General features: G+C 38.4%; 3 protein-coding genes across 9 annotated transcripts in view; 2 read left to right on the top strand and 1 right to left on the bottom strand.

Moving 5' to 3' along the window:
- LOC142172521 (uncharacterized) overlaps positions 1-693 on the bottom strand; it is a 738-nt gene extending 45 nt beyond the window's left edge. Inside the window, exon 1 of the mRNA XM_075236155.1 lies at positions 1-693. This exon is cut by the window's left edge and continues 45 nt beyond it. Coding sequence (XP_075092256.1) covers positions 1-693 — 693 coding nt within the window.
- Positions 694-20,812: 20,119 nt separating this feature from the next.
- Positions 20,813-44,231, top strand: LOC107764699 (uncharacterized). 2 transcript variants are annotated; one of them, XM_016583301.2, is made up of 7 exons: positions 20,813-21,337; positions 21,449-21,537; positions 21,634-21,772; positions 42,730-42,825; positions 42,996-43,118; positions 43,413-43,675; positions 43,791-44,231. In XM_016583301.2, the coding sequence occupies exons 1-7, from the start codon at positions 21,196-21,198 to the stop codon at positions 43,899-43,901; spliced, it is 963 nt and encodes a 320-aa protein (XP_016438787.1). In that variant the 5' UTR covers positions 20,813-21,195; the 3' UTR covers positions 43,902-44,231. The 2 variants fall into 2 exon arrangements, with proteins under 2 accessions (XP_016438787.1, XP_075093036.1); XM_075236935.1 differs by having other exon boundaries at positions 42,981-43,118.
- A 1,605-nt stretch (positions 44,232-45,836) lies between these two features.
- On the top strand, positions 45,837-53,405 carry LOC107764700 (uncharacterized). 6 transcript variants are annotated; one of them, XR_012702073.1, is made up of 4 exons: positions 45,838-45,995; positions 52,170-52,628; positions 52,767-52,945; positions 53,060-53,405. XR_012702073.1 is itself a non-coding variant. In XM_075236934.1 (4 exons), the coding sequence occupies exon 3, from the start codon at positions 52,206-52,208 to the stop codon at positions 52,596-52,598; it is 393 nt and encodes a 130-aa protein (XP_075093035.1). In that variant the 5' UTR covers positions 45,845-45,995; positions 50,642-51,860; positions 52,012-52,205; the 3' UTR covers positions 52,599-52,628; positions 52,767-53,365. The 6 variants fall into 6 exon arrangements, 3 of the variants coding, with proteins under 3 accessions (XP_016438788.1, XP_075093034.1, XP_075093035.1); XR_012702074.1 differs by having other exon boundaries at positions 53,045-53,405; XM_075236934.1 differs by adding an exon at positions 50,642-51,860 and having other exon boundaries at positions 45,845-45,995; positions 52,012-52,628; positions 52,767-53,365.
- The last annotated feature ends 18,684 nt before the right edge of the window (positions 53,406-72,089 follow it).

Below are 72,089 nucleotides of genomic sequence, written 5' to 3'. Positions count from 1 at the left end.
TTGTCTTTCATGAACCAAGACCACCTCCTCAAGGCTTGCAATCTTTTGGAATATATCCCCATAAGTAGCTCTACTCCAGGTAGATAGTGCTTGCTTAAGCTTCTTTAACTTGTAGTTAAAAATGCAGAAAGGGTTAGCACTAAAATCAGCATTCCAATTCTCCTTCACTACCTCTTTGAAAGTTTCATGCTTTGTCCAAAAGTTTAGAAATCTGAATGACTTCTTAATTGGAGGAGTTTCTATATCACATTTCAGCAGCATCAGGCAATGATCAGACCCAATTTTGGACAAGTGAGTTACCTCCAATCCAGGAAAGGTCTGTTGCAATTCATTATTGCCAAAACATCTGTCCAATCTTTTAAAAATATAATCCTCCTCCGATCTTCCATTCCACCATGTAAATATGCTTCCTTTAAATCCCAAATCTGTTAAGTTGCAGGTATTGATGCAGTGTCTAAAGTCATCTACTTCAAGGAGAGAAACTGGCAAGCCTCCATACTTCTCTTCCTCGTCCCATATCACATTAAAGTCGCCTCCAACTAGCCATGGTACTATCATATCTAATGCCATTTCATACAAAGTATCCCATAGTTCAATTCTTTCAATGCGATCACATTTGGCATAAATTAGTGTAAGGATGAGCTCAACATGTGTTTCAGTGTGCATCAATCTCAAAGTCAGCTGTTGAGTCATGTTATATAGAATAGTAACCTCAAAAATTTCATCAATGAAAGCCCAAATCTTGTTTGCACATTCGCCATAGCCTGTGTCAAACCAATTCTTGCTTTATACCTCTCCATTTTGTGAGACTGTTGCATAGGCTCAATGATTCCTATGAACTCAAAGTGATGTTTCCTGTGCATTGTAATCAGCCTTTCAAATGCTTGCATTGTATTTACTGACCTCGCATTCCATATAATGGCATCCATTAAAGGTTTTTGGGTTTGGACAGTATTCTCCTTGTTTGTACCCCTCCTGTTGGGATAGATGGTTCTTTGACTTGTTTGTTTTATCTCTTTGTTGCAGATTTAAACTGCTCAATGTGCCTAGGTGATAAATCTCCTTGCTTGGCAACATTGAGAAAGTTTTGGGTTGTTGACTCCTCATCCAGGTCCCTGTTTGCCTGATTACTTTGGCCTTCAATTTCCTTAGTGTTAGCTGTAACCATTAGACCAGATTTTTCATGTAGGATATTTATCTGTTTGTTACCAGAACTGCTGACATTCTGTTGATGTGCATATTTTAATATAACAGTACCCTGCTCTGCAGCTTGTGGATATGGTTGTTGGTTTGTAGCATTTGCACTAACAATTGGCATTGCATTACTACAGTTTGGACCTTGTTGTCCTGCTTTGGTCTGCTCAATATCTCCAAGTGTTCCTCCTGGATCATCAACATTGCACAGCTCTGCATTTTTTAGGTTTAGGTCTTCAGCAGCTGCATTCTGTTTTTTAGAAGTTTGCTCTCATTTGCTTTTCTCATTTACACTTGGATCATCTTCATTATTTGCAGCCCCTCCTATCTTATCATCACTTGCCATTCCATCTGGAATTTGACCCTCTCCTGGATCTTCTTCAGTCTGATTTAACCACAACTTGCTTCCTTTCCAATTAATTGTTTCACTGCTTTTAAACATTTCAAAATCTGTGTCTTCCACCTGCTCATTGTCATTGCTTGTATGCTCTTCTTGCCTTGTCACTGCATGCACAATATTTACCTTAACTGAATTTTTGGCCATTGTCTCATTTATCCTAGTGTCTTGAGATGGTATGTCTTTACATGAGGTGTTGGTACCTACAGCATTGTTAGCAAAAGCTGTTTGCACCCAAGCTGCTGTTGATTTCTCATTGTCTGCATTGAACTTTGTTGTTGGATTCCCATTTGTAGTAGGAATAAGTGTTGGAGCTTTGTGGTTCAGTTTATTAGCTTCAGTATTTGATAATTGTCTCCTAGCTGAAATAGGAGAAGTTATCTTTTGTACTAGCTGCTTGGTCGATACATGAACTTCCTGCTCCTCTGAATCAATGACCACAATTGTTGTGGAATTATTGTGATGTATATCACTGTGGTTTGTTGTTTTTTGAACTTCCTCCACAACTGCCAGTTGGTTATCTTCATTTAACTCACCATTTTCAATTTCTAACACTGCAAATTTGTTGGTTGATTGTATTTGTTTTCCTACAGCAACATTGTTAACACGAACCATTTCTTTCCCTTATTCAGTATTATCTTCAATTTGTTTGCCTTTGTTTAGTCCCCTATTGTCGCGGACTTCCTTCCATTGAGGGCCTATATTACCAACTACCTTTCCACTAGTAAGGACCATCAAAGGAGCATCATGTTTTGCATGTTTTTTGTTTTCTTGTTGCACATTTTCAACATTTTCTTGCTGCTGGGCAGTTTTGGTTTCCCTTAGCTCAGGATTAATTCTCCAACATTCCATCCTATCATGTCCTTGTAATTTGCATTCTTTGCAATACTTAGGTAGGTAGTCATAGTTAATGGTTACCCATTCAGTTCTTACCTCTCCATTTGTCTCATTGAGAATGTCCATTCGAACTTTCTTTGGGAGATTAGCTAGTAGGTCCACCAGCACTTTCACACGAGCACAGCTATGTCTTGTTTTCTTTATAGTGGCCAAATCCAATTGAAGGGGTTTACCTACAGCTGAAGCTAAAGAGAATAGGCATTCCCTGACAAAGTATGTTGGCAGCAGATTAGGGAATGATATCCAGGCCATAACCTTAGGTGTCTCTTCTCCAACTTTGAATTTTGCATCATAAATCAGTGTTCTCAATTGATATTCATCCCCATGCTTATCCTTAACATAGTACACACCTTTTGACGAGAAATCTACATAATCTTGCCATAGTGTAAATCGTATCAAAATGTGTCTATCACGTAGATATCCTATGTTGCATTCAGCTTTGATACCACATTGTAATGGGACTATTCGACGTATTTCATTGATATCTGGCCATCCGTATGAAAATTTGCACACCACTGCCTGTTGCAATCCCTCAATATATTTCATACGTTCTAAAACAGACTGTTGGTTGTCCTTGAAAGTATTGAGCTTGTCTAGTAGCTATTGGATCCACCTGTACTCTTTCTTGCATAGTTGAAGTACTGGCCATGGGTTTGAGTGCCTTTGCGTAGTCCATTTGTTTTGGAACGTTAGCAGTCATCGTACATGGCTGTGTGATGTTGGGGGCTGGTTGGGGTTGTGGCCCATCGATTGAAGGTAGCTTGCCACTGGCCATTGTGGCCATGGAAGCACTGCGTCAAAAAATAGTGGACTTCCCAGGAAAATCTTGTTTCTTTAAAGAAATTGAAGTATCATTGATCCACCAGTTTAGTACAAAGTATTTCTCTTGCGCCAATTACAATGTATATCTGTCTTTGACGATAAAAGCTGCAGATTATACTAATTAGATGCTACAGTAGCTCCAAAAATTTTTGTAATACCTGTTGTTGATTTTGGCTTCAAATCAGATAATTCCAGTTAAAAAAAACAAAGCTTCCAAGTTGATCTTCAAAACTTCAGCTTCACGTCAAAAGCAGTAACATGTAGGCTTGCAATCGCGATGCTACAGTAACTCGCAAGATGAAATTAAAGATCTGATGCATTTGGTTAAAGTGTTTAGGAAGAAATCAAATGGGGATTGATCACAACGAGAAAGGTGTTCTTTTGGTACTAAGATTGTGATCTTAACTTGCCGAAGTCCGAAATTATGGCCGATGAATAGTGACGGAATCACTATTCATGGTCTTCTTCCAAGAGGTTGTAAAATGGGGATTCTTTACCAAACACTATATTAATTATGCAAGATAGGTTTATTGTTTCAACATCTCATTTGACATTATTTTTATCACTTAGAGATCCTACTTTACGCTAAATAACATCGTTAACATAAAACTGCTACTCCTGCATATCCCGAAATCATGTTATAGCTTTTCTGGGCATTGAGATGTCATGATTTAGGAGTTTTGCGTATCCTGAAATCATTCTGCATTTTATATGTGCATATTAGATACCCTATTTTAGGATCTCATTCAGTCACACTTAGTTTAAACTACTGGTTATAAAAGATGTAAAAGCAATGTCACATTTGTCCTGTTCAAGTAAAATTGGTCATAATTCTTGTATCTTTGCAACACTTAGAATTGCATGCTCCTAAACTATTTTAATAATTCTGACGACTGTGCACTATCCCACACCCAGGCAATCCTTAGGTAATCAACTCTTACAAAAAACTAGAAACTGCCTCTTTATGTTTACTGCGTAATAATTAACAGGCTTTAAAATTAGTAGGCAAACTGATAAGGGCCTTGCTTCTGAGTTTATAAAATAAAACTGCATATCTCATGTGTTCTGATATTTACCTAGACATCATGTCTTAGGATACTGTTTAACAATATTGCCTTATTTGTGTTTGAGTCATGCTGCTTACATGCATTATCTGTGGAGGTGAACCTGAGCCTCTTATCTGCTATTTCATGCTTTTATTTGTTGAAGTCCTATGTGTTCTTGCTTGTCGCCTTAGTATTTTCTCCTTTAAACCTTAGGGGTCTGTCTAGAATTGCCTATAAATAGAGGTCTTAAAATCCTCCAGGACTATTAAGAAGGCACGGGTAATAGCAAGCAATAGAGATCGTTAACCAACACTCGCTTTAATAATCACTAAGGGGTGAGAAGGGTAGATATTGGATATGATGACTACGTGCTAATGTCACGTGTAGCCCCTCTTTGAGGAGTGTTTACCAGGCATTGCGTGGGGTGATCCTGTAGGCTAACCAACCTAAGACCCCTCCTTTCCAAACTCCTTGTTGCTTAAAACTTTCTTTTATACAACTTATTCAGATCCTTTGTCTTATTATCTGAGTTATACAATGTCCAACATGTTTTATTTGCAATTATTTATTTCAACTACTTATTTATTAAAGGACTAATTCACAAGTATAAGTTCGCCTGGGACCCACCGTTGTGGACCGCGAGGAGTGCCTAACACCTTCCCCTCAAGGTTATTTCGAGCCCTTACCCTAAATCTCTGGTAATGCAAACCTATCCAAGAGTTAATCGCTCCAGGTGCCCTAACGCACCTTAATCTGTTAGGTGACAACTCTTTCAAATACCCAATTCCCGAAAGAAAATGAATTATTTCCCTCATGAACGTCGGAACCCGGACTTCTTCTCCGCGGAGGGAAAAAAAGGGGCGCGACACACACTAGGAGCAAGGCGGAGAATTCTTCTACGATTTTTTCACTTCCTTCTTCCTATTTTCATTATTGGTTATGAATTCTAGAATTCATACTATTATGAATAGTTAATTTGTTATCTAGGGTTTTGATGGAACCTATTGGAGGATGATTTTCCTGTTGCGTTAATATAGATTTGCTGTAGTTTTTTCTTTATTTGTTCAACTACGTTTATATTGTGGTTGGTTGAAGAGCTCTCAATCGACTGTGACTATTTAGTGTGTATTACTCGGGAGAGAGAGTGAATATTTAGGTAGTTGTTGAACAACATCACTCCTAGTGTATATGAGGGATCAATATGGAGGGTTTAATTGTGGGATTACGGATAGCGAAACCATGGTACGATCTGATTGAGCCATACTTAATGCCAGTTGGCGTAATTCGGGAGAATATATCTGGTAAATTATGGTAATTATTCAGGAGCGAGTTATGACAACCAGAGCGATCAATCCAGATATTACAAGAATTGTAAGATCTTTACCTCTTTATCGTCCTGGAATTTCATCTTTACCTAAAAAAATGGCGTAATGGCTTCCTGGCCACTTAAACTTGTTGGGCTTTTGAAAGCCGATACACAAACTTTGGACCTTCCTATTTGAACACTCGAACTCATTATTCCCTTAACTAATAAACACTTCTGACCCTTGAGCCTATGCGCGTGTATTACACATACACATACGTGTCCATCCAGTCAGCAAATGATCCATCCAGTTAGCGAATGACCAATGAGATTATTACACATCAAGGGTGCAAAAACAAACCCCAGCTGATTGGGGTCCCCCCTCTTTTAATCAATAGACTGACCAAAATCAACCATGAACTTCCATAAAATCCACCATTTTTCACTTCTAACAAAATTGGTTTTTTGTTGCTCAACGAAAATCTATAGATCTAGCCGAGTTTACAAACTCTTCGGCGACCATACATTGTCATTGTTCATAGGCTGAGGCTATGTCACTCGCCACTGATACTTTTGCTATTCATTATTGTTGGTTTTCTGTTTGAGGGATTGGAATGTTTATTGTAGTTTCCTTGCAATTGACTTTGTGCTTTGACTGATATTTTCAGCGATTTGTGGATTTTTCGGTCATTATTGGTTTTACCGATGCTTGATTGTTGCAACTATTTTGTCAAAACTCCAAAATCGACATCCAATCCCTCAAGCAGGATTCATCATCTTCTTCGGCTTCCAAAGCACTAATCGACAAGCAAAAAATCGATGATTTAAACCTTCCGTGACAGGAGGTGATTCGCCGCCTTAGGTTTCTGAAACAACGGGTGACTTTGTTCAGAGAAGATGATGTGGCGAGGGGAATAGGGGTTTAATGATTTTGGAGCAGGGCTTATTTTCTTTCTTTTTCTTTGTATTTTTTTATAGATTTTTTTAATCAAAATTATTGTAGTGACGCGTTTAGTTTAGATGATTTGCACATACTTTGTCCAAATCACCTCTGTCACTGCCACATGTGCATGGTCAATGGTCAAATATGTTTATTAATTATCAAATATACAAGTTCAAGTGTTCAAATGGGAAAGTCTAAAGTTTGTGTATCGGCTTTCAAAAGCCCTACAAGTTTAAGTAGCTAGGAAGCCATTACGCCTAAAAAATTCATAGAAATTTGATTTCTTCAAATTCAAGCAATTTGTAAAATCCATCTTTTTTCACATGACCATTCTAGTTGCACACGCGCCCCATTTAAGAGATAAAAATAACACGGGCTAGTCAATTTTCGGACTGGTCATTCCAAAATAGCCAGCGTTTGCAAAGTCATTAAAAAATAGCCGTTATTTTTCTGCAACACAAAAAGTTCCAGCATAATATATTGGAGATCGGTGCACCTGTGTATGAACTTCCAGCATATTATGTTGTAACTCTAACATCTGGAGAGTTGTAGTATAATATACTGGAGATTGGAGCACCAGTGCTGGCAAGGGATTTTTAAAGATGATGGGGCTGAAGAAGAATGTCGACCTAGTGTGCTTGAAGGAGTCTTACATACCTTTCGAATACCTGTATGAGAGGTATGGCCATAGAAAGTCTTTTTGTACCTACCATGATGAGATCTCTCTCACTTCTCTAGGTCACATCCACGTCAGAGTGTTCGTATTCATTGTATGCTTCTTAGGCCCGATAGTGTTCCCAGTGAAAAAGGGAAGAATCCACACTAGGTTGTCCATGGTTACCAAGATTGTGATGGAAGGGATTAATGGACAGACATATACCATAGTTCCCATGATCTTAGCTGACATCTACAGGGCTCTGGAGCACTGTCAAAGAGAGGTCAAGCATTTCGTGGGTTGTAACTTGTTGCTACGATTGTGGTTGTTAGAGCATTTCCAAAAGGGCCACTATCGCCAAGAATTTCCGCGAAGAGATTGGAACGACCATATTGCCTTCCATCACCCCAAGCAGATGACTTACATTCCAGACAAGTTTGCTCAGCCGGAAACTGCTAAAGAATGGGTAGGGTTCTTCGACAATCTGACCGAGGAACAAGTGCAATGGATGTTTGAATAGTTCCCAACAGACGAATTCATCGTCAGATCCAGGGATGCTACGCACTTGGTGCTGATCGGGTTGAGAGGGATATACCCCTATGTCCCTATCCGAGTTATGAGGTAAGCAGGTAGGAAACAGGTTGTACCAAGAGTTGTCAAGATGAGTCATTTCAGGTCATACTTTCAAGACGACGACATCACATGTGGCACTGCAAAATCATTGTGGAGAAGAACACCATTGAGCCAAACAGGTATCATGTAAGGTGAGAGCCTCTCTACCCGGTATGGGTAGAGGACAATCTAAAAGGAATGGTGACACCAGGGGCCGATCGAGGGAATAGAATTATAGATGAAGAAGCTGAAGCTCAAGTCAAATACAACATGTTGCGCAAGAGGGTCCACGACTTTGAGAATGAGCACTGGGAAATACATGAGAGGAATATGAGGTTGATCGAGGAATGGAAAGAAATGGCAGTCACTTCTAATAGGAAACTGGAATATCTGGAGCGAGGAATAGTGGAGCTGGAAGGTAAAGTCATAAAGAGGATTGAAAATTGCCAGAACGCTGAAGGAGGACATCTGGCCAGAGCCTACTTGCTGTTGGGGCTGCACAAGCTGGGGGATCTATATGATAGAGTCCAGAAGATTGAATCTGGGGAAGGTCCTTCTTGGACCAAATATGCTAGATTTATTTTCTTTTCCTAAAATGTAATAAGACCAAGTGCCAGCAGTGACTTATTTTTTATTATCTTAGTGTCGTTTTGGGATTCGTCAATTTTTATATTATGAAATGAAGCATTTATTGGCATTTAAAGTTCTCCAAATTTATTTGTCGCTAGCCTACCTTGGGCACAACTAGGTTCCCAAAGTAGGACACGAATTTACATTTCCGTAATTACTGCAAACATTTCAGGATCCTCACTGACTTGTTACCTTTTTATTTTTCCTTATTTTTATTATTCCTATCCCCTTAGGTTGGTTCACTCATACTAGCCTCATCAGTGTACCACACCAGATCTAGAGGCCCTCCACCTCCTCCTCCTCCAAGTAACACAAAAGGTAGAAGAAAAGCAAAAATGGACGACTTAAGAGGTATCCAAAAGGAGAATGTTGAGAACGCAGAAATCTCAAATGGTCGTAGTACTCCGGCCCCAAATGATCTAGTTCTGAGACTAGAACAAAAGATACTGGAACTACAAGGAGAGCTTGAGCAGGTTCGCAACTTGGAAAACTTGTCACTCACCTTAAATGTCCCCGACATCCACCAACAAAACACAAAGAACCCAATACCTCCTCAGAATACACAAAATCAAAATCCTCCCCCACCAAATCAATATGCAACTCCACCCAAAATCTCAATCCACTACCAACTCCGCCACACCATCCTGAGCCCGCCGAGTCCCTGGGTAGCTTGGCAGAATTTACTTCTATAGCCATTCTAGGCATTTAAGATTTCCCGTAATTTTGTTTTAAGATTTACTTGATTCAAAATAAATGCTCGATTTATCGAGTCGTACTTTGTCTGGACGATTTTTTCAATTTTAGTCAAATGCATTTGCTCTTTATTATTCATTATTATTTTTACACTTTTCCTTTCTACAGTGTTATTATTACTTTTCCTAATGAACCAGTGACTGTGACATGTAATGAGGAAATGCAACATGAGAATAGTGATTCATATGAAGAAGATGAGATACCCGAGAAAATTATCAGTGAGGTTGAAAACTTTGACAATAAGCCTAATTCCAATCTGGACGATATCGAAGCAGTAAATTTGGGAGACACTGAGACCGTCAAGGAGACCCGCATTAGCATTCACTTGTCACCAACAGAGAAGGAAGAGTACATTTGCTTCCTAAAAGAGTATGAGGATATTTTCGCATGGTCATATGATGACATGACCGGTTTGAGCATATCCATAGTGACTCACAAGCTGCCTACCAATCCCATGTGTCTACCAGTAAAACAGAAACTCAGAAAGTTCAAACCTGACATGAGCCTGAAAATCAAGGAGGAAGTTACCAAGTAGATCAAAGCCAAAGTTCTTAGGGTGGTTGAGTACCCAACCTGGATAGCTAACATTGTACCAGTTCCGAAGAAGGATGGGAAGGTCAGAGTATGTGAGCAAGTCCCAAGAATGACTTCCCATTGCCAAATATACACATTTTGATCGACAGTTGCGCCAAGCATGAACTCCAATCCTTTGTGGATTGCTTCGCGGGTTATCACCAGATTTGGATGGATGAAGAAGATGTAGAGAAGACATCTTTCATCACACCGTAGGGTGTATACTGTTACAAGATGGTGCCATTCGGTCTGAAGAATACTGGGGCTACTTACATGAGAGCCATGACAACCATCTTCCATGATATGATACACAAAGAAATAGAGGTATATATGGACGACTCCATTATCAAATCCAAGAAGGCCGCAGATCACATAGCTGACCTGAGAAAGTTCTTTGATAGGCTAAGGAGGTACAATTTGAAATTGAACCCCGTAAAGTGTGCACTCGGGGTTCCCACAGGAAAATTAGTGGGATTCATTGTCAGTCGTCGAGGGATCGAGCTGGATCCGTTTAAAGTCAAGGCTATTCTGGAGTTACCACCACCTAAGAACAAAAAGGACGTGATGAGCTTCCTAGGACGTCTCAACTATATCAGTCGCTTCATAGCGCGGTCCACAATCATATGTGAACCCATCTTCAAGATGCTGAAACAATGGACAGAGGATTGTCAGAAAGCTTTTGACAAGATCAAGGAGTACCTATCCATACCACCAGTTCTAGTCCCGCCAGAACCAGGACGACCTTTGCTACTCTATCTATTTGTATTAGATGGAGCCTTCGGATGTGTTTTGGGACAACATGATGAGACACAAAGAAAGGAGAAAGCCATATATTACTTTAGCAAGAATTTCACACCTTACGAAGCATGGTACTCTCTGCTGGAACACACTTGCTGTGCTTTGACCTGGACAGCTCAGAAATTGAGGCATTACTTCTGTACCTATACTACATACCTCATATCGAGGATGGACCCTCTAAAGTACATATTCCAGAAACCCATGCTGACTGGAAAGTTGGCCAAGTGGAAGATATTGTTGAGTGAGTTCGACATCGTCTATATAACTCAAAAGGCGGTCAAGGGACAAACATTGGCAGATCACCTTGCTGAAAATCCGGTGGGAGGGGAATACAAACCTTTGAAAACGTATTTTCCTGATGAAGAAGTATCATTCGTAGGAGAAGACATTACCGAAGCATACGATGGTTGGAGGATGTTCTTTGACGGGGCTGCAAATTTCAAAGGAGTAGGCATTGGAGCAATTTTGGTATCAGAAATAGGTCAGCATTATCTGGTATCTGCTAAACTCAGATTTCCCTACACCAACAACATGGCAGAGTATAAAGCCTGCATACTAGGACTCAATATGGCAGTCGACATGAACGTTCAGGAGCTACTGGTGATCGGTGATTCAGATTTGCTTGTGCACCAGGTACAAGGAGAGTGGGCCACCAAGAATTCCAAGATATTGCCATATCTGCACCATGTGCAGGAATTGAGAAAGAGGTTTACAAAGATAGAATACCGACATGTGCCCAGAATTCAAAATGAGTTTGCCGACACATTGGCCACCTTGTCATCTATGATACAACATCCAGATAAGAATTACATTGATCCCATTCTGATGAGGATCCATAATCAGTCGGCATATTGTGCTCATGTTGAAGAAGAAACGGATGGAAAGCCTTAGTTCCATGACATCAAGGAGTATTTAACAAAGGGATAATATCCGGAACATGCAAACCACACTTAGAAACACACACTCAAGAGATTGTCAAATCACTTCTTCCACAGTAGAGGGAACTTGTACATAAGAACTCCTGATTTGGGTTTACTAAGGTGTGTCGACGCAAAGGAAGCTTCTAAGCTACTTGAGGATGTGCATGCCTAGACATGTGGCCCACATATGAATGGTTTTGTCTTGGCTAAGAAGATACTCAGGGCAGGTTACTTTTGGATGACAATGGAGATGGATTGCATTCAGTATGTCCGCAAATGCTTTCAATGTCAAGTGCATGCCGATATGATAAAAGTGCCGCCAAATGAGCTCAATGCAACAAGCTCACCTTGGCCATTCATCGCTTGGGGAATGGATGTTATTGGTCTGATTGAGCCCACTGCTTCAAACGAACACAGGTTTATTCTAGTAGCCATTGATTACTTCACAAAATAGGTAGAGGCTGCATCTTACAAAGTTGTAACCAAGAAAGTCATCACACATTTTGTCAAAGATCGAATTATTTGCCGATTCGGTATTCCCAAATCCATTATTACTAATAATGCTGCCAATCTCAATAGTGATCTGATTAAATCTATGTGTGAAACTTTCAAAATCAAGCACAAGAATTCTACAGCCTACAGACCTCAGATGAATGGATCCGTAGAAGCCGCCAACAAAAACATCAAGAAGATACTAAGGAAGATGGTAGAGAACCACAAGCAGTGGCATGGGAAACTACCTTTTGCTTTATTGGGATACCGCACTACGTTCGCACATCAACCGGGGTGACTCTTTATATGTTGGTTTATGGTACCGAGGCTGTCATCCCAGCCGAAGTAGAGATTCCTTCTATGAGAGTCATACAGAAAGCTGAACTCAGCGATGCAGAGTGGATAAGGAACTACTATGAACAATTGGCCCTTATAGATGGAAAGAGGATGAACGCAGTGTGTCACGACCAACTTTATCAAAATAGAATGTCTAGAGCTTTCAACAAAAGGGTTAAACCAAGGCAGTTCGCACCAGGGCAGCTGGTATTGAAGAAAATCTTTCCACATCAAGATGAAGCCAAAGGGAAATTCTCTCCCAACTGGCAAGGTCCGTAAATGGTTCACAGGGTTCTAACAGGAGGAGTACTCATACTTGCAGAAATGGATGGAGAAGAGGCAAAACCAATCAATTCATATGCAGTCAAGAGATATTATGCCTAGATTATTTTGCATTTTCTATTCTGATGTAATTGAACTACGCTTGACCTGATTCTCGTTTAAGAGGGGATACGTAGGCAGCCTTATGGGTTTGGTCATATCATAATAAAATTTCCATTTTCCCCCAAGCTCAGAAACTGGGGCAGAATTTTGGGGAGGACTCTCAAAATTCCGGAGCAAGTCCAGCCAACGCCATCGCATGTCAGATGGTCAAGAATCGGTTAAGAAACTAGGGCAGAATTTTGAGAAGGATTCTTAAAATTCTAAAGAAGGTTCAGCCTGGCCTATCATCCGCCAACAGTCAAAAGATTATTTACCAAACTGGGGCAGAATTTTGAGGAGGTCCCTCAAAATTCCCATATAAGAGAGCTCCAATGCCTTTGAGATGCGTTATAGTCACTAGTTCATCTAAATGTATCATTATATTTCTAAAATAGCTCTATTTTTATCAATAATTGCATATTTTAGGAAATGCTATTTCCATAATAGTCAGGTGTCACCCATGGGAACTCGAAAAGGCTTTCAGAATGGAGCAAAGCAAAGCCATCGAACAGAAGCACGAACCAACCTCCCCCCACAAAACTTACAAATTTTCTTTGAAAGCAGGCACATTTGACGTAACGATAGCGCTCGCAAACATATATACACAAAGCAAATTCACTATCCATCCGGCCATCAGACACTGAATATATCTCCAGCTAAGACATACACTACTCTTATTTGCTACTCGCTCTTTGCATGGGACTAATTCTTGTCCCCCATATTTGCATGAGGCTAATCCTTGCCTCCCTACTTGCATGAGGCTAATCCTTGCCTCCCTACTTGCATGAGGCTAATACTTGCCTCCCTATTTGCATGAGGCTAATCCTTGCCTCCCTACTTGCATGAGGCTAATCCCTGCCTCCATACTTGCATGAGGCTAATCCTTGCCTCCCTACTTGAATGAGGTTAATCCTTGCCTCCACATTTGCATGAGGCTAATCCGTACCTCCATATTTGCATGAGGCTAATCCCTGCCTCCATATCTGCATGAGGCTAATCCTTGCCTCCCTACTTGCATGAGGCTAATCCTTGCCTCCCTACTTGCATGAGGCTAATCCTTGCCTCCCTACTTGCATGAGGCTAATCCTTGCCTCCATACTTGCATGAGGCTAGTCCTTGCCTCCATAACTGCATTAGGCTAATCCTTGCCTCCACATTTGCATGAGGCTAATCCATGCCTCCCTACTTGCATGAGGCTAATCCTTGCCTCCCTACTTGCATGAGGATAATACTTGCCTCCATACCTGCATGAGGCTAATCCTTGCCTCCATATTTGCATGAGGCTAATCCCTGCCTCCATACCTCCATGAGGCTAATCCTTGCCTCCATACCTGCATGGGGCTAATCCTTGCCTCCATATTTGCATGAGGCCAATCCCTTGCCTCCCTATTTGCATGAGGATAATCCCTGCCTCCATATCTGCATGAGGCTAATCCCTGCCTCCGCATTCGTATGGGACTAAGCATTGTCCCCTTTCGCACAAATTTTTCTCTATTTCTAGCACTATCTATTTGCTTTTCGATCGGGCTAAGCTCTGCCCTCCATTTCACAAGACTAAGCCTAGTCTTGTTAACATCATTACTGCATATCATGGGATGAAATATCTCCAATCTATCCTAAGGCATCATAGTCTAAAGACATCATCCTCATAGCCGGAAGACACCATGCTATGGCCTGAGGATCTCTCAAATTTGCATATCATTATTCAAAGGCGCCATGGTTCGGAGGCACCATTTTCATGGCCCGAGAACATTATTTCATGGCCTGTGAATTCCCCACTAATCAATTCATGGCCCAGGACGTCATGGTCCAAGGACGTCATCTTTAACCGTCCAAAGACAACCTTCATGGTCCAAAGGGAATCTGCATCATGTTTAAATTTTCGCAAATACATGCTTGTAGTATCTTTTATCTGCAGGTAACTAGTAAGCAACCGCTATCCTAGCAGGAGTGACCTCGCTCCAGTTCCTTCAACTGTCTCGAACCTTAAACACTCACCATAGCCGCTTCCGTATCGCGTATCCGTTCTTGCAATAATTCCATCAGCATATTCCGCTGATGGGTCCAAAACTACACATGACCTGATTCCTGTAAAACCAGGGATATGTAGGCAACTCGAAGACCAAAGTCCAGCTTCTGTCTTTCAAAACATCCCGCCCGGTCAAAATTGGCCATCTTTTCTTTACCCGAAAACTCTTTCATCCTTCCTGGGTAAAGTGGGGCATCTGTCGATACCCAACTTTTCCCATATATTTTTAATACATAAATATACTTTCAAAAAAGCATATATGCATATATAATCATGCATAAGCATTTTTTAAATTTTTCTATAATTTTGAAGGCTTCAAATTGATTTATTTCCTCCCTTTTTACTCATAAAATCTCCGATAATTATCCTTCAAATTAATTTGTGGTGATTTAGCCATATAAATTCTGTATTTATGCCAAAATATTGTTAAAATATTTTTACTACATTTTTTATAATTCCATTTGCATTTTAAAACTAATTTGCATATATTTGCAATACTAGCCCTATTAATGCATAGTTACATTTTTATGCATAAAATGATCTTCTATATTTTTAAAATGTAAATAGCTATTTTTAAATCATTTTAGTACGCAAAATTAATTTTTATAAATTATTTATTATTTATTATAAATTATATGGTGTTAAATTGGCTATTTAAAACTTAGCCAAATTGTATTTCAATTTTAGCCTAAATTCGACCCAATGCCTAGCCCAATTCCTGATTAAATTACCCGACCCAGGACCTATATACACATACCCGACCCCATCAAATCATGGCCGTTGATCTAAAAAAGCAACGACCCTCGTTAAAACTTGCCCTTTTAATTTCAAACGACCCCCAACCCTAATCATTTCAACCCACCCCTCCGCCCTAAAGTTCTCTATGCTCTCAAAAAACTCTTAACATAACCCTAATCTTCCAATGCCAATTTCCCATCTCCGGCTATCTCCGGTGACCTCTCATTTCTTTTACGCCTCCAATGGCTTCTCAGGCCATTCTTGCCTTCTCTAAGGTCCTCAAGGACCCAGGGCCACGCCGACTTGCATCTAGGGTTCATCTCCTGCTTGTTCCTAGCTATTCTAGTGTGATTTCAAGCAGAATCATTCTATGTTTGCCACGATCCTTCGGATTCTAGACAGGTTTCTTCAGCTCTATATGGGTTTCTTTCGAAACCTTAATTTCTTTTCAACACCTCCTAGATCTAGGACGATTTGATTTTGATTCTTTACAAAAATCATGTGATTTCAAGTGTTTTTCATCTTCTTCTAAAACTAGGGTTTTCAAAACTTCTTTTAAAAACTTTGTCTAACTGATTCTTTGTGTTTAAACTTCTATTTCTTACATATTTTGACTGATTCTATGAGTTTACTACATCTTAACTCATCTATGCTGAAAAACCCTAATTTCTAGGGTTCTTTTGTTTGGTTCTGTGTATTAGCATGACTGACCAGTTCTCGTTTTGAGTTTTTGTGATTTCTCGTGACTATCTTACCTCGATATGTTTCTACTAAGTTTCTTAGCCTGAACTTACACTGACTCTATGTGTTTGTGTTCATCTTGACTGCTCAAGACTTGCCACTTTCTCGTTGAATCAGTATTGTTTAACTTTTATGTTTGCTAGAGTTGTATGTCGACTCTTGACTATACATGTCTTACTTTATTTATATGCTAAACGCTAACTCTTTTCATGACTATCTCTTTGATTGATTCTGAATTCTCTATTTCTTGGTTTGATTTGAAAACTTTCCTTTAAACCTTTGATTTTTACCTTCCTACTCAATGTGATTGATTTGCTTGCCTAAACTAACTTTCCCTTACTTTGTCTGCATGGTTACTTGATTCTTACCGACTATCTCCTTAATTAGAAATTTTCTGAACCTAGCCCTAATTGTTTACTCTATGCCTACTATGTTTGAATTATTTTGTCTGTTATGCTCCAGTTACACATTGATTTCTTTCCTTATTTGTTACTTGTTCTTACCGTTTGAACTGATTCCCTTAATTAAAGGAGTACTTGGCTGATTTTCGTTCTTAATTGATTCTGTAGTTCTATAATTGCTGAACAATTGATTCTTGCCTTATTTACCTAGCTTTCAAACTATTATATATACTTTTTTCTCTTTTCATTACACAGATGAACACATTAGTTCAAAACTCTCTCACACTCAAAATTTTTCTGCTCTCTCTCTCTCTTTGGTTACTTGCTATTATTCTGAGTTAGCCGGCTGCAAGCCAATGCTAACTATTGTGCTCTCCTATTCCTCACTTTGTGTTTACTATCTCTCTACTGGTATGTTCTGATTTCAATTCAAGTCCCAAAACCAATATGTTTCTTTTACTGCTTCAGGTTATCATGATTCTAATTCGTTTCTATCTATGGTTATGTTGTTCAACATGTAATTGAAATATTTATATTATTGTTTCATCTAGTATGCTAGTCTAACCCTCTTAGGGCCTTTCAGAACATGTTCTACCCCCTAGTAGTCTGTCTCAACATGACTCTACCCTGTTTTGAATGTTTGTCTACTTGTTATCCAATCTTGATATGCAAACTGATCTATCACTTTAAATGACTGATTCTATGATAGTTTCTGAAATTCCTACTGTGTTGGTACCAATAGCTATTCCCTAATCCCTTAAACCCCCACAAGAACTGCTATGCTCCTGTATACTATGTGCTCTATGTGTCCCCAATTCCTATTCGCCTATATAAAGGACTGTTATTTGAGTGTTGCTGAACTTGTTTGACTAACCTGCTGTTTGTTTAATTACACAATTGTTTTCAAAAGTTGTTTTACTAAACAACTCTTTTGATTACAAAATTATTTCAACTAAGTCTCTTTTTACACTACTTTCCTGCTAAAACCTCTTCAAAACTATGTCAAGCATTCTCACTCCACTCTTAGATCCTTAAGTTCTGCCCCTCCAGTGTGTGACTACCTTGGGATCCCTATGAGATCCCTCTGAACTCTGATGCACTAGAGTGAGCTCTTCCACACTGCACTTACTCAATTCTGGTTATAAAGTCTAGGTGTGAGCATTGCCCGGGATCCTTGAGATCCTTAGGGAACTCTGACGCACCTAGACAATGATACTATCTATGGAATTTGGCATTTGAGGCTATTGGAGGCTTGAGAAAATCATCCAGGCCTATTCAAGCTCCCTATAGTGTAACTTATTATTTTTTTCTTATCTACTTATGTAATTCATGCAATATTGGTCTGTAATAATTTATTGTAAACAGATATTGGGGTTGGTAGTAAAAAAGGAAGGGTAGTCATATATGTTATCAATATCAATGGGTAGAAACCGTGCCTTAGGGTTACTTTTCCCGTATGTGCATTAGAATCCATGTTTAGGACCAATACATTCCAAACATGTCATGCAATAGATATCATGTTCTTTGGTTTACTGTTTCAGCATCTCATTTGACATTATTTTTATCACTTAGAGATCCTACTTTAGGCTAAATAACAACGTTAACATAAAACTGTTGCTCCTGCACATCCCAAAATCATGTTGTAGCTTTTCTGGGCATTGAGATGTCATACTTTAGGAGTTCTGCGTATCCTGAAATCATTCTGCATTTTATATGTGCATGTTAGATACCTTATTTAGGATCTCGTTCATACTCACTCAGTCACACCTAGTTTAAACTACTGGTTATGAAAGATGTAAAAACAATGTCATATTTGTCCTGTTCAAGTAAAACTGGTCATAATTCCTGTATCTTTGCAACACTTAGAATAGCATGCTCCTAAACTGTTTTAATAATTCTGATAATTGTGCACTATCCCACGCCCAAGCAAGCCTTAGGTAATCAACTTTTACAAAAAACTGGAAACTGCCTCTTTGTGTTTACTGCGTAATGATTAACATGCTTTAAAATCAGTAGGCAAACTGATTAGGGCCCTGCTTTTGAGTTTATAAAATAAAACTACATATCTCATGTGTTCTGATATTCGCCTAGACATCATATCTTAGGATACTGTTTAACAATATTGCCCTTATTTGTGTTTGAGTCGTGCTGCTTACATGCATTATCTGTGGAGGTGAACCTGAGCCTCTTATCTGCTATTTCATGCTTTTATTTGTTGAAGTCCTATGTGTTCTTGCTTGTTGCCTTAGTATTTTCTCCTTTAAACCTTAGGGCTTTGTCTAGAACTCCCTATATGTAGAGGTCTTCAAATCCTCCAGGACCATTAAGAAGGGACATGTAACAACAACAATAGAGATCGCTAACCAACACTTGCTTTAATAACCACTAAGGGGTGGGAAAGGTAGATATGGGATATGATGACTACGCGCTAATGTCACGTGTAGCCCCTCTTTGATGAGTGTTTACCGGGCATTGCGTAGGGTGATCCTATAGGCTAACCAACCTAGGACCCCTCCTTTCCAAACTCATTTTTTTAAAACTTTCTTTTATAAAACTTGTTCAGATCCCTTGTCTTATTATCTGAGTTATACAATGTCCAACATGCTTTATTTGTTTCAACTACTTATTTGTTAAAGGACTAATTCACAAGTATAAGTTCGGCCAGGACCCACTGTTGTGGACCGCGAGGGGTGCCTATCACCTTCCCCTCAAGGTTATTTCGAGCTCTTACCCTAAATCTCTGGTAATGCAAACCAATCCAAGAGTTAATCGCTCTAGGTGCCCTAACGCACCTTAATCCGTTAGGCGGCGACTCTTTAAAATACCCAATTCCCAAAAGGAAATGAGTTATTTCCCCCATGAACGTTGGAACCCGGACTTCCTCTCCGCGGAGGGAAAAAAGGGGGTGCGACACACACTAGGAGCAAGACGGAGAATTCTTCTACGAGTTTTTCACTTCCTTCTTCCTATTTTCATTATTGGTTATGAATTCTAGTATTGTTATTATTCATACTATTATGAATAGCTAATTTGTTATCTAGGGTTTTGATGGAACCTATTGGAGGATGATTTTCCTGTTACATTAATATAGATTTGCTGTAGCTTTTCTCTATTTTTCCAACTACGTTTATATTGTGGTTGATTGAAGAGCTCTCAATCGACTGTGCCTATTTAGTATGTATTACTCGGGAGAAAGAGTGCATATTTAGGTAGTTGTGGAACAACATCACTCCTAGTGTATATGAGAGATCAATATGGAGGGTTTAAAGGTGAGATTAGGGATAACGAAACCTTGGTGCGATCCGAGTGAGCCATACCTAATGCTAGTTGGCGTAATTCGGGAGAATATATCTGGTAAATTATGGTAATTATTCGGGAGAGAGTTACGACAGTCAGAGTGCTCAATCCAGATATTACAAGAATTGTAAGAATTTTACCTCTTTATCATCCTGGAATTTCATCTTTACTTAAAAAAATTCATAGAAATCTGATTTCTTCAAATTCAAGCAATTTGTGAAAATCCATCTTTTTTCACGTGACCATTCTAGTTGCACACGCGCCCCATTTAAGAGGTAAAAATAGCACGGGCTAGTCAGTTTTCGGACTGATCATTCAAAAATAGCCAACGTTTGCAAAGTCATTAAAAAATAGCCGCTATTTTGCTGCAACACGAAAAGTTCCAGCATAATATACTGGAGATCGGTGCACCTGTGTATGAACTTCCAGTATATTATGCTGTAACTCCAACATGCAGAGAGTTGCAACATAATATACTGGAGTGCTCCAATCTCCAGTATATTATGCTTGACCGATATATTATACTGAAACTCCAACATAATATACTGAAGTATTTTTTCGAATTTTGAACAGCATTTTTATTAAAATTTATTTTTACGTAAAAAGTGACTAAATTTTAATTACTTTTAAAATTGCGGCTATTTTTAATGACCGATTGTAAATTTAACTATTTTTGAATTTCTCAGTAGAGATCCAACACGTGAGGTTTTTGCAGCCTTCTAACTATTTTTGAATTTCTCCATAGAGATCCAACACGTGAGGTATTTGCAGCCTTCTAACTATTTTATCAGGTTAGTACGCGGCGTTTGGACGGGAAAAAAGAAAGAAGGAGAGCACGACGCATCCAACCTCCCACTTCCCCTATACCTTTACACGGTACATCACGTAAATCAAAATTATCACCTAATTATCGAAAAATAGAACCAAAATTACCTCACAAACCACAACACGGGGAGAAGAATCCCATTATTAAATATACTGCAGTATACAACTTACATATATTGTTGTTTAATCAAATCAAAAGCCAAACCCAGGAAAAGAAGACAAGGGCTTATATTGATACTATCGATCTATTGACAGCTAATCATAAATCTTTGAGAAATAGTCTAAACATTTATGAATTAAAAGATAGTGGTGGGAGATGATTGGATGGAGGGTAAGCAGAAGTTGATGCAGAGAAGAGAAGAAGGGGGAGATGGCAAGAGCAGAAGCCAAATGGTGTTCGTACAAACGAACCACGATTGTTGTTTGTTCAATTAACATTTTTGTTGCTCTCTATGTGCTTCACTCTTACACTTCAGTATCCATGTACACTACTCGCAATGATACCCAAAGGGGTAAGTCCTTATTTATGCCTTTTCTATTGCTTTTTCCCTTTTCTTGATTTTTTACCCATTTGGGGATTCTGTTTCTTTTCTTTGAAAATAAATGCTATTATGTGTATACAGCTTTTAGGTATACCCCAGATCAGGTTAGGAAAATGGACGAATCGAATCGAATAAGAAAACAACTAGAACCTGTGCAGCTTATTAAACTAGTAAGACCCTTTTCTGATTGTCGGATATTTAGTTGTTTTTTTTCCTGAGCTTTAAGGCTATGGGCTTGATGAGGGATGTTTGTTTTTCCGGTGAAGATAAAGGGATTAAAGGAAGAATTTTTCATTGATGAAAAGGTGGTGCAAGTACCACAGCAAATTAAACAGAAGATAGCTGATGAAATACTAGCAACTTTGAGAGGTGTCAATGTCGGTGACAATGCAACAGCACAACGAGGTGATTATGCCTTCAGTTTCAGAGTAAATTGATCGATATTGGGCTATCGATCAATATGCCTTCAGTTTCAGAGTAAATTGATCGATATTGGGCTATCTTTGTTTCTGAAGCTGCATTGTTGAATCTTTTCATCGGATATCCTTCTTGTTGTTCATTCTGTAGCCTAGCTAATTGTGGACTTTCTATTATCGTGTCTTTTTCGTAATATTGCAAGATCTGGTAATATTTGATCTATGCTACATTGGGCATATAGAAGTCTCAGGTACATGTAGAAGTCTGAGACAGTAAAAGTACTGCATTCCGTTTTGTGCCCATGAGATGTCACTATATAACTGAGCGAGTGGGACAAGGTGCATGAGACTTCGATAGTATATTTTCATAATCCTCATTGATTTCATTGATAATATTATCAATATGGTGTGAAAAATATTTACAGTAGAGTGCAAGGCTTAACCTCATTCATCTAACAAGCCTGTCCAACTCTCTATACAAGAGGGTATCTTCCTTCTTTGCCAAAAGTATAAATGAGAAAAAATGAGACTTTTTGCTGAACTAGGAAATGTCATGTTGGTTGAAGATTCGGATAAGAATGACAAGGCCAATGCTCATCAATCAAACTGGAGATCTATACAATTTATTTGCTATTTATTTGGAATAGTCTCTGAGGTGTTTTCTTTGGAAAATGATTGATGAGGCGAAAAATCATTTAGACCTACTTTTGAAGGTAGTTTGCTAAAGCATAATTGGAGTGGGTCCCAGAAGACTTGATATTCGGGGCGAAAAAAGGTTAGACTTGTTTGACTGGACATATTCTTGGGACGAGTACATTCGGTATTGGCAAACTTTGATATCTCTTTAATAGGGATCCTATTTATTTGAATTCAAACCTTAAAAAGGGAAGTGCTAACTTTATCCGAATAAGTTTCTGCAGTCATTTAACTTTTTAAAAATGGTTGCTGCAGTTATTTATTAGTCATTTTGTATGGTCCGAGCACCCAGCTATTGGCAGTTATGCGAGCTGCAATATCAAGATGAGATCCGTATGTCTTTGTTTATTTTTCACTCTTTAACCAAAACCACAATTGAAGTGGACCAAATTGCTCAACTTTTGTTGTTCTTTTCTCTTGGTAAAAAGACAATATATTAATTTGTAAGTTAAGTTGTAAAGTTATCGATGCTTGTGCTCCAAACTTTTAGTGTTCTGTTTTCGTATTGGTCTCCAAGCACTGGTCTTTTTGTTTTTTCTTTTTGTCCTCTCCCGTGGTAAGTTGTCCCGGTGTCTTTTTTTCATATGTAAGATATGTTGTGGCTATATTTGTAAGTGAAAGGTCATGGATAAATGAATGTGAACTTGCGTATTGTGCTTTCCTTCTTTTTTTAATAGGATGCTTCATAGGAAGTGACCTCATCTTAGGATGTTATTCCTTTATTACTTATCACTAGAGATAGAAAAGAATGTCATTTCCTGATTCGTGAGTGCTTCTAGGTATAATACCTAATTTTGGTTTATCCCGGTTTCTAGTCCTCTCATCTTAGTGCTGCACAGTTCTTACCAAATGAACAGTGTTAGTGAATCAGTTGCTGTATCAAGAAGCTGGAAATTGAGAAAGGTGACTTTAGAATACAGAAGTTCCAGAATTTGTGCTCACGTACTTTCTTTTTTTATTGAGTATAATGTTACATTTAAAGTTCCATCTATGTTCATAGTGCTTAGGCGGTCCCAAGTTCAGATAAAGGAGGGTTGCAGTAGGTTGAAAACTAGTATAAAATTAGCCTAATTATGAAGAACCCTCTTTTTAACACATTTTTGGGGACGTGCTCTTCTAGGCATTCCCTACACAACACCCAGGTATAGTGTTAGATGGGTAAAAGGTTCTTCTATCACATCACAACTGGATGTGGTGGAGTATAAACTATAAATGGACCTGAATAGCGGACAAAAATTGATTTGAGATTGAGGATTTGTTGATTGATTGATTGGTAATGTTATGTTTGGAAACAAGGAAATGGGAGAGAAAGGAAGGTAAGTTTCTAAGTGTTCAATTATTTGTTTGGCTTGTATGAAAAACGTGACAAGAAGTATGAAATAGGGAAGCCAGTTTCCTGTTGCGCCAGAAAGAATAGAAGAAATGTTCTTGATTTTGACTTCTATATTTCTATTTCTATCTATTATTTTCCCTTTCTTTCTTTTCCTTCCCATAAAAGAAAGATCCAAAATTTGTTGTGCCAACAGCCTCTGAGGTTGATGACAAAGATCAAAGCGAAGACATCAGAAAATTAACTGATTTGCATCAACAAAATAACACTTTCTAGGTGCTACTACTCTTTAGGCTTGAAATTGGTCTTGATCAATGCATTTGGGAGATAACGAGGAAGGACAAATGAGCATTTGGATGATAATGGTGATAATAACATAAAAAATAGTCAAATGATTGTATTTTCTCTTTGTTCTTGTGAATTTTGATTGTTAATTTATGATGTCTGTAGGACTAAGTTTTATATCCATGCTCACGAGAATATGTATATTTTGTTAGACAAAAATGCATGGACCTATCGGAATATAGACTTTAGACAAAGACTTCATACAATAGTAGGAGTTACTTATGCGTGAAAAATAATTCAAATATTTGGTTTTGAAGTGGTCCATGAAATTGAACATCAATTTAATACAGCTCTTGGACATCTTACCATCCCCAACTTGTCTTGACTCTCCCATGTGATTCCTTTTGCATCATGAAAAGATGTGCAAAAACATTGAGAAGCCTGACAACCATTTTCTTCCCATGACATACTATTATGATTTTAAATGTCACGTTAGTCGACCTTCATTACTAGTTTGTAATTACATCTTTCATCTATTTATTTATTGTTTATTCTATATATTCAAAACTCTTTGACCTTGTTTACTTTGGCCTTTCAATAATCTAGGAGTGTCTTGAGGTAATAATCCTAGATCAATAATGTTCTCAGATCTCCTAGTAAAAAGTATCTCTGAGGGGTTGGATAATTTTATTAGGTCCATGATCTCTGAGTTATCCTCATGTAAATTTGTCTCGCTGCCACGATCCTTTACGTGTAGTTCTTGTTCAAAATCCCTATTGGTACTTCCCTTAGGGAGAGTGTGGCATGGAGAGATTGAGCAGCATCTGTGATCTTTCTCGTATTGGGGCGGTGAAATTGAAAGATCATCTCCATGTATGGGATGTAGGAGTTCATCTGAATTGGAACAGGTGATTGTGTTTCTGTAATTTGGTTGCTAGAAGTATTTCTTTGGTTGAAAGTGATTGTGCTAGTTTTCTTTCTTCTTCTTTTTAATAAAAAAGAAAGATGTGATTGTGCAAGTTCTCTGTGATACTTAATTTTTTCAATGCATAAGGTGATAGAAGGAATTACAATTATCTGGAAGTTTTCTGATTTCAGGTTGGTATTATCTACCTTTATTTGATCACTCCCGACTTTAAAGAGGTGTTGACCACTTTTTGATGAAATTTAGAGAGAATGGTATCCTACACAACTCTATCTCTTGTAGCTCGACAGTACATCATTTTTTCTTTTGATAAGTATCTCCCATGCTTATGCATAATGCTCCAATTCTTCTCATCTCTATCTTCACTTTTCACCTTTTGATAACTTGAATGTTGGAGAAACTAATGATCTCAACCCAACTTTGACTTGCTTGATGAACTAATCCCTTTTTCTAACTCAAAATTTTTGTATTTGGTTCCTCGTAAGTTTCTCTTCTGTTACCTTGCTCCTTGTATAGTCCAAGTGCTTCTTTAAAGTAGGCTAACACAACAACAAACCCAATATAATCCTACAAGTAGGGTCTGGGGGAGGCTAGTGTCTACGCATACCTTACCTCTACATTTAAGAAGGCATAGTGGTTGTTTTCGGTAGACCCTCAACGTAGGAAAAGATAAAAGGAAAGGCAACAACAAGCAAACCAATCAGAAAATCGAAGCGAAAATACAAAACTAACAGTAGATAATGCAATCAGAAAACCGAAACAATAGCAAACAACAAGTAATAACAGAAGTTAAGGAGTACGAAAATACACAAATGACACGAAGTAATGTACTAAAGCTACTGTTACAAATAAGGACAAGGCTCGGTTACCTAATCCTTTACCTTTATTCTCAACCTACATACCTTCCTATCCATGGTCATGTCCTCAGTAAGCTGGAGCAATGTTATGTCTTGCCTAATCACTTCTCCCCAATACTTCTCCGGCCTGCCTCTACCTCTCCTTAGGCCCTTCAAGGCCTACCTCTTACACCTCCTCACCAGCGCTTTTGTGCCTCTCCTCTTCACATGCCCGCACCATCCAAGTCTCGCCTCCCGCATCTTGTCCTCCCCCTTGTCCTGAATAACTTCATTTCTAATTCTAACCTGGTATGCCCACACATCCATCTCAACATCCTCATTTCAGCCACCTTCATCTTCGGGACATGGGAGTTCTTGACTGGTCAACTTCGTCCCATACAACATAGTCGGTCTGACCACCGCACTATAGAACTTACTTTTAAATTTTGGTGGCACATTCTTATCACACAAAACACCGGAAGCCAGCCTCTATTTCATCCACCCCACCCCAGATACGATGTGTGACACCTCGTCGATCTCCCTATTCCTTTGTATAACTGACCCAAGGTACTTGAAACTTTCTCTCCTAGGGTTAACTTGTGAATCAAGGCTCACGTCTTCGTCCACTACCCGGGTCGCACCACTGAACCTGCACTCCAAATTTTCTGTCTTGGTCCTGCTCAACTTGAAACCTTTAGACTCTAGGGTCTGCGTCGAATCCTCTAACCTCTCGTTAACACCGCATTATGTCTTATTAATCAGTACAATATCATCTGCAAATAACATGCACCATGACACCTCCCCTGGAATGTGGCGCGTCTATGTGTCGGTCGCCAGGGCAAATAGAAATGGGCTGAGGGCCGACCCCTGGTGCAACCCCATCACAACTGATCCCCTCCCCCTGTCCTCACTCGAGTCTTAGCTCCATCATGCATGTCCTTAATAGCCCTAATGTATACAACAGGAACACCTCTAGCCTCCAAATATCTCTACAGAACCTCCCTTGGTACTTTATTGTAAGCCTTCTCTAAGTTGATGAACAATCTCTCTCCCTCTCTAAGTCGATAAACACCATAACACGAGAAAATTAAATTGACTTTGTGATATCTTTACATGTTATATTGAATCCACATCTTGAACTTTATTCTCTTAAGCTCTGTTTCTTTTTTTTGGTTGTGGCCACCCAACATTGACTACAAATCCAGACTCTTAGCCTAACGTCCTATCTAGGATCAAGCAAATTATTTTCATTTGCTACAGAATCATAGATACTCTCCTCAAACCATAGCTTCCTTGGCACGATTCCTCTTCTCTTTGTGATCACCAAGGGTGGACTTTGTCCAATTGGAGGCAAATTTTTCTAAGATTCCTTCCTTGTATTTGATGTCCACCAGTTTCACCGCATCATTTTTCTTGACAAGATTCAACATAGACTCCACACCTTCCCTACACTACATTTATGTCATGTTAACACAGGCCGGCAACACCAATCAGACGATCCTTGTAACATAGTTGATACCATGTGAATAGGGGTGTTCATGGTTCGGTTTGGATCGGGTTTTCCCTAAAAAGAAACCAAACCAAGTAAGTCGGTTTTTCAAATATTAGAACCAAACCAAACCAATTAAGTCGTTTTTTTCTCGATTCGGTTTATGTCGGTTTTTCGTTTTTTTGGTTATTTGTCGGTTTTTTTCTTAAACATAAGACATACACTATCAAACACATATTTTGGCGACCACATTTTTAACGTAACACTATCAAATCAATTGCCCTTTGAGAAATCTATTATTTACCAAGATATATTCATGATAATTAAATCAAATAGTGATGAATAATTTAAGGACTCAATTAAAAATATATTATTTTTAACATGAAATAGATTCTTACACTTAACAAAAAAAAACTACCAATCAAACTATAATGTAAAGGTAAAGAGCTGTACTAAAAGTGCAAACGATTAACATTTACTATTAAATTTTTGAAACTTTGTATAAAAGTATACATATATATAGGTGTACTTCTAAATTTAAAATAGCTACTCCTATATTCGGTTTGGTTCGGTTTTTTTTTTTATTAAAACCAAAACCAAACCAAATTTGATCGATTTTTAAATTTCAAAACCAAAACCAAACCAAACCAAACCAAAAAGTATCGGTTTTTTTGGTCGGTTTGGTTTGGTTTTCGGTTTGGTTCGATTTTTCGGATTTTTGTGAACACCCCTACATGTGAACATAGAGAGAAGGGAGTCTTATTATTTTGGTAAAATACATAAAACGTTTTTTTTTTTGGGTATTCGAGAAATCCAAACAAAGGCTAGTGGTGCATGGTTATAAACTCGATGGACAATAGGCCCACCCTATACCCTAAAAAAGGGGCTATATATATGGGAGTTTCCTTAAGGGATATAGGACATAGGGTACTCTATGCATTAGAGCTCTGACTTAGGAATTGTGCCCTTAGCCTTTTTCTAAACTTTTAGCTCATCTTTCCGGCGAGGCTTTTCCAGCTTATTCTCTTTTAACAGGGGAGATAAGTTAATCCTCATTACAAGTGATAAATCTTTTGAAGTTGCAAATATTAGTGATGGTCGAGTCAGATGGTTTTCTATCACCGAATGCAACAGACGTTTTACAAGCACAATAAAAGTCGACGAAAGCAACCTCCGGTGGATATGTTCAGTCCTATACCAAGCATTTAAGAGGACAATGAATTTATACAAAAGATGGGGAACGAAACAAGAAATATATCTCTCCAGGGTAGATGAAAACTACAACATCTACGGGCGCTTTCTGAGGGTGGAAACTTGGCTATGTGATCGGAAGTCAGCCATCATTATTCCTGAATCAAAATATGGCGCCGATTGGGTGGAGATTGCAGAGAGAATCCAATGTCATTTGGGAATTGAAAGTGCGCATTTACAGCCCCACCTCCTCAACTGAAAACTTACTCAGAAGCTGCAGATATTCAGAAATGGCCAGAGTCACCGTCAACTTTTTTTGGGGTAGAAGATAACCACCCATTTACCAGATGCTAAGTGGGCAGATTCAATGATGCTTTTAATCACACTCCGAAGACAGAGATTATTCACAAATGGTTCATATCCAGATGGAAGATGATTGCTGGACTGAAAATTGCTCCGTTGGATCACAATCTCTTCCTTTTTGAGTTCCCGTCAAGGAAGGAGGCAACCAGAATTATGGCAGGGGACTGGTTTTGGAGCGGCAGACATTTATCTCTGGATTGGTAGTCACCGCCTCTACTGGTAAAGCTGCAATATCGGAGAACATCTGGGTGAAAGTTTTCGGAGTTCCATTACATGCGTGGTCTTTGGAAACTTTCAAGTTGATCGAGGTTCATTGGGGTGGACAAGGATACAAAAAATAGAAGCCAGTTCTCTGGGTCTAGAATATGTGTTAAGAATACAGGGGTGAAACCTCTACGGACTTGCCAGGTAAAAATTAGTGACTGGAGCTGTGAAATATTTATTTTGATGGAGCCTCACGAAAATTGCAGCAAATATGGGGTTGCGGGCAAGGAGACAACGGTTGGAGAAGGTGTGGTGTTAGAGCCAGCGGTCGTTTCTATGGTGAAAGAACCAGTGGTTGCTTCTTTGGCGTAAGAACCAGTGGTCGCTTCTTTGGTACCAGTTGTTTGCCCTAGCCGTGCGGTCAAATCAGTCAACAGCTTTATTTTAAATCCCATGACCCTGTACTCAGCTGATCCACCCCGTTCTAAACCCAAAGCCGTCCTTAATAAGTCTAGGGCCAAAACCCCAGTGGTAAAAGACTTAGGCTATTACACAAAAGCCCAAAACAAGAAAATAGGGCTTCTATTATAAAGAAGTGGAAAAGGAAAGGTGGGTCTCTTGACCCATGTCTTTTTAAGCCCCTCTCTTTTGAACCTGTCGTTTATTTCGACCCAGTTTCAATTGAACTCCAAGCTCATGACTTCAGTTCCAGACCTTTGTCTGGTAACTTGGAGACTTACCTAGACGCTGATGACGAGGCGGAGGATACTTAGTTGATGAAAGGGTTGTTTGGGGTAAATGACTCTGAATCTCTTCTTTCTTCTCAATCGCTCAACGACTTTATCCCACTACCATTGTATGAAGGGGAAGCCATGAACCACGCAAGTTGTTGAAAATCCCACCATGAATGAAGCCACTAGGTGGTCAAAAATGGCTATGCTTAAGGCATGCAAAGCATTTGGGGTTAATGTCGCCGGTTTTGAGCACGATAATTTGGAAATTATCCTGAGAATGGAGCAGAGGAGGGCAGTCCAGTTACATCAACAGAAATCCAGCCATGCAACACCTAAAAAGATCCGGAAGAAAGGGGAGATTGAAATAAAAGAGTTAACATGGGGGCTAAGTGACAGCAGTGATAGGGGCAGGTCTCAACCCAAATCTTTTGAATGTTAGTGAAAATTATTAGTTGGAATATACGGGGGATCAACAGAAAAACAGAAGCGAAGCTCCTTGAATTCTCTTGTTAAAAAGTGGGGGCCAGACATTCTTTGTTTGCAAGAAACCAAAGTGGTAAACTGGACCACCAACCTAGCAAGACATATTTGGGGGAACAGGAGGGTCACCTGGACTGAGTTTAAAGCCCGCGGCAATAGTGGGGGCATTATCATACTTTGGGACAAAAGATGTTGGAAATGCCACGACACACAACAGGAGGAATTCTCTATTTCTTGTAGGTTTGAAAATTTACAAGAGGAGTTTAGGTGGGTATTCACAGGTGTATATGGCCCTCACACTAACCCCAAAAGGGTAGAGTTGTGGGAAGAGCTGGCTGCAGTTAAAGGACTTTGGTCTGATCAATGGGTTATCAGGGGGGACTTTAATGTGTGCAGATTCGTAGGCGAGAGATTTAATTGTTCCAGGATCTCCAGGGAAATGGCTGAGTTTTCTAGAACTATTCAAGACCTTGAACTCATTGATCTTCCGCTTTAGGGAGCCCAATTCACTTAGTCAAGAGGAGAGGACCAACTTCAAGTGTCACGAATTGACAAGTTTCTAATCTTTCCGGAATGGAATGATTGTTTCAAGTCTGTAAAGCAAGTGGCATTACCTAGAGTTTTATCTGATCACAAGCCTATTCTCTTAGAATGTGGCGATTGGGAAGCAACCCATCTTATTTTAAGTTTGAGAACATGTGGCTCCAAGTTGTAGGTTTCCTGGAAATGGTGAGGAATTGGTGGCAGTCCTATCAAGTAATGTGCAGTCCTGACTTTATTCTGACTCAGAAGTTGAGGCATCTGAAAGGGACATCACAACATGGAATAGGGAGGTATATGGTCAAGTGGACAGGAAAGAAGTCAGGCTCTTGCGGACTTGAATACAATAGAGCAGGCAACAGAGACAAGAGTGCCCAGTCAGGATGAAAAATAGAGGGCATTCAACCTGAAGTTAGAGCTGGAGCAGATCACCTTTTGCAGAGGAAACCTCATGGAGGCAGAAATCCAGATGCTTATGGTTAAGGAAGGGTGATAGGAACACAATTTTTTTTCAAAGAACGACAAACTCACACATGAGGAACAACCACATTGACAGGCTTCAGGTTGGTGATGAAATCATAGAGGACAAGGTCCTTATAAAAGCTGAAATTCTGGACTTCTATCAAAAGCTATACACTGAAAGTGAACCATGGAGACCAGTTACTAACTTTGACGGACTATCATCCTTAGATTTGGAAGATACAACATGGTTGGAACTCCCCTTTGAGGAGGAAGAGGATTTTACAGTCTTAAGAGGACAAGGCTCCTGGTCCTGATGGCTACACCATGGCCTTCTTCCAAAAGGCCCGGGATTTTCTTAAAAATGACATCATGAATGCAATGCAACACTTTCATCAAACAGGACGCTCGGTGAGATCCTGTAGTGTTTCTTTTATAGCTTTGGTTCCCAAAAAGAAAGGAGCAATTGAACTAAAAGATTATAGGCCTATCACTCTAATTGAAAGTGTCTACAAACTAACTGCAAAAGTAATGGCTGAAAGATTAAAAAAGTGAAGGGGAAACTAGTCTCTGGACAACAGAATGCATTTATTAAAGGCAGGCAGATCTCTCATGCTTCACTTGTTGCAAATGAAGTGCTTGACTGGAGGAGTAAGAGTGGCATTCTTGGAATTTGGATATTGAAAAGGCTTTTGATCAGTTAACTTGGTCGTTCCGTATCAATATTCTGGAAAAGATGGGGTTCGGTAGAAAATGGATCAAATGGATTGAATATTGCATAAAAACAGTGAAGTACTCAATATTGGTAAACAGAGGACCGGTTGGTTTTTTCTTTCCCCAGAAAGGCCTAAGGTAGAAAGATCCCCTCTCCCCATTCCTATTCATATTGGCAATGGAGCATTTACTAGAATGTTGGAAAAGGCCAGGCAAATGGAGTGGATACACAGGTTCTATCAACATCTCTCATTTGCTCTGTGCAGACAATACTCTGATATTACTGAAGCTGGTAAGCAACAAGTTCTCAGTCTCAACCACACTCTCCTTATTTTTGAAGCTTTGTCTGGTTTGCATATTAACATGCTGAAGAGTATAATTTTCCCTGTTAATGAAGTCCCAAACCTAAAAGAGCTTGCTGGTATTCTAAGTTGTAGCATTGGTACCTTTCCTGCTTCTTAATTGGGACTACCATTCAAGGTAACATGGATATGTATGGCATTATTAAGAAGTTTGAGAAGAGATTGGCTTGTTGGCAAATGCAATACTTATCAATGGGAGGAAGACTTACACTGATTAATAGTGTGCTTGATAGCATACCAACATACCATATGACTCTTTTCCCTATGCCAATTGCCAAGTTCAGTACTCAAGAAGATTGACAGAATTAGAAGATCATTTCTATGGGAATGGAGCAGCCAAACACACAAATTTCACTTGGTAAAATGGAACAAGGCTACCTACGCTAAGACACTTAGGAGGCCCGGGCATATTATGAGACCTCAAGTTGCACAACAAAAGCATGTTCTCCAAATGGCTTTGGATATATGGGCAAGATGAACCTAGCTATTGGAAAGAGGTTATCAATGCTAAGTAGGGGGTTCAGAATAACTGGTGCACGAAAAGGGTTACAACAGCTCATGGCACTGGCCTATGGAAACACATTTCCAGTTACAACAATGAATTCTTCCAGAACATTCCTATAAGGTGGGTAATGGAACTCGTGTCAAATTCTGGAAGGACAAATGGTTGAGAAGCAATGCTTTGAAAGACTCTCATCCTGCACTTGCATTGATCGCCTGCAATCCTGATTCAACTAGTGCTGAGAATAGAGAGGGGAACAGATGGAACATTACTTTTTTTTTGATGAAATAATTGGCTTCATTGATGTCATCAAGAAGATGCAAAATATTACAAGAAGTAGAAGCATAGAAGCTTCAAAAAGCAAAAAAAGACCACCTGTTAGCTTACTACATATATGCTAACTTAGATCCAAAGAGCTAACAAAGTTCACAAATGTTTCGGGGGAATCTACAGGGGAAATATTTGCCCAGCTAAATAAAAACAAAAGGCATTTAGCTTTTAGGGTGTGGTTAGGAGTTGAAAGTCCATCAAAGCATCTTCTATTTCTTTCATTCCATATGCTCCAACAAATACAAGCAGGTATCATTTTCCAGATATTCTTGATGGTCTTATCAACTTTCCAGCTGCCCCCGCTCTGAAATGCCTCCTTCATGTTGTGAGGCATAACCCAGCTAATACCAAAAACAGAGCAAAACATGCTCCAAATATCTGCTGCAGCTCTACAATGTAGGAATAGGTGGTTGTTGGTTTCTGCATCCTTTTGACACATATAACATCTATTAACTAACTGGAAGTTCCTTTTAACAAGGTTCTCCTGAGTCAAATATGCCTCATAAAGTACAATCCAGCTGAAGCAGATGACCTTGGGTGGTAGTGTGGTTCTCCATATCAAATATCCTACCATCACTTGCTCATTCCCATCTGAACTTATCTGTGATGTGCTCATTTAGTGTGACGCCATGTAGTAACTCTAGCAGAAACCTCCCAGTCTTGCAAATTCCTTCTTAGAGTAACATTCCAAGTGGGGCCGTCCTTATTTTGAATGATTGTAGTCGGGATCACGTGCAATCTGAAACAAGTTAGGAAAGTCAGTCCTTAGGGCTGAATTCCCAAACCATTCATCCTTCCAAAATTTGATTTGTTGTCCATTCCCAAATGTAAGGTGGTGGTGTACAGAGAATTCCTCCCACAATCTGCGTATGCACTTCCACACTCCCACCCCATGGGGTGCTCTTGTGAGTTTAGTACACCAATTGCCTTGAGTTCCGTGCTTAGCATTGACCACCATCTTCCACAAAGGTTGCTCTTCTTGTGTACCTCCAAAGCCACTTTATCAGTAGGCATTTGTTGTGAATTGCCAGGTCCTTGATTCCCAATCCTACTTGGTGTTTTGGGAGGATGACCTTTTTCCACTTCACCAAGTGAAACTTATGCTCAGTGCTATTCCCTTCCCAAAGGAAATTTCTCCTTATCTTGTCCAACTAATTTAACACTTTGCTGGGCATATGATGTAGTGACATGTAGTATGTGGGAATGTTGTCTAGGACACTATTGATTAATGTGAGTCTACCACCCATAGAAAGGTATTGCATCTGCCAGGAGGCTAATCTTCTCTCAAATTTCTCAATGACCCTGTTCCATATTGTTGAAGAGTTGTGCTTTGCTCCCAATGTAGGCCCAGGTACGTGGTAGGAAGTGTGCCAATATTACAACCCAGAATTCCTGCTAGCTCCTCCAAATTATGAACTTCATTGACAGGATAGATCACACTCTTGAGCATATTGATATGTAAACCTGAAAGTGCTTCAAAAAGAAGAAGAAGAGAGATTTAGATGAAGCACCTGATCTCTGTCTGCACCATAGAAAATCAGAGTGTCATCAACATATAGCAGATGAGAGATGTTGATATTGCTCTGAACTCCCACATCAAATCCTCTTATCCATTGTAGTCGTTTGGCCGTGTCTAACATTCTGCTTAACCCTTCCATAGCAAGAATGAATAGGAAGGGAGAAAGGGGATCTCCCTGCCTCAAACCTCTTTGTGGTGAGAAGAAACCAATTGGACTTCTGTTGACTAGGACCGAATACTTGACCATGGAGATATTAAATTTGATCCACTTGATCCACCTGCTGCCAAACCCCATCTGTCTGAGTATTGAGATAAGATAAACCCAATTTAATTGATCAAAAGCTTTCTCTATGTCCAACTTACATAGAATGCCTGATCCTCCCTTCTTTAGTTGCCAGTCTAGGACTTCATTAGCAATCAAAGAGGCATCAGTGATCTGGCTATTCTTTATGAATGCATTTTGCTGATTTGATACTAGCTTCTCCATCACTGACTTGAGCCTTTCTGCTAGAATTTTTGCTACAATTTTATAGATACTTCCAATAAGGCTAATTGGTCTGTAGTCTTTGAGTTCCATGGCTCCTTCTTTCTTAGGGATCAGAGAAATAAAGGAAGCATTGCATGACCTCACCATCCAACAATGATCATGATAATGATTTAGTGCTCCCATGATGTCTGCCTTAATAAAATCCCATGCTTTGTGATAAAATGCCATTGTGTATCCATGTGGGCCAGGTGCCTTGTCTGGAGAACATGACTGTATAGCTGCTAGAACTTCTTCCTCCTCAAAGATTGTCTCTAGGTTGAGACTTTCTTCTTCTGTGATACTGTCCATGCCTTCGAAGGTGAAAGTAGGTCTCCAGTCCTCCTGCTCAGTGTAAAGCCCCTTATAGAAATCCAGTATCTCCTTTTTAATCTGCTCTTTGTCCTCAATAATTTCTTCTCCCACCTGAAGTCTGTCAATACTGTTGTACCTCCTATTGGAATTTGCAATCTTTTGGAAATACTTGGTATTCCTATCCCCATCTTTAAGCCAAAGACACCTTGATTTTTGCCTCCAAGAGACCTCTTCTGCACTTGCTAGCTGCTGCAATTCTGTTTTCAAAGTCATCATGTAAGTGATCTCCTGTTGTGTGAGATTCCTTCTCTCCTGTTCAAGTGCTAGGATCTCGGTCAAAACTCTAGTCTTTTTGGTTTCCAATTTCCCAAACTCTTCCTTGTTCCAGGTAGTAATATCTTTCTTTAAGGTTTTCAGCTTCTGCATGAGTATGAAATCTGCACTACCAGGGAAAGAGTAGCTTTGCCACCACCCTTTCAATTTCTCCATAAACCCTTCTGATTGCAGCCACATATTTTCAAATTTGAAATATGAAGGGCTGGCATCCCAATCACCACTTTCCAGCATGATACGTTTGTGATTAGAGATCACTCTAGGAAGTATTTGTTGCTTCACTGCTTTGAAGGATTCATTCCATTCAGGGGAGATGAGGAACCTATCAATTCTTGAAGCTTGAATGCAGTTCTCTCCTCTGGTCCAATTGTAACAGGCTCCTTGAAGTGGCAAATCTATTAAACACAAGTCCTGTATGGTTTCAAAGAATACTCTCATAGCCCTGGATCTCCTTGTGCAATTGAGTCTTTCCCTTTCAAATCTGCAAATGTTGAAATCCCCCCAAGCACCCAGTGACCCTCCCATAGACCCCTTACACCTGCAATTTCATGCCACATGACCTCCCGTTCTAGGTTGGTATGAGGCCCATATATACCTGTAAAGCACCATCTGAACTCCTCCTAGGTTGGTATGAGGCCCATATATACCTGTAAAGCACCATCTGAACTCCTCCTGAGTACTCTCTAAAATACAGGAGATGGAGAAGGAACCTTGCATATTCTCAATATTATTCCAATGCCTTCTATCCCATACCACTATAATCCCACCCCTATTACCGCTTGCTTTCAACTCAGCCCACTCAGCCCATCTATTTCCCCATAATTTGTAAACTTCACTTGTTGGCCAGTCTTCAATTTTGGTTTCTTGTAAACATATTACATCAACCTTCCATTTACGAACCAGAGACTTGATAGTACTCCTTTTCCTACTGTCATTCGCCCCTTGCACATTCCAGCTTAGAATTTTTAATTTCATCCAGAAACAGAGCGGTAATGCCTGCCCTTAACCCCTTTTAACTGTTGTTTCTTTCGATCGTAATTCAACCCGCATATTAGTCTCTTTCTTTTCCCTTCCGCTTTGCATTTACCCTCCTTCCCCAACTTAGATGGTGACTTTTGTTGTTGTAGCTGAGATTGTCTTCTCTGTTCCATCCTTAGAACTAGGCCCAACAATTCATGCTCGAACCCCTGTGCATTGATCCTGAATGCTTTGCATGCCTTACCCATTGTAATCTTAGTCCATTTCGAAGTTTCAACAACTGTTGGTCTGTCTATCCTCTGCATGCTCGTTTCTCCTTCGTACCATGTTAATGGAAGAGCTGTAGAAATTGATTGAGAGGAAAAATCTGAATCCGAGTTACTCATCAAAGCCAGCTCCCTGTGTGGCGATGGCTGACGATGCAATTGAGGAGAAAATTCTGTTGGATCTTCTTCGTCATCAGCATCTGTAGAGCATATGTAAAATATCGATTAAACTAGTGCAAGGCTCAACTGATAATTTATCAAAATTATTAGTGGTTGGGCTGGGTTTCAGCTCAACTACCCGCCAGATCTGCTTCTCCTTTAAAAGCTTGGCCTCCTTCACTAGAGTTTTCCTCTTTGGGCCTGTCTTATAATAACTCCTGTCCATATTTTGGCCAAAGTTTTGGCCCAAATTTGTGGGCCAGATTTAAGATTTGCCTTGCGTGTAATAACCAAGGGTTTAACAAGTGCTTTAATTTTTGAATTAAAGTTGTTTTGCTGCATGCCCACGTGCGTACTAGGGTTGGAAGGAACGTCTCTCGATTTACCTGCTCCATCATACCCTTTTTCCAACAACTCGCTGGAGTCACTTTTTCTGGTTGGACTAGGCTTGACGTGAATATCATCAAGAATTGAAACTTCAAAGTTCCAATCTCCCAAAGACAGATCTACCTTCGCCGGAAGTTTATCCTGATTCCTCACGCAAATACGGGCCCAAAAAAGTTGAACTTTGTGCTTCCTTGCCCAAAGATGGAACATTACTTTTAGAAGGAATTTACAGGGTTGGGAGTGTGATGGCTTCCTTGCCCTATTGGCTTCAGTTGAGGCTTGAAGGTCACAACATAGAAGAGTCACAGCTAGATAGAATGTCATGGGCCAACTCAAGCAGGGGTATTTTCACAGTTAAAACATGCTATTACCATTTAAGTGCCCAGAATGGCATAATTGAAAACTAGCCTTGGAAGCTCATATGGAGAACAAGACGTCCCACCAAGGTGATGTGCTTCGCATGGATTGTCATAAACATTGCCTGTGTAACTCAAGACAATCTATGTAGAAGAAGCATCCCACTGGTCATGTGTTATGTGTGTCATCAGAATCTGGAGTCCATCAGTCACCTCTTTCTTCACTGCCCTAGTTGCAGCAGAGTTGTGGATTTTTTTCTCTTTTTTTGGACTGAATTGGGTGCAACCCCAGTCTCCAACAGAAGTCTATGTATACTGGAACTGTTGCAGAGTGGACAAAGCCATCAAGAAAATCTGGAGAATGACCGCAACTACTATCTTTTGGTGTATTTGGAACGAAAGGAACTGCAGATATTTTGATGGAATCTCAACTCCAGCTCACACTTTGAAGGGCTCATGTTTAGTTAATCTATACAGTTGGAATTTCCTCAAACCCGTACAATGGCCAGTTAATTTTTTGGATTTTGTTGGCTCCCTGATCTTTTAACTGATCTTTTTGTATTTTGGAGCTGACATTATCATCTCTTTTTACTTATTTTGCATCTTCTTGATGCCATTTAATGATTACTTACTTCATCAGGAAAAAGGTATATAGAACATATGTATATAGAATATTCTCCTACTCAGAACATATTATGACATAGATAATTCTAAAATGTGAATGTACTGAATTCTTGATTATATGCAAGTCTAAGTATGAACACAAGAATTTGAACCCAAGCATTGAATGGGAAAGTTCAAATTAACATCCAGTGAACCCACCTCCTTGGTTGTCTAACTGCTTCATTTGGAGGGGAAAAGTTCATTAAAATGTTGTAGCATTTACTTGATTGTTAATCTAGTGCTTGGATCTGAAGTCACAAGTTCATAATTGATTGGTTCCTCGTCTTGATAGATTTCCAGGTTTCCTTATATATTGTCCTTACTAAAAAGAGTTGTGGTTGCTCGTGGGACGTTGGTCTAGTGGTAAGAGCACAATACGTGATATGTGGGTTAGGCGCACGGAACTAGTTTGAATCTTACCGCTGACAAAAAACTTGGTGTTTAAATAGAGAAGGGTATAGTGATAGGCCCATTATCCATCGAGTTATGAACCATGTGCCAATGGCTCTTGGAGATTTTTGGTAATTAAAAAAGATAATGAATAGAGTTGTGGATGAGATTTAGACATAATATGTAATTAAATACATAATAGGGGTTTAGAAGAAAATGAGAACTAGAGCTTAGAAAGTAGTGCCTTTAGCATAGAGATGGACAATTTGATTTGAACGCAGTATGAGAGATTTTGAAGGGGGGTCATTTTTACAAATTAGGGGATGTTTTCTATTTCTTAAATATTTTGTACTCATGAGATTCCGGTTACCATTGATGATTTGGTTAGATTCGTTGAGAATCATCTTCTTTTTCAGTTAGGCGTTTTTGCTTTTTGTATACGAGATATTGCTCCAATATATCACTACAATTATTACTTAATCAGAGAAAAGTAATAGTTGTTGTTCTCTATACACAAATCATCCTTCTAACGTTCTCTGTCTGTCTGGTTAAGATCTACACTAATATGTCTTATAACTGTCTCATCACTGATACAAACTTTAATTGGCTACTTTTTAAATTGCTCCCCCTCCACTTTGTCGAGCCTCTAGAAGTAGATTTGTGATTTATTAAAAAAATGCTTTATCTGATAGCTAAGGTAAAAGACCTCTTGCACATGCATATAATATAGACTCTTCTTGCTTCTTTATTTCCTAGAGATTATTTTCCACCAAAATGTCATTTTGGTGTTATTGCAAATTGCTTCTTCATGACTGATCAAATGCCTTTATCCATTTGTCATTTGAGATTTTTGTTTGGTTACAACTAACATGGTTACTAGTTGAAGTCAAGACTGCCAGAGCCAGTTGAACTTCAGTAGATCCCACCCCGTTGAATGAGCTGTGTTTGATTATCATCTCATAATAGATCAAAATTGGTACTTCAGCTGTTTATGAGCAGTTTCTATGCAAATAATGTTAACTTGATTCATTCTGTAGTTCATTACAGTCTAATTATAGGGCCTATAGATTACCGTCTTAGCTCCATATTGTAAATGGTCCTTCTTGTTTGATAGATACCATTTATTCTTGGTGTTCTTATTGGTTGTTTGTTTAGAAATTTTCCACTTATACTTTGTTTTTTCTTAGAAAAAAAGAAGTAAATATCACTTGTTACTATAAGCACAATACTCAATCTTATACGGACCATCTGCGGGGGGGGGGGGGGGGGGTATTTACTGTACACAAAACTCAGTATCTAATACAGGTCATTTTCTATGATTATTAGGTTATTAGGATAAAAACTTAGTTTGCCCTCGATCTCTTCCCCTTTGCCTCTCATCACTCGACCTCAATTATGCAAGTTCTTTATATTTTTCATTACTTTACTTGGTGCTTCAACTGGCTTTCTTTCTATGTCTTCATGTACCCTGACAATTACTGTTAAACATGAGTTAACAATTATTTGTTATGCTTGGCAAAATTTAATTATTGTAACTCCAATCATGCCCTTAATCTTATGAAACGTTCCTGGATATAGAAGACCTGCATTGTTAATGCCTCTACAAAATTTTAAAAAATAAATCACCCGTATTATGATATACTTATCCTGATTCCCCTTGGTATTACTGCATCTGTTTGTTAACGCCTCCACAAAATTTAACAAAATAAATCACCCGTATTATGATATACTTATCCTGATTTCCCTTGGTATTACTGCATCTGTTTGTTAACGCCTCCACAAAATTTGATAAAATAAATCACCCGCATTATGATCTACTTATCCTGATTCCCTTGGTATTACTTCATCTTTATGATAGCACCTCCCCAAATTTGAAACAAAAAGCAAGTAAAATCCCTCCCCATTAAGGTACCCTTACCTGTTAGTAAACCAATGCACTTCTATAAGGTTTGATGAAAAGAAAAGGCTTAAAGAGATGCAGTTCTTTGAAGTGATATTTCTTTAGATAAGGTAAGAAATTTTATTGAATTTGGGAAAAGCTCCCGTTTACAAGAGGTATACCAAAAAGTTGAGAATCTACAATGATGTTTTCTCTATCAAAATTAACTTTTCAGCCATTACATACTATTTTCTTGCACTACAAGTAATATAAATAAGTCAAATGAATATCTTAAACATCGTGTCCAGTCAAACACCACCATATGAATTGAAATGGAGATAGTAGATGCTAATCGAGTGTTAGTCCTCTTGAGCTTAGCATGCAATAAATTTTTTCTAATTGTGGTGTTGGCAGTGGCTTGACATTCGGCAAGCTTGGTGCCAATTTCTTTTATTTACTTACATTTTACCAAAGTTAGGGTAAGGCTGCGTTCAATAGACCCTTGTGGTGCGGCCCTTCCCTTTACCTTGCGCATAGCGGGAGCTTAGTGCACCGAGCTGCCTTTTTTTTTTTTTTAAACCAAATGAGCTAGAACTGAGAGTCGGTGGGAAGGACCACCCTCCACCTCCACCTCCACTTCCAAGCATAAGGTTAGCGGGTCGAGTCATCAAGGAAGCAAAAGTGGGAGATGGCCGCTGTGAGGCTTTTGATATGTGGTTTGTGGGATTGGGGTTTTATACCATATCCAAAAAAATTATAATAATAGAAGAGTTGATGTACTAGCATACATCTAAAGAAGTGTTAAGACTGTTAGAGTTCTGGAAAGTGTTGAGCCAAATCCTACTGCCTTTGCTTTATGCAGCATAGAATTTTCTAGTTAGAGGCAAATAAATATTACGATATTCCTTGCATTCTAGAAAACTTGATCTGAATTGGTTTACAAGGTTCAATTTACTGATCATCGGTATCGGTTTGGACATTGATTAATTCATATTCTCAAACTCAAATTTATAATATTAACTACATAATAATATTGTTGCCCGTAAATCTTATGATTAAGAAAATGTATGAGAAAATCACGGTAAAAGATTCTTTTTTTTTTTAATAACCGCAGTAAAAGAAGATTCTTTTAATTTTTAAACTTTTGTATAGGGGTAAGTTACTGGGAAATGCAAACATGCAGTTATTTTTCTGTCTCCATGAGCTATTTTCTGCAATCACCATCAGTTGCAAAAAGCTAATGAAAAATGATCTCCCAACCCCACCACCTCTGTGGTTTCACTTTCATTGGAGCCACTAGATGACCTGCATATTTTTCATTCTTGAGTTGATAAATTGAGTTCAAAAGTATGTCATGAAAGATGCTTATTTCATATATCTGTTCCCAACAAAAGATATCACTTAGAACTGCAATATTTCTGAACAAGTCGACATGATTGCTTTTATGAGTAAATTATTCTATATTGGACTAAGGTCTTTTTGTGCAACAAAAATTGGATGATCTACTTAAATGCAAATTCTTCAAGAGTACTACTTGAAGGATACATGTCTATGCAAATATAGTAGTTACCGTTTACTGATTTCATTTGTTATTACATTCTTTGTCGGTTCTAGTGCTCTGTGAATAATGTGTCAATATTGAACATCAATATCATTTTACAGTTCAGTAGTATTCCTTCTGTTGTTTTTCATTTACTTCTTCCTGGTTATCATTGTTGGTGTTGTTTCTGGTGAACAGAGGCAGTTGAAAGTTGGCGCAGGAAAAAGTTAAAAGAAGCCAGGAGGCTTATTAATAGGAAGACGTCAAATTCAACTATTGCCCCAGAGGAAGCTAGTACGTTCTTTTACTTATGACTGTTTTTATTTCCTTTATAACTCAGTTTTTGTTCACGCTTTCCATATTGAGCTATAAGCTGATGTTAACTGGGGTTTCTTTTTCCCAGCCCATAATCCATATGTACTTTGACAAGATAATTTAATAGTTCTTAGGAAATTTGCTTGCAGGTGTACTTGCACAAGCTTTGGATGTTGACTGGGCTGATCTTGCAGAGGAGATTGGTCTTTGGATACCTGTTGCAATAATTAATAAGGAACATGATGACAAACCTGAGGGTGAAGAAGAATTTGGTAATGACGTACTTCATTTTTCAGTCAAAATCTTGAGTTTATTGTTTTGATTCAGATAAATTATTCACTTTATTCCCTATGTTTATTTCCCGATGGAAGTGTAGTTGTTTTCTGTGTAGAAGATAGGAGAAGGTAAAATATGGTGGATAGATAGTATTTCCGCTTAATTTGTGCAGTTAGAGCACTGTAACATGAACTATTTTCAGTCACTAACTTGCTCCTCTGTCAAAACAAGCTCCCTGGGGAAGATTTTGCTTTCTTGTTTCTAACCCAGTATTCACTTCCATTCTCCAGACAATGAAATTATAGCTGGCAGGCGGCTTCCTCCTGAGTGTAACGTTGAACTTCATACTGATTACGGTGGCGATGCCGTCAGGTGGGGCCTAACCCACCCAAAGGAATCTGCATATGAGTGTTGCATGGCCTGTTTGAATCAAGCTAACAATGCTGGACCTAATGACAAGAAATGCAACATATGGGTTTATTGCCCATCTGAGACAGGATGCCATTCTCCGGATATTTATCAACACAAACATCAGGAGTGCTGGCTGAAATATGTTAGTTCTTGGTCCCCCTTCATTTAAGTTTACTACCTACCATGCTTTTTCTCCTCCTTATGTCTGATAATTTAAGAATGATGACTAAAGCGGTCCCTTTGATTTGCAAATGCAGGCAGAGAAACCTAAAACGACTTTTAAGGACCGGTATTCTGAATCATACAGAAATGCCCACCCAAATGCACCAGTTGTTGTTCCATGGATGTCTGGTGTTGTCAGTGTATAATTTCCCGCTAACAAAATATAGTTACTAAGTCTTGAGGCCTTGGGGCTTCTACAGTGTTGTGATGTCGTATAAGTTCCACGTGAGGCCACTGTATCTTGGGATAGTTGTGCCATCAGAATTCTTGAACTGCAGTTTCTAAGCACAGCTGCTTCTCTTTTTGTCATGAAGCTTGGAACTTGAGTGTAACATTCTTTTGTATCACATGGTGGTTAGAGTGGTACTGGTAGCTTTAAGTTAGAAAGCTGACTGACTGACTGACTGCCAAGGATATGTGGTTGAAATATTTGAAAGCTTTTTTCACCTGATGAATGTAATATCAAAGTTATTACATTATTGTATTGCCCAAAAGGTACCACGTATTGGTACTAGATCAATTATGCCTTTCAAACAATAAATTCGCTTCCTGCCATCTTTGATATCTCAAGGTGGGCTGATTTTTAATTTTACCTCTTATGGTAAAGGTATACACCCTATTTATTATAAATCAAAATTATTTTAAAATATTATTTACTATAGCTACCTTTTATATTTTATATCAAAATAGGTATGTATGATATATACTACAATTGAGGCATGAAATACGCTATTTATGATTTTCCTCTCTTTCATTCAATTAACACACAATTCTCTCTGTAGAATTTTTCTTCTCCTCTCTCTTTCTCTCCTCTCTCTTCTGAGATAATATGCAGCGTTTCACTCTTCAAATCTCTCGTTATCTAATGTGCAACTACATGGAAGACATTCTTATGAAAGATACATATTGGAGTTTCTCCCCTTTTCCCTACCTTATCTAGCTATTTTATGCCTTGAAACTTCCTTCAGATGAGATAATTTGTAACAAAGAGTTTCTTTTGCTGTTTGATTATTGCAAATGGCTTCTTACATATTTCTTTCTAATCAATGTGGTCTCTCTCTTCTCTCTTCGCTCCGAGGCTAGGGCCACTGCGCGGGGAGCAAAAATGATATTGGGATAATCCGAGTAGAGCATGGGTACGGTAACATGAACGAGTATTTTACTTGGCCGGAAAATGCCATCTCCGATGAACTTTCTTCTCTTCTTTGCAATTTAGCCACATACAATGATACAATATATTGTATTCTTTACAAATTCACTCAAACACATTGTATTTTTTGTATAAATACATTTTTTTACCTGTATTTATGTATTTCGAAGATCTGCATTTTTTTAATACCGCTGAATATAGGATAAAAACATTGAACTAAATACAAACATTAAAATAGAACAAAATATAAACAGTGAATACATTTAATTTTAAAATATAGTGAAAAACAGTAAAATACACTGAATACAAATAGAAATACAGTGAATACAACCAATGAAATATACTGAATACAACAGTAATAACATGTATTAGGAATAACTAAAATAATGTTAATACAAATACATTTGAATACACTGAATATAAAATAGCGAATACAGTAAATAAAAACATTGAATCTAATGAATGCAACAATAAAAAAAAAATATTCAAACACACTAAATACAAAAATTAAATACAACAGTTATATACAACTGAAAATTTATTCTAATTAATTGGGTTGATAATGAGGCATGTTAGAATTGATTTTTGTTGAGTTATATTAGGAGTGTATCACGCTAATTGATATTATTTCTGTTATTAGACAGTTGGACAGATTTATTTAAAGGTGATTGCCGTTACTGTATTCATGAATACATGTGAATACATGCTCGTATAGCTGAAATGCCCTAATATTTAGGCACTTTTTGTTGCTATATTCGTGAATACAATATCGCGAATACACTACCATTATAAATAAATAGTAGCTATAAAAAGTAATTATTTATATGATAACTATAATAAGTCAATAGCCACTAAATAAGTGGTTTCTGAAAATTACTCTTTTATTTATTTTAGTGATCAAACAAATATGTTTATGAAAAGAAAACAGATATTTATTTTATTTTATAGGGAGGAAAGTCTACCAAACCTACCACAAAGAAGAAACAAGAGAGAGTTCCTTGAATGTAAAGAGAGAGGAAGAATAGGAGAAGTGATCAGCCCTCGCGAGCTTAGAGGCTTTCAAACTATTTGATACAGTTCAGTTTCAAAGGTTCATTCTTTTCCCAGTCTCTTCTTATTTTCTGCTTCTTTTTTTTTAATCCAAATAACAATTTTGCAAATTTCGCAATTGTTTAATCTTATGGATTTGTTGTTAACAGTGGTTTAGTGCCTTTAAATACCAACTCTTTTTTTTTTTCCTGAAAAAGTTTCAATTTTCATTTTTCTTGATGGGTTTTTTGGTTATTTCTGTTTTGTTATCTGAAATTTGAACAAGTAGTATGTGTTGAAAACTAAAGAAAACTTATGCAGAGAGAAGAAATATGAAGGAGGAACTCAAAAATGATTTTATTGAAGCGAATATGGCTATATATAGCCTTACATAACAGACGTCTAAAACTAAAACTATGTTTCCTAGAGTCTAACAAATTCTGATGACGTGAAGAACTCGATAATCAAAGAACTCTAATAACTCGATAAACAAAGAACTCTAATAACATTAGGAAGCTAAACACTAAAAGACTCCTAACAATTCCTCCCTTAAACTGAAAGCTATGAGCACTCAGTTTATCTTAGACTTAAAACAAACTCCCAGCAATTCTCGCAACTTCAAGAAGACATCCAGCCTGAGGGGTTTAGTCATCACATCAGCTAATTGTTCCTTTGTACTACCGCAGTAAACCAATTCCACAGTGCCATCTTTTGTGAGTTCTCGCAAGAAGTGAAAACGCACATCTATGTGCTTGCTGCGACCATGCATAACTGGATTTTTTGAAAGTTTAATTGCAGAACTATTATCACAGTGAATAATAGATGTCTTGCCTTGATTAGGATCCAACTTTTCTAATACCCTCTTCAACCAAACAGCTTGGCATGCACATGAAGCAGCAGCTATAAATTCTGCTTCTGTAGTAGATAAGCTCACTACTGGTTGTTTCTTTGAAGACCAAGATACTGCCCCTGAGCTCAATAAAAACACATAGCCTGGTGTGCTTTTTCTATCTTCCAAATCGCCAGCATAATCGCTATCAGTGTAACCAACAAGTTCATCATCTCCTCCCTTCCTGTAAAATATGCCAAACTCAACTGTCCCCTTTAAATACCTTAACACCCTTTTTGCCGCCTGTAAATGAAGTTCAGTGGGATTCTCCATATATCTGCTAATAAGGCTCACCACAAACATCATATCCAGTCGAGTTGCGGTGAGATACATGAGACTACCTATAATTTGCTTATAATAAGTCTTATCTACCTTGATCCCGTCCGCATCTTTCATAAGCTTAAAGCCAGGAACAATTGGATTATGGACAAAATTACTTTTATCCATCCCAAACTTTTGCAGTACCTCCAATGCATATTTCTTTTGAGTAATAAAAATTCCATCTGATCTTTGATAAACTTCCAAACCAAGGAAATATCTCATTCTTCCAAGGTCTGTCATGTCAAACTCATGCTTCATCGAACCTTTAAATTCTGCAAACATTAACTCATCATTCCCAGTAAATATAAGATCATCAACATATAAACTTACAATTAATATTTTGCTATCTTTACTTGTCTTGATGAACAATGTATGCTCGTAGTCACACTTTTCAAAACCTTCCTTCATGAAATAGGCTTCTATGCGGCTGTACCAAGCTCGCGGCGCCCATAAAGTGCCTTTTTAAACTTATATACTTTCTGTTCATTTTCCCTCTGCCCATAACCACAAGGTTGTTCCACAAAAACATTTTCATGCAATTCTCCATGTAAAAATGCAGACTTTACATCTAACTGGTACAGAGGCCATCCTCTTAGAGTTGCAAGCGCAATTACCAATCGAATTGTCTCCATACGTGCCACAGGTGCAAATACTTCTGTATAGTCTACCCCATGTTGTTGGGCATATCCCTTCACGACAAGCCTAGCCTTGTATTTAGTTACTTCTCCATTTTCATCAAATTTTGTTTTATAAATCCACTTAACTCCAATTTTTTTCCCTCCTTCAGGCAAATCTATTAATTCCCATGTACCATTTTTTTTTATTGCTTCCATCTCGACGTCCATGGCATGCTGCCACTTTTCATTATTCACGGCATCTTCAAAGTAAATAGGATCAGTATTAGTGGCTGCAAACATAACCATATCACTTTCTTATTCTGAGATGGCGTCACCTATTTCATAGTCTTGCATCCAAATCGGTGGTAGCCTAGTCCTCTGTTGTATCGAAGTAGAGGATTGATGGTCTAAAGACAAAGGGTCAGAGGAAGGTAGTATTTCCTCTGTTTCTTCCGAACCAGGTTCATTATCTTCCCTTATATCGGTGACAGGAACTGGTTGAGCTGCTTCCTCTTCACGTTGAGCTTCTTCGTCGTCATGTTCATCCCATTCCAGGTCACACATAATTATTTTTTCATGCTTGTTATCCCAATCCCAGCTCTTGTCTTCTTCAAACATGACATCCTTGCTTATAATGATCCTTTGTGAAATTGGGTCATAAAGTCTATAAGCTTTTGATTGCTCACTGACTCCCAACAAAATACAACACAAACTCTTATCATCTAGCTTTGATCTAGTATTATCAGGCGCATGAACATGAGAAAGGCACCAAAAAACTCTAAAGTACTCAACTGAGCGCTTGTATCCACTCCATGCTTCCTCTGGTGTCTTATTTTTTACTGCCAATGTCGGACTCCGATTCAAGACATGGACTGTCCAATTGACTGCTTCAGGCCAAAAAGTCTTGGGAAGTTTCTTCTCTGATAGCATGCTACGAACCATATTCATAATAGTTCTATTCTTTCGCTCCGCGACCCCATTTTGTTGTGGCGTTGTCAATTGTCTCTTTATTCCATTCTCATCACAAAAGCTAGAGAATTCTTGTGAAGTGAATTCTCCTCCCCGATCTGTACGAAAGCCTCTAATAAAAGAATTCATCTCTTTTTCAACGTGAGTCTTAATTCTTTTTAAAATAGCAAAGGCTTCAGACTTCTCAGTCAAAAAATAAACCCATAATTTTCAGGCCAAAAAGTCTTGGGAAGTTTCTTCTCTGATAGCATGCTACGAACCATATTCATAATAGTTCTATTCTTTCGCTCCGCGACCCCATTTTGTTGTGGCGTTGTCAATTGTCTCTTTATTCCATTCTCATCACAAAAGCTAGAGAATTCTTGTGAAGTGAATTCTCCTCCCCGATCTGTACGAAAGCCTCTAATAAAAGAATTCATCTCTTTTTCAACGTGAGTCTTAAATCTTTTTAAAATAGCAAAGGCTTCAGACTTCTCAGTCAAAAAATAAACCCATAATTTTCTGCTAAAATCATCAATGAATGTGAGCAGATACCTCTTTTTGCTATTAGATATAGGCTTGATCGGACCACAGATATCAACGTATATTAGTTGTAGAGCTTGTGAAGCTCTCCAATTGCTCTTCTTTGGAAATGGATCACGTTGTTGCTTTCCCACCAAACAGTCTTTGCATATTTCAGAGGAGACTTGAGTTGCGGCAAACCATGCACCATGCCTTTTTGCTGAAGAATTTGTAAGCCTTTAAAGCTTAAGTGTCCATACCGACAATGCCAAAGTTGCACTGCATCTTCTGTAATAGTATTGAAACAAGCATATGTTATTGGTCGAGATACAGCATGCACGACAAACATCCTGTTTGAAGTCATTTGTGTCTCCATAATTGAGCCTCTGTCAGAATGATACACCTTACATTAACCACGTTGAAACAAAACATCAAGCCCCTTTTCTTGTAACTGTCCAATACTCAATAGATTATTTTTCAGTTCTGGTACATAAAACACACTTGTGATAACCTGTGTTGTTTCCTTCACCTGAAGCCTTATATTTCCCTTTCCTATTACACTCAAGCTTAAATTGTTACCCAACTTCACCGAATCTCTAAAACTTCCATCAAAATCGTAAAAATATTCTTTCTTTCCGCACATATGATTACTGCATCCTGAGTCAAGAAACCATGTGTCTTCATTGTTAGCATCACCTGAATCAACATACGCCATCAACAACATATCTCCATGAGTTTTTGCATAATTGGCCGCTTTTTATTTTTGTGGACACTCCCATTGAAAATGTCCAAGCTTATGACAGTTGTAACACTCCACTGTAGCTTTGTCAAATCTGCCTCTTCCCCTTCCACGACCTCCCCTTCCAAAGCCTCGACCTCTTTCACCAGATTGTTTTCCATGAGCAATCTTTAAGGCTTGTTCATCTGCAACTGGAGAGCTCATGCGTTGTTCATGCACAAGCAGACTGCTTTGCAACTCATCAATAGTTATCGTGCTTGTATCCTTGGATTCCTCAATGGAACATACAACATAATTGAACTTGGGAGTCATGGATCTCAAGATCTTTTCCACGACCCCTGCATCTCCCTTGTCTTCACCATTTGCTTTTAACTTGTTAGCAATGGTGAGAGTTCCAGCAAAAAACTCATTCACGGTTTCCCCTGCTTTCATGTGCAGAATTTCAAACTCTTTGCGAAGAGCTTGCAATTGTGCTCTCTTAACTCATGTATTACCCTGATATTTCTGCTTCATAGAATCCCATATATTCTTTGCGGTCTCCTTTTTCAGAACTGTTTCTAAGACTGAACGATCTAATGCTTGAAACAGAAAGTTCTTTGCTTTCAAGTCTTTCAATCTTTGATCATCAATGTTCTTCTTCTGTGCATCAGTCATATCTTCTGTTGCTGCAGGAATTCCATCCTCCACGAGGCCCCAATATTCCTTTGATCATAGGAAATTCACCATAAGCATCGCCCAATGATCATAGTACCCATCAAACTTCGGTACTGCCGGTTGGACAAATGAACTCTCTGGTGTCATATTTGGATTGCCAAACACTTAGAAGACTGCGACTTCTTACGCCGTGACAAGGCTCTGATACCAAATGTTGAAAACTAAAGAAAACAGAAGCAGAGAGAAGAAATATGAAGGAGGAACTCAAAAATGATTTTATGAAACGAATATGGCTATATATAGCCTTACATAACCGACGTCTAAAACTAAAACTATGTTTCCTAGAGTCTAACAAATTCTGATGACGTGAAGAACTCGATAAACAAAAAACTCTAATAACATTAGGAAGCTAAACACTAAAAGACTCCTAACAGCATGTTGGGTCTCAACGAATGTTGGAGTAATGAGCTCAACAGAAAAAAAAATGATCGATAATATTTTCCGGAATGAAAAGCCATTTGTTAAAGATTGAAATAATGTTAAGAGTTTCAGATAATGTTTTGATGATATTTGAGTAGTAAAGATTTATAATAATGTCTAAGTGTTGGTTGAAGAGAGCATTCATATGAGGTTAAGAGTTGACATAGTCGTGAAGAAATATGACTGCTGTCCATAAGTAAGAGAAGTCATTTTTACCTTCTGGTGGAAAAAAGTATGATTGAAGTATATTTTCTGGCAATCAAACACCAAAAAATGACTTATGTTCTAGAAAATATTTTCTCGTCGCATAGGCGATGCTACTACTTTAATAGGAATGAATATTAGGGTGGAAGAAAGCACATAAAAGCCAGCACATTCCTAATAGCCTCTGCATTTGATAAGTTAATCGCTTAGGTAGGCTATCAACTATTCCAGCAGAAAGGGAAAAGCTTATTTGTATATTTTCTTCTCGCTCTAACATTGAAAGGCATGCGGGAACTTGACTTAAAGAAGACTGTATCGTTTTGTGGTTTCTCCACATTACTTTGAAGGGGACGTGGTTTCAAGTTTTGCAGCAAATTGCTTTCTCTATTTCCATCTCTAGAGATTACTGGTTTAGCTCGTGCATTTGTTCTAGGTTTAGCTTAACAAGTTTTACTGTTCTTCGGAACAAGAATGAAAGTTATGTGCTCCTGTGGACTTTGCTTGACATTTGCTGGTTCTGATTTAACGGAAATTCAATCATTTTTCTCCAAGGTCAGCTAAGTCTAATTTTTCTTTAGTAGTACCTATGCTAGTTGCCTTTTCACTTTAACCCTTGACCGTCTATGTCATTCGCTTGTGTTTCTATTTGACTGAGTAGGGGGGTAAACAATATGAACTTCCTGTGATTGTTTATCTGGCTCAGTGGCAGGATAGAGTTGGGGCTATACTTGCAATTCTTGTCAAGGCTTCTTTTCTGTATACTCTTATCACAATACAACCTCTTTGCCTTCTTACTTCATTGTACAAAATAGCGAAAATAATTACAACTGCAGAAGTCAACTTTTGAGTTCTGCTGTACAGACTTTGTTATTTGAAATACCATTATCTACTGGGAAGATGGAGATGGGCTCTGGAGAAGAGCGCGCTCACTGGAGCGTCTTTGATAAGGTTAAAACTATTCCTGCTACACCTGAAGCACTAATGGCTCAGATAAACAGTGCCATATCTGCGCTTGAGTATGCTCGTGCTGCAGCTTTGTTGCAGTCCCCATGTACCCCAATCTCCAACAAGAAGAATTCATCAAGAAGTGCGAATCCAGCATATGATGCTCGAGGGGCAGATGAAGCTTATAGGGCAGGTTTAGCTGCCATGGCTGCTGGGAAGCCTGAAAAAGCTGTCAATTCTTTGAATGTTGCCCTTTCCAAATGCCCCCCTGAGAAGACTTGTGCTGTTGCTAAGATTCAATCGCTTATCTCAGTTATATCCAAACCTCAGAAGTCTTCCAAATGAGCTATTGCCACCTCTTCCATCTAACTTTTGGTATTACATATTGCAATTGTTCCTTCCATGAAACTACTACTCTTGCATTTTTTCTTTATCTTTGTTAAGTGTTTCTCCTTCATTACTTCCAAAGTTGATGCGTTTGCACGTAACATAATCTTTTGTGCTGTGATCCAGGCGTCACTTGTCATTGATTGGTCCAGTATGTTGGCCCCTGGAAGTAGGAGATGGTGGGTTGTTTGGTCCAGTTGTTTCCTCCTCTACTAGCCGAGGGTCTATCGGAAACAGCCGAGACGTAGGGGTAAGGTTTGTGTACACACTATCCTTCCCAGATCCCACCCATGGGATTATACTGGGTATGTATGTTGTTGTTGTTGTTGTTTCCTCCTCTACTGCTTTATTGTACTTGATTGCAAAAAACTTAAGAAGATGAATAATTTTACTGACTTGGATAGATGGGGCTTGTTCAGACGCCCCAGATTCGACGTTGTCTGCCTTGGCATCATGGTTTGCTGATTGATCAATCGAAACTCTGAATTGGAATCACCACCACGGCCACTGCCCGTTGATTCAGTGCTTCAGAACTCTGCATATTACTAAAGTAATTAGCTATTGGAGCAATCCAAATGATGACCATTGCTTAAAGCCCCCAAATCCACAAGAAAACATTGATAGATTGGGTCAATTATCCTCTCTGTCCTCCTTTACTTTGTAGCAATTTGTTTTGTTTTCTTATATCTGAAATCCTGTGCTAATCAATAAGCATATATCTCTAAGCTTGGGTGCAAAAAGAAATCAAATTTTGCTTCCAATCCATATATATGATCTCAAGGTTACCAGGAGATCGCTCCCATGCTTGTATCTATACAGGAGGGATACAACTTTATACTACTATTGTCTGCTCACAACTATGGACAAATTCAGCAGACATTTGGCCTGTCATAGAGGATTCAACCTTTCCTAAAGCTGAAAATTGTCACACACTCAATGTGTGTGTTGCTAATTGTCTTTGAATAAAATTCTAAAAATCAAAGTGGGCAAATATTACCAAGATATTTTCAAGAAAAGTGAAGAAAGGAAATATGAGACAACGAGCTAGAATTGGGCGAGTGAAGTGTAGTGGAGATATCAAGCGACTTTTGAAATTTAGCCCTACAGTATATTATTATTAGAAGGGACATGAAAACAAATTTCGGTTTAAACCTGATGAAGACCATGGTACTTATAAGATATTATAAGATATTGGGTGTGTTATTGATAACTAGAAATCGGGGGATGCACTATGATGTGCATATTTTTCAAATACTTTTAAATTTTTTACTATTATTTAACATAAATCGCCAAAATATAAGAAAATAGGGCAATAAGAATAGTGTTTGTTAGCAAGGAAAAAAAGAAAGAAAGAAGAGAGAGTAAGCTAATAGGCGATGCACTACCACGAAAAGACCTATTTAGCCCCCATATTATTGTCTTTTTGGTTAGAGTTGGGTGCAATTTTGAATGTAGACACTGAAAATCCAAGAACTAACTTATTCAAAGGTATTGGAGCTAAAAAACATAGAATAAAGATACTGAAATTTGAACTCTTTTGTAATCATAAAAAGCAAATGATGTCATGTGAAAGAATACAAGACAAAAGTTTTGAATTTTGAAGTTAACAATTTTGCACGAAAGTGAAAATTTTCCTAATAGTTCCATAGCATCCCGAAGATAGGTACAGACATTTCCGTATCGATCCGCAAGACTCTACTAAACCTGCTTGTGACTCACGACACCTATGAACCTAGAGCTCTGATACCAACTTGTCACGACCCAATTCTTCCTCCGTAAGATGTGACGACACCTAGTCTCTATGACTAGGTAAGCCTAACAGTTGCAGAATAACGAAAATGAAAGCAAAAATTTAACAACTAACTGCAACAGATTAAATAACTGATAAAAATGCCGCTCGGCATGAACAATAACCAACACTCGAGTATACACAGTATTCCCAAAATTCAGAAATCATAAATCACAAGCTACAGAAGAAAACTAGTATCTCTATACACCATAGTCTAAGAAAAGATATGGAAAGGTAAATGACATAGGAGGGATGTAGGGGGACTCCGAGGTATGCGGACGACAGATATACCTTGAAGTCTCCAAAGTCTCAATGCTCGTTGATGACGAGGCTGATACGAAGTACCTGGATTTTCACATAAACATGTGCAAAAGAGTAGCATAAGTACACCATAACGGTATCTAGTAAGTGCCAAGCCTAACCTCAGTCGAGTAGTGACGAGGTCAGGTCAGAGCCCTACTGGTATATATAATAAATAAGGCAAAAAAAATATTGCAGTGTAATAAGAGACTGAAAATTTAACAAAGAGAAAACCACAGAAAAATAACAGCACAACACACAGGGATAAAACAGGAGAGGATCTCCCGAGATGCCGTCTCGTAGTCCCAAAAGTAAATATGCAAGGATATCTCTCGAGGTACCGCCTCGTAATCTCAAAAGTAAATGTGCAGGGGGATCTCCCGAGGTACCGCCTCGTAGTCCCAAAGTAAATGCACAACTCGAAACCGATGAATACAACAATTAACAGCAAGAATTCTACAGTTAAGACTGACACAAATAAAGAAAAAATAGGAAATCAACTAAGCATGCTGCACGGAGTTCAAATAAGCAATTAAGACACGTAAACATGCGATATTAGGCTAAACAAGATAACTACATATGCTGGTATAACTCAAGTAAGATGAAACATGTTATTACTCAGCAAAATCGGATTTTACAATAATTAGCCCATGTGCGCACTCGTCACCTCGCGTAAACGGTGCTCACATATTACAGAAGTATCACAACAGTACCAAATCCTAAGGAGATTTCCCCCACATAAGGTTAAGCAAGCCACTTATCTCGAAGCAAGCTCAATCAATCAGTAAGAATGTCTTTTGCACGATTTTCCCGCTCCGAATGACCCAAATCTAGACAAAAGCAATTACATACCATAAATATAACTATAAGAAACTAATTTAATTAATGAAATCAAGGTTAAGCAAGAAATTAGAAAATCGCCCCAAAAAGTCGACCGGGGCCCACGTCTCGAAATCGGGTACAAGTCATAAAATCTGAACATCCATTCACCCACGAGTTTTGTGCCAAAATTATCCAAATCCGATGTCAGAACTCAAAAATTTGGTTGAAGAACTTTTCCCATTTTTCCTAATTTTTCAACCCAAATTCGAAATTAAAGGATGGAATCAACTATATATTAACGGAATATAACCATAAATGAGTCAAGAATCATTACCCAAAAGCTTCCTCTGAAAATCCCCGAAAATTTCATCCAAATCCGAGCTCTCTATCTCAAGTTTTGATAAATATGGCTAGCTTTCGTTTTTGAAATGTTTATAACTGCCAAGTGATCCCTTCTCGAAGAACGAGGAAGAACCCTCACGTTCGCGAAGAACAAAATTGCCTCAGTCCAAAATTCTTCATCGTGAACCCAATGACCTAATCGTGGACGCAAAGCTTACTCTGCTCGACCCTACATGAACATGGGACCATCATCGCAAATGCGTAGGCAAATTGCCTGGAGACTCAGTTGACCAGCTTTCTCTACGCAAAGGCAGGACCCTCATCGCGAACGCATAGAGATATTACCTCAGAGCTTCGCGAATGCGGAACCTTCATCGCGAATGCGAAGCACAAATCCTCACCTGCCCCAGCTCCTCTTCGCGAACGCGGAACTCCCATCGCGACCGCGAAGAAGGAAACCAACAACTGGAAATACTAGAAATTCTACAACGTCAACAAGTCCAATTTTAGTCTGTTAACCACCCGGAATCCACCTGAGGCCCCCGGGACTCAACTAAGCATACAAACAAGTCTTATAACACCATACGAAATTAGTCAAGCCCTCAAATCACATCAATCAACGCTAAAATCATGAATCACCCTCCAATTCAAACTTAATGAACTTTAAAACTTCAAACTTCTATAACCGTTGCCGAAACCTATCAAATCACGTCCGATTGACCTCAAATTTTGCACACAAGTCATTTGATATTACAGACATATTCCAACTTTCGAAATCGGAGTCCGATCCCGATATCAAAAAGTCCACTTCCGATCAAACTTCCCAAAAATTTTAACTTTCGCCATTTCAAGCTTAATTCAGCTACAGACCTCCAAAACACAATTTGGACGGGCTCCTAAGTGTAAAATCACCCAACAGAGCTAACGAAATCGATGAAACTCCATTCCGAAGTCGTTTTCATACAGTTCCAACTACGGTCAATATCCTAGAACTTAAGCTTTCGTTTTAGGTACTAAGTGTCCCAAATCACCCCGAACCCAAAAACAGAACCTCCCGGCAAGTCACATAAGCAAAAAAGATAAGAGAAAAGCAATAAATAGAGTATCGTGGTTAATACTCTCAAAACGATTGGCCGGATCGTTACAGCTACCTTCATTGCTTCTTCTAGCTCCCCTACCACATCAAAGTACTCTTCGATATCAAATATGAAGTTCTCCGCTTTTTTTAGCATTCTGAGCCCTATTGTAGGGCTTCTCTCACTATCTTGAAGATAAAAGTTTCGAGACTTTCGCGTATGTATGTTGTATTTTAGGTAACCTCTTTTTCATTTTTAATGATAGATATATCAAATAAATTTACAAACTTTTGGCTTCTTAATTTTGTAAAAAGCAGTAGGTTGCATACAACTTATCAAAGACTGTAGAACATATTTTACTAATTAAATTATTTCAAAGGAATAAACTACAATAAATAAACAGTTGTGTCAAAATATTCTTTAAGAATGGAGAGAAATAATTGTAGAAATTCTATAAAGGTGTTTGTGCACGATTAAATAATAATCTTTTGGATTGAGTGTTGTATCATTTACATCAAACAACAAAAAATATGTGCAATCGAAAAGATTACCCGAAAATTTTCAATTGAATACTTAAAAAACAAATAACTATTGCACTTTTTTGTAATGTAAGAACCGCATTGAGGAAGGAAGATACTACATTGAATTGACAGATGAATAAAAATGTTATTTTATAAAAGATAGAACCGGTGCAACTAAGTTTATTTTTAGAAAAAAAATATTTTTTTTTAATTGAAGTTTGAATATTTATTGGTACGATTCTTATGCAATGAAGTTAATAAAAATGAGATAGAGTTCATTGGCAGACATTTTATAATCTAAGCAAGTCTCCTACGTAATTAATGTTTACAAAAAAATGAAATTATATGTATATAAAACATATACAAGATATTGTATTTTAATTAAATTAACCACTAAGTTTTGCAAAGGAAGAAATATCACATGGTATTCTGGGGATGCAATGTGTTGCATGAAAGTAATATAAATTAAAATACACTTCAATGATCGTGAAATTGAATAAATTTGAGTAATTAACAGTGTTACATTGCGTGACTTAGAGCAAAAACTAATGCTGCTTTTAAGAAGATAGGTAATTAAGAAGTATCATTTGACAAATGATACTATGTGGTAATTAGGAAACATAAGAGAGTAGTATATGGTAACTATCACTAAGTATATTTGAGCTTTCAAGATTGAATTAAAAGCTTATATTTTCGTAGTTGTTCTTTAATCTCTTATTTTTATGCCCAGTTACAAAATATTCTATTAGCGAACTACAGAAATATTTATCTAATTGGGTGATAAAAGTATTAGTAGTAATTTGAAAAGGTTTAGAAAGATAATAAAAATAAAAGAATTCAAGACAAGATGGTTGTTAGACCTAACAAATAGGTAATACTATTTTTTGTGTTATATTCTTATTAAAATTGCATTTATTAATAATATTGACTGCTGTTAAATTCTTATTAAGGAAAAAGATTCAAGCAACACTTTTTAATAATCACGTGGATATATTTCAACACTCCTCATCATTAGAGTTGTCAATATGGGTTGGGTCGGGCTAGCCCAGCCCAGCCCACGTGGGCTTTAGCAATTGACGGGCTAGGCTGGGCTAACCCACCATTTTGATGGGCCTTATAATGGTCAGCCCATCCCAGCCCTATGTGGGCCGCGGGCCCCCACAGACCGGCCCATCATTTTTTAAAAATATAATTTTATATTTTTTCTTTAAGTTCTGACCTTTAAAAAAATAATTATTTAAAAGTTAAAAAATATCTTATTGGAAAAAATTCGCAAAACTTAATAACTTTTTATATTGTTCCAATATATCACAATAAATACTAAACAAAGTAAAAGACAGGACTATATTTCATTCACTAAAAGTCAAAACTTAAAACAAACTATTCAAGAGAACGTTCATGATGCTTATGAGATATCCAACACATCATCTTCATCAAATACATTTGAATTCGCTTGTGACAAAGTTGTCTTAACATCTTCACTTTCATCCACAATTCATATGCAATATTAATTAGTTAAATATTAAAAATAATTAAATTTTAAAAATGAATAATATTTAAATTCACATAAAAAATATTACCAGTTTGAGTTCGAGAAAACCTGTGCAGCCAATTTCGAGTAGTAACAAGTGTTTGGACATTTTCATAATAAATGCAACTTCTGTACTTTGTAAGAACACGCCACCAATGCTAAATGTTGATTCCGATGGTACAATGGTAATAAGAATGCTAAGTACATCACGCACCATCATTGAAAGATCGGGATATTTTCTAGAATGGTCCTTCCAATACATGACAACATCATCTCTTGAAACTTCTCAAGATCAAGTTTTGGTTCCTCTTAGTAAAGATCCAATTCTGACTTTCCATCTCTAAAGGCAATATACTTTTTATTTTTTTATATATTTTAAATAAATATTTTATTAGGCCCACGGCCCGGCCCGGCCCAGCCTCAATCAAGCCTCACGGGCCACGGGCTTACTCGGGTCGGGCTTAAAAGCCTCGTTTTTAAACGGGCTTCAAAAATTCTAGCCCAGCCTTGCTAAATCACGGGCTGGGCTGGGCTAGCCCAACGGGCCAAGCCCATATTGACGGCTCTACTCATCATTGTAGGTTCAGATGGTATTGAATCATCGTAACCTCAATAAACAAATTATCATACCACAATTCACATTAATCATTTACAAAAAGTTGTACTTTATTTTTTAAGAATAATTATTTACTCAAATCTATATTTAAGTAATATTAATACTATTATTTTACAAAAGTGTGCACTACGTAACTCAACATACAAATCGAATGCATGTGCCGAGAACAATAATCATCTCGATGATGGTAGACATCGAAATTTTAACGGATCAAGCTAAATCCTAAATTTAAGATACTACAAGACTCTTGAAATCCTAAGGGAGGTTACTCTACCCTAAACCCTAACGCACACCTATATAAAGTGATACATATTCCCTTGAAGAGGCGTCTCAAAAATCCCATAAATTCTCGGAATTTTCACCAAGGGATTAATGCATAAAATAATATTGTGATCAATAGATGTTCTTCTTGATAACCAAATACTTTAAGAAGAATATCCATACAATGATCGATTTTTATGGAGATGAAATGGTTTGCAACTAATTTTCAACATCTGAAAAATAAACTGCACCACAAAAGAATAAAGTGATTTTATTTATAAACATTGCGGGTTACAACTCTGTTTATCCCTTGATTCTTCCTACGAATTATTCTCCGTGATTCGAGGGCTGGATCAACGTATTATCGAACGTAGGATGATACGGATCTCTCTGGATTATTTGATCTCCATGAAAGTCGATCATTGTATGGATATTCTTCTTGAAGTATTTAATTATCAAGAAGAACATCTATTGATCACGATATTATTTTATGCCTTAATCCCTTTGTGAATATCCCGAGAATTTATGGAATTTTTGAGACGCCTCTTCAAGGGAATATGTATCCATTTATATAGGTGTGCGTTAGGGTTTAGGGCAGAGTAACCTCCAAGAAACTCTGATAGACTCCTAGGATTTCAAGAGTCTTGTAGTATCTTGAATTTAGGATTTAGCTTGATCCGTTAAAAATTCGATGTCTACAAATGCCCCCTACTTCAAGGTTTGTCGGGGTGTAGGCTTGCTGAAACTTGAAGATAAAACTTGAAGTACTTGACCATCACAGCAAATGATTTTGAAACTTAGAGTTTTCGATTTACAGGAGGAAGAGATGAAAGGCAGAACTGGTCCCACTAAGCGTGACAATTTGTTTGCAACTAATTTTCAACATATGAAAAATAAACTGCAAGTACAAATGAATAAAGTGATTTTATTGATAAATATTGCGGGTTACAACTCTGTTTATTACTTGATTCTTTTCCCGAATTATTTTCTGTGATTCGAGGCCTGGATCAATGTATTCTCAAATGTAGGATGATACGGATCTCTCTGGATTATTTTTGTAGACATCGAGATTTTAACGGATCAAGCTAAATCCTAAATTCAAGATACTACAAGACTCTTAAAATCCTAGGAGTCTATCATGGTTTCTTAGTGGCTACTCCACCCAAACTCTAATTCATTCCTATAAATAAGGCTACATGTGTCCTTCAAAGATGGTCTCAGCAATTCCATAAACTCCCGGAATATGCACAAAGAGATCAAATATACGATCTCTAAAATTCCATAAGACTCTTGGAATATTCATTAAGAGATCAAAGATATGTCAAATATGTCTGCTCAAAGTTCTAGCAACATTCAAGATCCAAATGGCGTGTTGCTACATGCTTCTTGATCATCAAATACATCGAGGAGATGCATATCATCCTATGTTCTAGAAATACACCGGAAAGACCCTTGAATTATGGATAATAAATCGGAGGAAAGAATCAAGGGATAAACACAGAGTTGTAACCTACAATGTTTATCAATAAAATTCTTTTTTCTTTATAGTTGTTTGTGATTGCAGATTTATTTTTTTCTGCATAAATTTGTGGCAAACATTGGACCATTTGTATTGGACCTCGTGTTAATTCATCTCATTTGGTGTCATCATCCTGCTCAAGTTGTAAAGGGAGTTTTCTTTTCCTTCACTATTTTCTTGGGCCAACAGCGCTCCAACAGACCTTTCTTGTGCTGAAATGTATAGTATTAGCGGTTTTCCAAGTATAGGGGCTGCCAAAACTGGAAGCTTCATCAAGTAGGATTTAATGCTCTCAAAGGCATTGCTACATGCTTGGTCCCATTTGAAAGGGACACCTTTCTTCATAAGGCGACTAAATGGTTGGTACCTCCCAGCTAGGTTTGAGATGAATCTTCTAAGGTATGCTAGCTTTCCTTGCAGACTTTTCAATTCATGAATATTGCGGGGCTTGATCATTTTCAAAATGGCATCCACTTTGGCTTGATCAATTTTGATCCCTCGATGTCGGACAATGAAACCAAGAAACTTTTCGGAAGTAACTCCAAAGGCACATTTCAATGGATTCATCCTAAGTTAGTACCTCCGGAGCAACTCAAACACCATTCTCAAGTCTTTCAAGTGGTCGCCCCTCTTTCTTGATTTTACCACCAAGTCATCCACATAGAATTCGATATTCTTGTGGAGAAGGTCATCAAATATATTCTACATAGCTCTTTGGTAAGTAGTACCAGCGTTTTTCAAGCCAAAAGGCATTACCTTGTAGCAATAAATATCTTGGGGGTACAGAATACAGTAAGCTCTTAATCTTTTGGCGCCATGAAGATTTGGTTATAACTTGATGAACCGTCCATAAATGACATGACCTCGTACCCAGTAGTAGCATCGATCATCAGCTCTGGAATAGGAAGCGGGAATTCATCTTTTGGGCACACATTGTTGAGATCCCTGAAGTCGATGCACACTCGAATCTGGCCATTTTTATTCCTTACAGGGATAATACTTGAAACCCATGTTGGGTATTTAACTTCACGAATAAAGCCAACTTCGATGAGTTTGTTAACTTCGGTTTCAATCAAGGGAACCAAGTCTGGCCTAAAGCGCCTTTGAGCTAGTTTAACAGGACGAGCACCATTCTTGACGGCAAGGTGATGGACTGCTACTTTAGGGTCCAACCCAGGAATTTCTTTGTAACTCTAAGCGAAGACATCCCTAAACTCCTTGAGTAACTCAATATAAGTTCTTTCTTCATCAACTTCTAGTAAAACACTTAGGTAGGTGGGTCTTGGTTCTTCATCAATGGAAAGGTTAACTTCTTTTAAGGCATCAATCGTTCCTTCATCCCTTCTTCAAGTTCTACAGGAGAATCTTTTGCATCTTCATCTTCTCGAGGGTCCCTATTGTTGAAGGATAAGTGATAACATGGTGAAACATCGTCCAATTTCTCGTTATCCTCCATTAGAGATAAAACACCATGCTCGCCTTGTGCAGTAACATGATACGAAGAACCCACACTTTCTTTGTATTCATCACGTTTTTTAGTGTAGACCACAATGTATGGCTTCACCTTCAGTACTTCATTACATGAAACCATGACTTTTGTTTGTCACTTCATTCTAGAAGGAACCAAACTTTAGAAATCTTTAGAGATCTTCTGAATTTTGGGTGAAGTGGGTGTTCTTTTATTTCGATAATTTCTCTGGAACTTATTCCCCTTCTTTAATGGACCCAATCTCTCAAATACGGAAGTTCTCACAGTTGATTTTCCAAGTCGATCAAATATAGAAGGCCTGTTATAAGCGGCAGATTCGTCTTCTACAGTGTTATAATTGCTACTTGCCCTTTTTATTGAGATGTGCATTATTGATGGTTGCTTCTATCCCAAACCTTTACGTGGTTGGCTCGTTGCAGCCTCTAATTAGAGCTTCCCTAACTTTGACGGCTTATTGGGATTGTATCCAGCTTTTACAAATAGCTTGTAAGCGTTAGGGTCAAAACCTTCATCTGTTTGCTTTGTAGGGAGTGCCATATTCTGCAAATGGTTTTGGGCTACAAACCCTACAAGCGGCTTCGAGGACAACTTTACTGCCTTAATTCATTTTACCAGAAGAGTTAACTCCTTTAGCGTGTTAGTTTGGAGATTAAATGATTCTACCTTGTCTTTCTTCCTTTTAGGGACATATTGGAGCGCGATACTTACTTTCTTTCCATAAGACGCAATATCCCCTCTATGAGATTTATTCGTGTTGGCATGTACCTCCTTAGTAATAGCTTTGGATTTACCAATAGTCACCTAAACTCTTTTAGTTATGGGCTCGTCATTCTTGCTTTTCATGCCATCATCAACTTTTATCTCCTCCACAATGCGGTTCTTCAAGTAGAACTTTGCATCGGCGAAGTGTGACTCTGCCTCGGTCAATGCCTCATCATCAGCAACTATCTTCTTCTCGACTTCACCCTCGTAGTATTTTAAACATTGATGGTAGGTAGATGGAACTACTTTATTCTCATGTATCCAAGGCCTTCCAAGCAAGACATTATATGAAGTCTTCGCGTCGATTACATCCAGCCATGCACTTGATCGCGTCGATTACAAATAATTTGTTTGCAACTAATTTTCAACATATGAAAAATGAACTGCAATCACAAAATAAGGGGAACATAATTTTACTAATCAATTGTGAGTACAATTATGTTTCTCCCTTGATTCTTCTCTCCTGAGTATATCCGTTATTTGTTTGCAACTAATTTTCAACATATAAAAAATAAACTGCAATCACAAAATAAGGGGAAAATAATTTTACTAATCAATTGTGAGTACAATTCTGTTTCTCCCTTAATTCTTCTCTCCTGATTATCTGCGTGATTCGAGGGCTAGAACAACGTGTTTCTCGAACTTAGGACTTTGAGCAAGACATATTTGAAATGCCTTTGATCTCTTGATTAATATCCCAAGGGTTTCATGAAATTTCAGAGATCTCATATTTGATCTCTTTGTGCACATTCCGAGAGTTTATGGAATTGCTGAGATCGTTTTTGAAGGATAAATGTAGCCTTATTTATAGGCATGAATTAGGGTTTGGGTGGAGTAGCCACCAATTAACCCTAATGGACTCATCTTGTAGAGGCCCTACTCCAAATTTTTATGCACGAATTTGACAAATTTTCAATGTCTACAAATGCCCCCTACTTCAAGTTTTGTCGAGGTGTAGACTTAACGAGTCACAAAGACGAAGCTTGAAGTACATACAGAGCCAACAATCTTGGGTTAAGGCTCTTGATTGATACTACAGACGATAGTTGTACTTCTGACAATTCTCTGGATGTAGTTGAACTTTTGAATATAAGGGAATTTCTATTCCTTATTACTCCAATAAAATAGAGACTTTCTAACAAGCTTTCAGCTTAAGACACATGAGATTATCATGCCATGCTATGTTATTTTAACCTCCTTTTTTTGCTTTCAAGCTTGGGTACGAACTTGCTCCATTTCCTGACTTCTTGCTTGTTGTCACCTTTGCGAGGCTCATAGATAGGCAACCTTTCATTTCCAGCGGAGGCCATGCTCAACTCTATGTCATGGGCATGAGTCGCAAGTTCTTCAAATGTTCCAGTCTTGATACCTTGCAAGATGTAGCGTAGTCCCCAATACATGCCTTGGATGCACAACTCTATGCCCGAATGTGATGACCCAAAAGGTCATCTCTTATTTTAGAAGTCAAATCTGTGTTCCGAGACCTTAGAAACCTCCTTTTGTCTCACCTTGATTTGCGTGTGCAGTCCGAGCGTATATCCGGAAAGCCTTTATGTGAAAATTTGAGAAAAATGCTAAATTTTTCCTTTAAAATTGAATTAAGTTGACTTCTGTCAATATTTTGGGTAAACGGTCCCGGACCCGTGATTTGATGGTCCCGGAGGGTCCGTAGAAAAATATGGGACTTGGGCATATGCCCGAAATTGAATTTCGAGGTCCCTAGCCCGAGAAATAAATTTTTGAAGAAAATTGTTTAACTAAAAAATATAAGGAGTTTAGAAATTGAATAATGCTTGAATTTGATAGTATCAGGCCCTATTTTGGTTCCTGAGCCCAGTACTGGTTTAATATGGTATTTAAGTTATGTCTATAAAATTTGGTAAGAAACGGAGTTTATATGGCGTGATTCGGACCCTCAGTTGTGAAAATAGAAACTTTAAGAGTTCTTGAGATTTTCATTGATTTTGATGCTAAGTTCATTGTTTAAGATGTTATTTGGGCGATTTGATCATACGAGCAAGTCCGTATGATATTTTTAGAATTGTGTGCATGTTTGGATTGGAGCCCCGAGGGCTTGGGTGAGTTTTGGATAGGTTACGGGGTGTTTTGGACTTGGAGATTTCTGTTGTATTGCTGCTTCTGGTGTTCTGATGCTTTGTTCTTTGCGTTCGCGAAGCAACTATCGCGAATGCGAAGTGCAAGTTGGGTTGGGGAGGGGTTTCTTCTACGCGAACATGAGGCCTTGGTCGCGAACGTGGAGCACTAGGGGGATTGCTCTTCCCAAACGCGACCGACCTTATGCGAATGCGTAGTATAATAGAGGTGGCTGGAGGGAGTTCTTGAGTTGTTCTTCGCGGACGCGGTCCAAGGTCCGTGAACGCGATGGTCGGGTGTACAGACTATCGTGAACGCGAGCAGCTCATCGTGAACGCGTAGGCCTTTCTTGACTCAAAGCATCGCGAATGCGACAGACCTCTCGCGAATGGGAAGAAGGTTTGTCTAGTGTTTTAAAAACAGAACCAAAATGGGAGTCTTCCATAATTTCATATTTTCTTCCATAATTTCATATTTTCTTCCATAGAAACCCAACTTGGGCGATTTTTGAAGAGGGATTTCATCACCAAATCATAGGTTTGTGTTCTTAAACTCATTTATTTCATTTTCCATCAACACCCATTAGATTTCTAGGACTAAATCTTGTTCTTTAAGGGTAGAAATTATGGATTTTAGGAGAATTGGGATTTTACAAATTTAGGGATTTGGACCTCGATTTGGGATGGGATTCCAAAACTAATTGCATATTTGGGCTCGTGGGTGAATGAGTGAACGGGTTTTGGTTCGAACCTCGAGTTTTGACCAAGCGGGCTCGGGGTCAGGTTTTGACGTTTTTGGAAGAATGTTGGGAAATCTGTAATTTTTCATTTGAATTGGGTTCTTGGGTTTCAATTAATGTTAATAAGTTAATTATGACTAGATACAAGCGGATTGGATGTGGAAATTAAGGGAAAATCGGTATTGAGGCTTGAGTTTGGCCGTAGAATCGAGGTAAGTGTTTGGTCTAACCTTAGCTTAAGGGAATATGTGTTGTGTCTTATTTGCTACGTGTTAGTGTCGAATACGACATATAGGTGAGGTGACGAGTATCTATATGTTTGTGTCAAGCATGCCCGTGAGTCTTATAATATGATTGTTGTGACTTTTATTATGTACTGTTCATGCTTAAATTGATGATTATCACTGTGGTACAAGATTTATGATAAATTCTTGGTAATTGACCATTGTCGAGTATTGCTCAAGTTGAGGTTTATTTTGTGAAGTAACTGTTGAAACTAGAAGGGTGATATCGTGCCGATATTGTGAGTGTTAATGCACGAAGGGTGATGTCGTGCCACATCAATGAGAGTAAAAGCACGAAGGGTGATGTCGTGCCGTTTCTGTTGATTTCTATGGTAAGGACGAGAGTAAAAGCACGAAGGGTGATGCCTTCCACTTGTTACTGTGTCATCATTTCTGTTGATTCAAGTTTGATATGTACTTTGTTGCCTTACTTTATTATTGTCACAACCTGATATCCCTCTCAGCATGTTCCCCCTTTTCCCGTCTTATTCCATTAAATTCTTATTATTATTGCTTCTCGTATATGATTTAACTGCACGGGTTTATGTTATTGTCGTGTCTTAGCCTCGTCACTGCTTCACCGAGGTTAAACTCGACACTTACCAGTACATGGGGTCGGTTGTATTGATATTGCACTCTGCACTTTCTGTGCAGATTTCGGTGCTGGACCTCGTGAGTAGATCGTGGATTGCTGCCTTCAGTCCACATGAGACTCGAGGTAGATCTGCCGACGTTCGCAGACTCCGGAGTCCACTTCCTTATGTTTTAGATATTTTGTCTCTTTTCATTCTGAGAATAGTTGTATTTTCCTTTCTAAACCAGTATTTGTAGAAATTTGTAGTTGTTCGTGAAATTGTGACACCAGATCATTGGGGTAGACATGTATTGGAGTATTTTGAACTGTTATATCACTTCTGCATTTTATACCTGCTTAATTTTAGTTACTACTTGTGAGCACGTGATTTTTGTCCTACGAGAACTACTCCCAGAAATTCAAAATAAAATAGTTTTGTGTTGTTGGTGATTTATTTGTAATTGCCTGTGCATGTTTGTTTTTACTTTAATTAAGAAAAAGTATAAAATATGTGTTGCATGTGTATTTAGGATACAATTTCACAATTAGGAATTGATTAAACAATATTCGTTTTACGAAAAATGAAAAAAATGAAAAATAACGTACTTCGCATTTTAAGTGTTTAATGTCAAAGTGGGTGATTATCTTTTTATTTAATCTTGTGTGATAATTGTTATTAAGGGTTACTTAGTATTTTTGAGTTAATTTTGGCTTTACAATTTATTTGACAAATTTTTGGTAATTAGGAATTAAAAAGAAAATAGAAGAAAAAGAAGAAAAAAGAAAGAAAACCGGACTGGGCCAATTTTAAAAGAAAGTTCAGGCCCAGTCCAAATACCCTTTTACCCGGTCCAATCCAACCAGTCTTGGAAACGGGTGGAACGACGCCGTTCGGGCATGAAGAATCTGGGTCGTTGATCTCACTCGATCGAATGGTCCAGTCCATCTCCAGATATATCCAAACGACGTCGTATATAGCCAATAGATCCAGGCCATTCATTTCATTTGATCCAACGCCTCAGAACAATCCCCACAACCCGACCCATTGGCCCCCGGATCGACCCAGGCCCCCAACAAAACCAAACGACACTGTTTCCTATAGGGGGATTGATCCAATCCATTGATCTCACTTGATCGAACGGCTTGGATCAAATCCCCGCCCCACTATATATTCCCAAACCATACCCCGCCCCCCAAACCAAGCCCTCCCCTCTCATTCTCTCCCAAGCCTCGTCTCTTTCAGAGACGAGGAACCCTAATAGCCGCCACCTCATCCCTTCACCATAAACCCGACAGCGCCGACTCCGATGACCATGAAACTAACACCCCTAGAGCACCTAACCACCTTCTCCACGAATCCGTTACCCGTTTTGCTCGAATCAGCCTGTAGCTTCTCGAATCTTCAATCGAAGATTCGAGCAAAACTTGAAACTACCCCAACCAACCCCAAACTCACACCACAGCACCCCCTGACCACCCTCGTTACGGATCCGTTAACCGTTTGCCTCGAATCAACCTCCAGCTTCTCAAATCTTCAATCGAAAATTCAAGCAGAACCTAAGCCTACCCCAACCTGCCCCAAACTCATACCAGACATCTCCCTGACCTCCCTCATCACCAAACCACCGTTGGTTTGGTTCGAATCAGACCAGAACCGTTCGAACCCTAAATCGAACCCCCAAGAACCCTAGAAAACCAAAGGTTGAAGTCCGTCCAAATTAAAGGATGATTTGGGGTCTAATCAACCTTAGTCGAAGTGTTCTCAGTTGAGAACACTCGATTAAGGTCCGTTCGACCTCAAAAAGTCTGAGTCAGAGTCCAAGCCAGGATCGTTTAGTTTCTGAGTTCTTGAGGTATTTTCCCCTTTCCTGTTTGTTCCATTTTTGTGTTTGTTTATTCTGTTTACTTTTTTTAGTGTAGCTTTATTGATTTTTCAATTTTTGTCGATTGCTTCTGTCCTTCTCCATTAGACCTTTTATTTGGTCCAATTTTATCATTACTTCAGTTTGTTGTCGATTGTTATATGTTATAACTGTTTAATCAATCGAATAAGTTTCTTCGATTAGTCCGGTAGGTTTGAGTGTTAGTTCAACACAATAGTAGTTTAATTTTGGTTTTGATTTTCATAGCTCATTCCTGTCTGTTTCCCCTTCTGCCTCGTTTGTGTTCTAAATTTTGTGTTAAAATGAGCTCGTTGGTATATTTGAACTCAGGACTGAGCCTGTTGGTATGTTCAGTTCATTGAACTGAATTTATTGGTCATTTGTTATCCTGAATCTGTCGAACCCCCTTAAGGCTCTTCTGGCTGTTCCTTCTTTTGTATTACGATTTGATTAAGGCATATGCTCGTCTAGTTGATTTCAGTTCATCTGTTGCTGGGCTAAATATGATTGGTTCCCCAATATAGTTAGTTCAATACGTGCTGCCCTGACCCTTTGTTTTCATTTTGGTGCCATTTGATTTAATATCCTGAATTACTAATTGATTTGAATTGGTTATAGCTATTGTAGTTTGTTGGATTCAGCTTAGTTAGTTGGTAGGTTTGAATAGGTTAGAGTTGAAAGGTTCAATGCAGAGTGAAAGGGATTGGGTAGGATAGTAATTTCAAGGGCTTTAGGAGGGCATTTTGGGATTGAAAGGTTTGAAAATGGCTTAAGATGAATGGGCTGACAGTAAGGTACTAAAGTACCATTAAACTAATGCAATTATTTAATGATAATGGGGAACAAAACATAATAGCATGGGGAGACCTAATGGGAATTTAATTAAAGTATGCACTACCCATAACCATTGAATAAAATAAAGAAAAGACAAGGGTTAATGGGGGACAAAACAGACCTTAGTGGAGTTCTAGAGAAGATAATGGGAAAAAATGTTTGATTAATGGGTCTAAATGGTCCTAAGAGCTGAAAAAGGATAAAAAAGATTGGCTATAAAGGAGAGGGGGCTGGACAGTAATAAAGGGGGGATCAGAGAGAGGTATTATGAGAGGTTTAGGAGTTCTTGAAGGATTCAGTTTTGAAACTAAGTCTGAGAGTTTTAAAAAAGAAGAAAAAATAGGAAAGGATTGAAAGTTACTGTTCCCTTGGTTCTTAGTTGGATTTGGAGTCTTAAACACTGATTCATGCTCTATGTTGCCTGCTGAATCTACTCTTGAAGTCTATTGGTCTACTTTCTGGTTTAAACTCAAGTTTTGTTAGGCTTACTTTGGGTGTTTGTGTTGCTATTAGTACTTATGGAGCTTTAACTGGTTTTCCTGATTTATTCCTGGTGTGTTTTGCTACTGGAAGTGTTGTGGGTCAATCTTTTTTCTATTTCGTTCCTGGGTTGCATTTTGGTCCTTCTGGTGTCACACCTCCTTTTTACATACCCGAGAGGGTACAAGGGAGTTTTTTCCAATTAAAGGACAATCGAAACGGGATTTGTTTATTTATTTCAGAGTCGCCACTTGGGAGATTTAGGGTGTCCCAAGTCACCGATTTTAATCCCGAATCGAGAAAAAGAATGACTCCATATTACAGTCTGCGCACCAGAAATCCAGATAAGGAATTCTGTTAACCCGGGAGAAGGTGTTAGGCATTCCCGAGTTCCGTGGTTCTAGCACGATCGCTCAACTGTTATATTCGGCTTAATTATTTGATTTTATACAAATATGAACTTGTGTGCAAATTTTGTCTTTTAACCGCTTTCATAATTATTATTATTTTACAAGGAATTGCAACATTGTGGAAGCATACCTCGAATCACGTTACATCAATGTACACGTGATTGTTGACATATCTCGACTCGGTTGAGATTTGGATTCGGGTCACATAAATGTACACCCGAGTTAAGGAAAATAAACTATTAAAGGCGCGCTTAAAGCAACTAGCGTATTGTTATTTTTGGGGAAAGCCGTGAAATTCGCTAAACAGCGTGTTCCGAATTCTAAGTATTTTTATACATATGCATTTAGAGGGCCCCGCACTTTGTACATCTTTGTTCGTCGAGGCTTGTCTCATTCCTTATGAAAAGAATTTGCAACGTCATGGAAATGCATCTCAGACCACGCTACAATCAATGTACCCGTGGTTAGAGACCCATTTCGATTCCGTTGAGATTCGGATTTGGGTCACATAAATGTGCACCCGAGTTTAAGGAGATAACATTATTAAGTATGCGCTTAAAGAGACTATCGCGTTATTATTCTGGGAGGGCCGTGAGATTTGCTAAACGACCCATCCTGGAAACTGAATGCTTCGATAATATACATTTAACGAGGGCCCCGCAACTTGCGCATTTTTATTTATTTGTCGAGGCTCATCTTGTTCTTATTTTAAAAGGGTATCCTATAGCAACTACGTTTCTTGTCGCGTTTGTCTCTACTAATAGAAAACAGTAGATAGTCCTAATTAATTACATGCTTGCAAGTTATCTATAACAGAATTCTGAGTACTTGGGCAAAATCAGAAGCACGACCACGTACACAATCAGCCAAACGAATATTAAGGGCCCAAATCCCAAACCAAGCAGTAGCGGTTGGGCCTAGGCCACTATTTTTTGCTGGGCGCCTGCTTGATTTGCTCGACTTGGGCTCAACCTTTGTGAGGTTGAGATTGCAAGCTCTGTGTTCTATGTCTTAAAGTATGGTTTAAACAGTTATATGAGCCAATTTATCGGAAGGGGAAGAATTATACTAGTAGTAGATAGTTTACATGCTTGGCCTACATTAAAGAGTATGTTACACAATT

Source organism: Nicotiana tabacum, chromosome 18 (genome assembly GCF_000715075.1).
Source record: "Nicotiana tabacum cultivar K326 chromosome 18, ASM71507v2, whole genome shotgun sequence".
Lineage (NCBI taxonomy): Eukaryota > Viridiplantae > Streptophyta > Magnoliopsida > Solanales > Solanaceae > Nicotiana > Nicotiana tabacum.
This window is presented reverse-complemented; position numbering and strand designations above follow the sequence as displayed.

What these genes read in the sequence shown, in the direction of transcription:
- LOC107764699 (XM_075236935.1), top strand. Translation starts at nt 21,196, where the DNA reads ATGGCAAGAGCAGAAGCCAAATGGTGTTCGTACAAACGAACCACGATT. An exon ending in TCGCAATGATACCCAAAGGG is followed by an intron (nt 21,338 to 21,448) that starts GTAAGTCCTTAT and finishes ATGTGTATACAG; the next exon opens with CTTTTAGGTATACCCCAGAT. An exon ending in TGAGGGTGAAGAAGAATTTG is followed by an intron (nt 43,119 to 43,412) that starts GTAATGACGTAC and finishes TCCATTCTCCAG; the next exon opens with ACAATGAAATTATAGCTGGC.
- LOC107764700 (XM_016583302.2), top strand. Translation starts at nt 52,206, where the DNA reads ATGGAGATGGGCTCTGGAGAAGAGCGCGCTCACTGGAGCGTCTTTGAT.